The sequence below is a fragment of the Phaseolus vulgaris genome, chromosome 11, assembly GCF_000499845.2.
Source record: "Phaseolus vulgaris cultivar G19833 chromosome 11, P. vulgaris v2.0, whole genome shotgun sequence".
NCBI classification, from domain to species: domain Eukaryota; kingdom Viridiplantae; phylum Streptophyta; class Magnoliopsida; order Fabales; family Fabaceae; genus Phaseolus; species Phaseolus vulgaris.
In genome coordinates this window covers 12,918,096-12,990,184 of record NC_023749.2, presented here as the reverse complement: position 1 = coordinate 12,990,184, position 72,089 = coordinate 12,918,096, and the positions used below count along the sequence as shown (strand labels likewise).

The window sequence follows — 72,089 nt, the reverse complement described above, 5'->3', positions numbered from 1 at the left end:
TGCCTCAACCGACACCTTTGATGCCTGCAGATCTTGATTCTCGGCCTCCAACAAAGAGACTCGGCTAACATACCTTTCCAAAGTTTCCTTCGGCTTATTGTTCTCAGTTGTTGTCTCCTGGTTCTTTTTCTCCAGCTCGGCCACCCGGGCCTCAGCAAACTTGCGGTCAGCCTCTGACTAAACAAGTCTGTCCCCATAAAATGAGTTGGCCTCATTGGCTTGCTTCAGGTGAGCCTCAACCATCTCGTGTTTAAGCCGTGCAACCTCCTCCTTGTGCCAAACATGGCCACCAACACCCAGGCGGGTCAGGACAAGGCCACGACAGAACAGTTCCAGGCCACTATCCAACAGGTCCTCCTCTGGAATGCCTTTCACCATGGCACGAGAAGAAGAACCAATGCCTACCTTCACCCCTTTGGAGAAATGTACATCAGCCCCAACAAGGTTCTGGGTGACTTAGGCACTTCAACAACAGCTCCGCTAGCGGCCCGAAAATAGTGGTCTCAATAGGACAACCGAAATCATCAGTCGGTGGCGAGTCCACCAGGATAGGAGACAATCGTGGCGGAGGAGGTGTCGGCAAGGATCCTGGGGATTGAAGGGTGGTTGCAATATCCCCCCCCCCCTCCCATTTCCTTTTTTTTCCTTTACCAAGAGGGGTCACTGGACCCACTTCAGCAGATGCATGAATGCCCCTGGTCGCTATATCTATGCTCGGGCGACCCTTACCCCGCTCGAGAGCCTTCGTGCGGAAAGCATTCACTAAATTCTTCGCCTGAGGCACCTCTTGGCTAATGATTTCTGCAAAAATCAAACAAGACAAGTTAAAATCACCAAGAGCAAAGAGAAAAGACTTAAACCGACCGAGAACAAGCAAGTTAGTGTACCCTCGAAGACCCCCAGTGTTGTGGCGACGTGTAAAAAGCCATCAGCTTCCGCGTAGGAAGTTTAGAGGGAGCCCATCAAAAAGAGAATAAATTTCTTCTTCCTCAACGCTCGAGGGCGGACAAGGCCATTCCTTAAACTTGATCGGCTTACTGGTCCAAGACAAGGGGAACTTGGACTGACCAGCTTCATTAAAAAAGTACTTCACCCCCTCGGGGCGAATGAAAACCTTAAGAAATTTCTCTTTAAAATTATTATAAGAAGTGACAAAGGAGCCAAAGAGCACGTTGCCCAAACGACCAACCAACGATTGCCACAAGGCCAACTTGGCCGGATGAGAAGTGTAATAACTAAGAAAAATTGAAGGAGTGGGAGAAAGACGAAATACATCACAGATAAGGCGGAAGGCCTGGATAGATGCCCAGATGTTGGGATGAAGTTGCGTATGGGCCACGTTGAGTGCCCGAAGGACACCCACCATCAAGTTATCAAAAGGAAGAGAAGCATGCAAGTCCAAAAACAAGCAAGCATACATGTAAAAGAAAGGACTCTCGGTAGATGACCGAGCTAAGCATACCACATCGGTCGGCTCACTAGGTTCGATGCTTATCACATCCAGACTCACGTCCGGCTTCAAAACACCGACTTGGTCCAAAAAACCAACAACCACATCCCTCTTCACAAACGAGCAGGTGATCTGGGTCACCTTCGGATCCACCCAGTCAAACCCATGAGGAGATAACTGTTGAATCAAGAGTGATCAAAGGCTTTGAAGAATCCAAATCCAAGTGTTTGATGCAAGGCTGAAGTTGTTGTTGTGTTTAGTTTAGGATCTGGGTAGTTTATTTGTGTAATCCACTCTTTGTTGAATCTAAAGCTAAAGTGTTTTTAAATCTTTTAAGATTAAAGTGTTTTTCAAACTAAGTGAAAAATAACCTGTTGTTTTGTCAAAACAACCGATTGTTTTACTCTAAGGTGTTTTTGAAAAGGTTGAAAACTGTTTTGGTTGGTTGACTTGTTGTCAAACCAAAACAATCGATTGTTTCGTGCTTTCAATCGATTGTTTGTTTGAAAATTCTAACAGAAATCTGTTTTGTTAGTTGAGTGTGTTTTAAATGATTTTCAACTGAATACGCTCTTGTATTAAATGCTTTGACCAATCTTTGAAAGTTATAAATAGTTTGTTTATGTTTTATAACAAACAAGAAAAACATATTTGATTTTTTCAGTTGTGAGAGATTGCTTTCAAGTTTTGAACATTCACTTTTCAGATTTGGTTTTCTCAAGAGAGAGTGAAATAGGATTACGTCTGTATTGATTTCAGTTTATTCTGTAAACAAGTGTAATTCGTTCTGAATACTTTTTAATTTATGGTGTTGTAAGCCAAGGAGTGTTGTGTGCTCTTGAGGTTGTCAAGATCAACATTCTTGGTGTGTGTTGTGCCAAAGGAAGTGTGTTTCTTGAAGGGTTCAAGGTCACTTCTTTGGTTGTTTTGTGTGTAATCTGTATTTGATTGCTTAGTGGATTGCCCAGTGGATTCTGGGGACTAGATGTAGCTCTTGGTTTAAGAGTGAACCAGTATAAACTGTTTGTGTATCTCTGTATTCCCTTAAACTCATTTAAACTCAGTTGTTATTGATTTGCTGGTATAAACAACCGATTGTTTTTTTGGTGCTTTGCTGTTTTGTGCTTTATATCTTGGCTAACTGAATTTCTGATTGAGTTTCATACAAAGGATTTTGTTCTAGCTTAAAAAGTTTTCGAAAACCCCCTTTAAACAATTCACCCCCCTCTCGTTTAAGGTCTTATATTCTAACAATTGGCATCAAGAGCTTGGTACTTGAAAAATACTCAAGTTTGATCCTAAAATCTTTTTCAATGGCTGGAAAACTCCCATTTGAGGAGAGTGCTTCAATTAACAAACCACCTTTGTTCTGTGGTTTGAATTATAATTATTGGGATGCTATAATGAAAATATTTGTTGAATCCATTGATCAAGGGATTTGGGATGCAATTGAAAATGGCCTTTTCATTCCAAAGATTAAAAAGAATGGATATTTTATTAAAAAAACCTTGATCCCAATGGACTAATGAAGAAAGTGAAAAGGCCAAGTTTGATTGCAGTGCCAAAAATATAATAACATCTGCTTTGGATTCTAAAGAATTTTTCAGGATCTCAAAATGTGAATCTGCTAAGGACATGTGGGATACACTCAAAGCAACTCATGAGAGTACCACTGAAATAAAGAAATCAAAGACAAGAAGAAAAAGGAGACATAATAAAAAAGGTCTCAATCTATGCTTCATGGCCAAAAAGGAAGATGATTCAAGCAGTGTAAGTTCCTATAATTCTTCAAATGCTGAAAATTACAGTCAATTACTTCAAGCATTTCAAGAAACACATGAAGAAGCTAACTGATTGGCTCTCTTGAACAACCGGTTGAAGGGAATGAACAACTGGCTTGAAAACAGAGTCAAATCACTGGAAGAAGAATTAGAAAATTCAAAAACAGATTTTGAAAATCTTGAAATTCTTTACAAAAACTCTTTTTGCAAGTGTGATTCTTTTATTTGTGAAAATTGTGAAAATCTTGAAAAGAAAGTTCATTATCTTGTAAAGACTGTGGATAAGCTTTCAAAGGGTAAATCAAACTTTGAGAATGTCTTGGCATCTCAAAATTGTGTTTTTGAAAAAGTTGGATTAGGTTTTAATCCACAGAACAAGCAAGACAAGTTTTCAAAGTCATTTTTGAAACTACCAGAAAAATAATCGATTGTTCTGTCGAAATAACCGGTTGTTACATGTTTCTACTGCATGAAAAGAGGTCATTCTATTAGATTCTGCAAAATTAGGAAATATTTTGTTCCTAAAGGCATTATGAGATGGATTCCTAAAGATTCTGGAGTTCCCAGTAATGAATATAAATCAAAAGGACCTACATTTAAAAGGGGATCAAATCTTTGTACTTGAAATTATAGGGAAATTTGATGGAGAGCATGCAGCAGTGGTATCTGGACAGTGGCTGCTCAAAACACATGACAGGAGATAAATCAAAGTTTGTGAGCATCACCTTCAAACAAGAAGGCCATGTAACATATGGAGATAACAACAAAGGAAGAATTCTTGAAAGAGGCTCTATAGGAGATAAGAGTATCTTGATCATTCATGATGTCTTGTATGTAGAGGGACTAAAGCACAACTTGCTCAGCATTAGCCAACTATGTGACAAAGGCTATCTATCAAGTAATCTTCAAGACAAACTCTTGTGAAATTTTCCTTCCTAACTCGAAAGAGGTAATGTTGATTGGTAAGAGAATCAACAATGTCTATCTCTTGGATATTCCTTATCCTTGTTCTATAGGTTGCCTTCTTTCTAAGCATGATGAATCTTGGTTATGGCATAGAAGAATTGCTCACATTCACATGAATCACTTAAACAAATTAATCTCTAAAGATCTTGTGATTGGGTTACCCAACCATAAGTTTGAGAAGAACCACATATGTGAAGCATGTCAAAAAGGGAAACAAGTTAAAAATTCTTTCAAAATTAAAAATGTTGTTTCATCTTTAAAACCCCTTGAGTTGCTCCATATGGATTTGTTTGGACCTTCAAGAACCATGAGTCTTGGTGACAACTATTATGCTCTTGTTATTGTGGATGATTTCTCTTGGTACACATGGACTCTCTTCTTGGAATCAAAGAGTGATGCCTTCTCTGCCTTCAAAAAGCTTGCTAGAAGGTTACAAAACACAAAAAACAGAAACATTGGTTCTATAAAGAGTGATCATGGAGGGGAATTTCAAAATGAGAAATCCAGCAAATTCTGTGAGAAGATGGGGATCTTACACAACTTCTCTACACCAAGAACTCCTCAACAAAATGGTGTAGTGGAAAGAAAGAACATATCTCTTGAAGAGTTAGCAAGAACCATGCTAAGTGAATCCTCCTAAGAGATATGTTCTTTCTTTCCACTTAGCATGGTTTCTGGTGCTTTGCTGTTTTGTGCTTTATATCTTGGCTAACTGAATTTCTAATTGAGTTTCATATAAAAGATTTTGTTCTAGCTTAAATTTTTTTTGAAAACCCCTTTAAAAAATTCACCCCCCCTCTCGTTTAAGGTCTTATATTCTAACAATAACTACTCGGAATCACCCGACCGATCAAAAGCACCAGCCGGGTCATCCTCCCTCACCACTCCCACAGGGGCAACGTTTGAATTTCCCCAACCGACAGAGTTTCGATCGTGGAAGAACCGGACGATGATGAAGAAGAAGAAGACTGAGACGAAGAAGGAGGAGATGGAAGAGGAGAAGCGAGATCCGAAGAAGAAGAAGTGGGACGAGACAAAGAAGACATAACTAACCTCTTTAAAAAGCTGGAAGGACGAGTGGAGAAATAAGGATCGTTTGGCGAGACACGAAATCACTCGGCTATCAGAGCAAATACTCACAAAGAAACAATGCCTCAACACTATGGAGACCCCCTATTTATACCCTTAAGGGTCTCGGAATATGAAATGCCACAATCACCTCAATCGTTAAATCTCCTTAAATCCAACGATCCTAAAGATACTGAAAATTGGCGCCAAAAAAACCCCTCATTAATGAGGGTCATATCAGGCACGGAGGTGCCGCCAACACATCACATCAAAGAGCCCATTCATCACATCAGATCCCGATATATCCCAACTGCCATCACAAGCACCCAAACCACCGAACGACCAATAAGACTCTTTGGGTTAAATACCCTCGAGCCTGGGGGGCAAGTGTACTGGTATGGACCGAATGTTCAAGTACCTTGACTTGGTCCCCTTGTCCAAGTTGACCGAGCCAACCAAGCCTAACACGTCCCTCCAGGCCAACTGACTCACCTAAACCATTAATGCTCAAATCAAGATCAGTAAAGCGGAACTACCATTAAGAACTAGGTAATACGCCCCTAAGTGCGATCCACTCTACTAATTCGGCCCAATAAGGTAAGCCCATTAAAATAATATAAATAGAACATATCCCAAGAACAAGGTACGTCATTATCACTGTACACCTTCGAGTGCTGAATACCCATTTTTACTGACTTGAGCGCCCGAATACCTTCTGCAGGTACCCCCCATTCGGCATTCACCTGAGGCTAAACAACCGAGACCCGAAGGAGTAGCACCTGGACGAGAAGTATCATAGTGAAGCTATAGTAATCTACCCGAAAGAAGGAAGGAGACAACATCATTCAATAGTTCTCTAAGCCCCATCTTCCTAGCAAGAACAATACTGTCATATTTTAATTTATGTACAATAACATAATACATATTAAAAAATGAAGAATTAGAAAATATTGAATTTAGATTAGTAAAGGATTAATTTTGAAGATATTAATAAAAAAAATATAGTAAAAGAAAGATATATGAGAATGAGAGTGTGTATGCAGAAAAGAGTAAAGGAAGGGAGAAAAGAATATGGGACTTGGAATATATTTAAAAAATGTTGTAACTGATAATTTTAATGATAAGAGAAGTTATTAAAGAGAAGTTATTAAATTAATCAGATTATTTTTTCAAGAATAAAATCGAAAAAAAAATATTAAATTGATATATTAAACTAATTGTTATTTCTTCATGGATAAATGTGAAAAAAATTGTGTAAAAAAAGGGTTATGAGGAGAATACTCAGTATATATTATTATATATGTTCTTTCAAGAATAAAATTGAAAAAAAAAATTAGCAAATAGAAATGGGAAAAAATTGTGTACACATTCTTTTGAGAAAAATTCTCATTTTATGTTGTTATAGATATTATTTAGTAATTCTTTTAGCATAATCTTTTAACACGGAAAAAAGAGGTTTTTAACGGAGGTTCATATAATCTTAGGAGTTTATTTAATCAATGGAGAGTTTTTTAGCCTTCATTAAGTTCTAAAGGTTATTCTAAAACCTCAGTAAAATATCCAAGGTTTTTTTAACCTCCGTTACATTTCAAAGGTTTATTTTAAAACCTCAGCAAAATAACGGAAGTTTTTTTAACCTTCATTAAATTCTAAAAGTTTATTTAAAACCTCAGCAAAATAACATAAGTTTTTTTAACTTTAGTTAAATTTCAAAGGTTTATTCTAAAACCTCAGCAAAATAACGGAGGGTTTTTAACCTTCATTAATTTTCAAAGGTTTATTCTAAAATCTCAACAAAATAAAAGAGGTTTTTTAACTTCTAGTAACTTTCAGTAAGTTCCAAATGTTTATTCTACAACCTCAGCAAATTAATGGAATTCTTTTTAACCTTTTTAAGTTTCAAATGTTTACTCTAAAATCTCAATAAAATAACGAAAGTTTTTTTAACCATCGTTAAATTCTAAAGATTTATTGTAGAACCTCAATAAAACATTCCAGATTTTTCAAACTTCAATAAATAAATGTAATTAAATCTATTTATAAATAAATAATTAAAAACTACATAGTTTTAATATATTTTATAACTAAACTCTCTAAAATTTTCAAAGTGTAACTTTACAATACAAATAAGTTTTCTAAACTTTAAAAAATGTATTTTAAAAACTCAGCAAAATAACCTTGGATAATAAGTATTTCAACAACTAATGTATTTCAACAGTATTTGCATGTGTTTTTATGATTGATGGTAGTTGGTTTATATAATTCCTGGTTTTTTTTTGTTACGAGCTCATACTTCAAAAAAACTGACTTATTTTGTTTTAGCTTTTGATGTATGTATATTTTATTTGCAATTTTAGTTTTAGTCTCTATATAATTCAATAAATATAATAACAATTTTTTGTTTTTAAAATTAGTTTCTATCTAATAATTTTCTTGTAGTGTATATTAAATTATGATTTTTTTATATTTTTAATTAATATGTCATAAAAATAATAAATTAAATTATTTTAGTATAATAAAAATTGTGAATACACGGAAATGCATGTGTTTTTGCTATTAAAAACAAATTTCTCATTTAAATTAATATCACATTATATTATGATGTTTTATACCTTTTGTTGCTTAAATTTATTCATATTTGTTATATTTTTAACTCTTAAAAATATATTATTATGTATAATTATAATAACAAAGATATTTATGAAACATATATTAAAATTATGAATATTAGAGTGATGAAACACATTGAAATGACAAAAAGGTATAAACTTCAAAAATGTCACATTCATTTAATTCATGTTTCTTACTCTAATTAAGTGATTGATATGTTGATCAAACTTATGTATCCTCAGTTATTTCATGACAACTTTTTTAAGATGAACATGAAAGATATACATGTTTTAGGACGCTATTAGATGATAAATTTGATTTCATACAATATGGTTTTATTTTATAATTCAAATCCTAAGGTTTGAATGGTAATGTGATTTACCCAAACTTTACTAGCTCAATGAATAGTTTAAGTTGAATTTTATTAAAGACTATATTTTAGACTTTTTAAATAATGTGATATTTGTGAATAAAATTATAGTATATATATATATATATATATATATATATATTATACTCAAACTCGTAAACATTTGTGCAAGAATTTGGTGTGAAATTTGTATTGTTAATTAAAACATGAAAATAAAAAATAATAAGTTGGAACATGGTTTGAGAAATTTTAGAATTTTATTAACGGGTTGATTTTTAAAATTTTACATGTAAATTGATGTGTCAAAACTTAAGTTGGTCTAATTATACAAAATTATGAATAGAATTTTAAATTAGAAGATTTAAACATGTTATGAGAAATGAGACAATCTCATATTTGGATGATATAGAGTAAGACATTAATTATAGGATATGAGATAACTATAGATTTAACTCCTATAGAATTTGAATCAAAGTCTTTATTTGGGTTGTTTAGGTCATGTATGTAAAGTTTTATGATATTTGAAATATATGAATTATGGAAGAAATAAACATAAGATTTAAATAACTGATAGAACTAAATTAGATTGTTAAGTACCGATTAGTTTGTTCATTTAAGTGAGGTCATGTACAAAATTGAATTGAAATAATATTTTATTTTTTTAACTTATAATATTACATTGAAATTATTTTGGTAAATATAAAAAAAATAGTTAATTGTTTTTCAAACATTTGATAGGTGTTGTCATATACATATTTCACTTCAGCAGTGTGATTTATCTCAATTGAGAGCAAGGTTCCTAATTATAGAGTTTATTACTCCAACGATAAAGTGTCATTCAAGTAATTGGTCTCATCTCTCAAGCAACAACTTGTTCAATCAAAGATAAGATCAAGAAAAATCTTTATTTTCTAAAGAATGTTATTCAATGTTATCTTATTAAATATAACATGTTCTTCCTAATAAACTAGCTTTTAGTTATTTTAAATTATTGTATTATATGAATTAAATGTTTTATTTCAATTGATGTATTTGTTTATTGAAGGCATGCCATTAAAAATATGTTTGATTACCTATGTCAAATTGTGAAAAATTAAAATTAGTTAATTTTCACATGGGTAATTCAATGGACAAGTACTTGTGTAAAATTAGTTATTGTACGAGTCAATTTGTGGTCACATATTTAGTGATTTTTCATATGAGCAATTTGATGTTTAGTATTATGTGAAAGATAAGTGTTAATCTTAATGTTCATACTTAATAAAATATTCCATAAGCCATCTAGTATTATTAGTAGTTAATTAGTTTGATTTCTTAGTGTCTTTGCATATGGAAGAAATATAGTTGTTTTAATTAGTATCTTTGGATATGTAGGAAACATTGTTGTTTTAATTATTTATGTGTGTTAGCATCATTCAGTAATATTCTAAATAATTTATATTAATATATTAGGATTAAAATATTCTTATATTACTATTGTAAAAGATTTTGCGCAAAAAACTTACGCCATGAAGTTGAGATTTGCAAACAAACAATGAGTTAGATGTTAATCTTTATTAGAAGAGACTTAGTGTGACTATTTTAGAAAATGTTGACAATTATTCTAAATCATTGAGATATTTTATAGTATTAAATGATAATTCAAATGTAATTTATTATAAAATAAAAAGGAATATGTGTTTAAAAATATTACCATGTTATATGAAGGTTTCAATTAGTACTTTATCCTTTATACTTATATGAAAATAAATTATACTACATGTAATAATATAAATTAAGATTTATGATTTTTATAATATTTTTATCTTTATTTATATATATATATATATATATATATATATATATATATATATATATTATAGCTCTATATTTTATTCAATACAAATTATTATCATACAATCAAATTTTTCGTATTATCCGATATAAGCACCAATAATAGGATAGGAGTGATGAACTCTTAACTTTTGAAGTAAGAAAAATTCGTAACTTAATAGTTTTTTTTTTTATAGTTTGTTCTTATGTTTTCAGCTGACTTTTTTAAACTATAATTCACACTTTCAAAAATATCATGTGTTCACTGTATGCAATTAAACTTTCTAATTTCTCTTATTTCTGTAGGTCTTCATGATTAAACCAATGGTAAAATTTGCACCAAAATAAATTTAAACTGTGTAAAAAAATAATGGTAAAATAAAAGAAAAAAAATTAGAGAGATATTTATTTTGCACCTAAACTTTGGGCTTTCTTTTAATGCAGATGAGTAATCATTTCTGGACCTCAAGTTATTTTAAGTCCGGGCCGGGAATTTCATTATATAACCCCTCTCTACTTGGGCTACTGCTTCTTGCACTCTACAAATTGAAACCTGCATCCAATGGCTGTTTCTTCCTGCACCTCTATATATTCTTCTTTCACCTCTATAAATTTTCATATTTCCAAAAATATTTCTCTGTAATATTTTGAATTACATAATTCAAAATTTTTTTTTTTCAAATTTGTAATTAGCTTTCAGATTACATAATCCGGAAGTCTTTTTTCAGATGCATGATTAGTTTTTGAATTATGTAATCCAGAAATATTTTTTCAAATGTGTATCTGAATTGCATAATCCGAAAGCTACTATATGGGAATGACACAAGAAGAATGAAAAAGTATTTTCACGTTGTGTATGGGATAACAGAAAAACCTATGAATGTGGAAAAAGAAACAGTCACATCCAATTATTATAAGAAAAAGACAAAATTACCTTCCATACATTAATATATCGGAAGAAGAGAAAATAATATATTTTTAAAAGTATAAAGGAAAGAGTATGTATGTATATATAAAAATATTTAAAGAATTATTTTTACACATTTCATATTCCTATTTAATTATATTTAAAAATAAAAAAATAAAAAATAAAGTATTTAAATCTTAAAAAACAGCTTAACATCACAATAGAAATAATTAACTTAAATTCTTATTTAACCACCTACTATATTCTCTAAATTATTTTTAATTAAAAAATTATTAATATTTAAAGTAATTTTTATTATTAATCAATACTTTTTAAATTAATATTTAATTACTTATTAAAGTTGTAATTATCTAATTTTTTAATCTATAAAATAATATTTAATTTAATTAATACAATAATTAATTGTTGTTGATCTTTAAAATTATTCTTTATTTAATAATTTGTATATTTATTATATACATGTTTATTTGCGTGTTCGTTAATTGCTTAGTGGAATGCACATGTAGGCATATAAAGTATGGCGAGAATGTTTTGCAGATTTGGCAAGTTACAACTTACAAGTATATTAACATATATAATAGTAAAGTTTTGTTGTTTCTCAATGTCTCACTCACTTTTTATTTATTGTCTTTCTTGAGTAAATTATTAAGAAGCATGGGTTGCTACATTTTATTCATCAAACAAGTTTTATGAGTTTTTACCGTACAAGTCATTTTAGATAACAATTATAAATTGGGTAGCTAAAATGTTCATCAAGCTCAAATTAAGAGGGTAAATGTTTCTTGATTTATTATTTAATTTATTGATATATGTTGTGATAAAATTTGACTCAGAAGATACCAGAGAATAAAGTGTAATAATTGTTAATTGAAAAATCAGTATTTTAAAATTATGATAAAATTAAATATGTATTTAATGAAACTTAAAATTAATCATAATTATATCTCTTTTATAGTATATAAGTGATATAAGTTGATTTTATAAGGTTGAGTTAGACTTAAAGTTCACTTCTTAATATGATATCAAAATAGAATTTGTTTAATTTTAAAATATAAGTACTATTTATTTTACATAAAAAAAAATTACTCTTTATCTACTAATTAGATTTATTTTTGTTTAAAAAAATTACTTTGAACTTAATACACCAGACAAAAGTTTTATATAAAATAATTAAAAAACCGTCTCATAATTCTTTTAAAAAAAAATTTAAAGATCAAGAATAAGTTATTTACACTTCCTAATATTGTGTTACAAACAACCACCACGTAATTAGGAAGTAAAAGAAATTGTCAAGACGACTGAAGAGTATAATTTAAACTTGTATGATTCAAATTTTGATTGTGTTAGTTAATATTTAAAAAATATATATTAGCCATAATATTAATAAGAGAAGAAGGTTAATTTTGGCATAGCAACTAATTTAGTATGCATTCAATGTGCATAAACTAACTCCCGAGAATGCAGCACACATGAAGAGTGTTGAAAAGGAGAAAGAGCATGATGAAGGTGGTGGTGGAGAACTTGACGGGAACACTTTTCTCCATTGAAGTGAGCAATGATGCAACAGTTGAAGATTTGAAGAGGGAAATTGAGAATCAACAAAAGCTACCTTCTGATCGTTTTGTGTTTATTCTTGATACTGATGAACGCACTGTAATTACTAAGGAGGAAGAAAAGGTGTCGCTGCTTGATTATGGAATTCAAGATGGATCTCGTATTTACCTGTTCTTCACCCCACTTGATGATGATTCTACTGAAAATTTCAGGTTAACTTATCTAGATTTTGATGACATTGGTTAAACAATGTTTTGTTTCTAACTTTTATCAATAAGATCTACTTACATTTATTTTAAATCTTAATGAATATAGATTCACATTATGCTTATAACAATAACCTCAATTTCTTATAATGAATGTTTATATTAGTATATATGTATTGTGTATTCGATGGTTTCACTCTGTTTTGTACGTGAATACAAAAATTCAAAAGCTTGAAATTTGCTTAAATTTATCCTTTTTCTTAACTTTTCATACTACTCATCAGAGGTTGTTTGAGTTAATCATGGATTCAACTTCTGATAAAAAAGAATGGCGAATTTGGTTGAGTTAATAGGATTTTTTGTGGGCTTGCAGAATTTGTTGTTGCCAATTAAGTTCACGATTATATCTAGTCATTCAAAGTTTCAAGATAATTTTATGTATTGCTTTTTATTAGTTATGGCACGTTATTTCAATAATTTGTTTTAAGGGGTACAAAATTTAGAATAATATTGATTGAATAAATAGAAAATTCCTGTTCAATAAAACCAACATGTAAGAAAAAATCTATGAAATAGTTTGATATAAGATGAATATAAATGGCCTAATTTTGTAATCTTATAGGGAATCATGATGGCAATGTAGTATGAGGTAAATTTACAATAACATTCAATGGTTAATTAACAAAAGAGATTATAGTTAAAATTAGATTTAGCTATATTGATTATTTGTAATATATATATATGTGTGTGTATACTAACTTTCTTTCCTAATCAAGGGTTTGTGAAATCACTTGGATTTTTTTTTTCTACTGTTCTTTTGTTTAACATTGGATAGAAAGTTTGAGAAGTGTGTTTGAATGTTTGCAACTTTAACTAGATAGATAGAATTAACTAAAAATAATTTTAAAATGATGTTTTTACAAATTTCTCCCTCTTATAACCTAGATATATCTAATTGCTAAATATGAGTATTATTTAAAATGCAATCAATTTCCATAAAAACTGACACCAAATTCGGTTTGAAAGAAAAAAAATTCAAACCAAACTAAACAAAACAAAGTTTGATTGGACATAAGAAAAAAAATCAAAGCAAACTAAAAAATTGTAGAGTTTTGTTTGGATTTGTTTTTGTGGTTTTTAATTTCTAATTCTAATTTTTTTTTATTAAAGATTTACTCTTTCTTTTTCATCTTTTAAATTAAAATATAATAATAATAAAAATATTACTCAAAATTTCAAAATTTGATAAATATATTGAATAATAAACTACTAAAATCATAAGATTAAATGTTTAATATTATTAAAAGATAAAAATTTAATATCAACTTAAAGAACATAAAAAGTCAATATGAAAAATTTGACCAAATCATCAAAGAGGACATCAACACAAATGAATTGTCATATAGTTGCAACTTCTAGAAAATAAAACATCATTACTTAAATTTTAGTAGCAACATTTTTCTTTATTTTTTTACAAAAAGAAATCAATGATAATGAAGAAGTGGAAGAGAATGGAGTTAATGACATCACCCTCGTCAGGAGTTAACATTATTTTTAATATATTAATAATAACAATATTTATAATTCTGACATTAAAACTTATTTCTTTAAAACGGAAAGAGAGTTTTTTTTGCATGATGTGAATGTGTGGGTCCTTTTGTGAACTTTGTATAATTAAAGAATACTAATACAAAATAAAATGGTTGAACTACAATAAGTTAGTGAGAGGTATGTTTCAAAGTGTTACATATAATATGTGTAGTACATAATGGTATGTTAACAAGTTTTGTTGTTTCTCAATGTCTTACTCTGCATTTTTTTTATTTATAAAAACATTTTTATATGCCTTTTCGCGATCTATTGTCTTGCCTAATGTGTTAAGAAATATGTTATCAGTTGAAATAGGTTATGGGCTACATTTTATTCTTCAAACAAGTTTTATGAGTTTTTACGACCAAATCTAAATTGTTATTTAAAATGTCCATCAAGCTCAAATAAACTATGGAGGAAAAATGTTCCTTGATTTATTATTTAATTTGTTGAGATAAAAGAAAACAAAAGATATGAGAAAGAATATTTCTTCTATTTTATTTTCATTACTTAGATCAAAGCAAAAAATCTGAATATATACCACCAGTACACTCATTTTAGGTCTAGTTAAAGAGACATAATGTAAAATAAAAGGAAATAAAGACTAGAATAAGAAAAGACAAATTAAAGGCTAGACATAAGTACAAAAATAAACAATTAAGAATTAGAAAAGACAAATTAATATTAGCTTCCTTATAGAAGCCTTGTATCCATATCCTTTGTTAGCCTCCGCAAGTTAGGGAAAAAATATTGATGAGACCTAGCTTGGAACAAATATTCTTGAAAGATTAAAGACTTAAGATTTTGGTATAAATGTCAGTCAGTTGCTCTGTATTAGAAATGAGAAGCAAATGTATGAAACTCTTCTTCAATTTTTCCCTAACAATGTGACAATCTATTTCTATGTGTTTTGTACGCTCATGAAACACTAGATTTGTTGCAATGTTGATTTTAGAGTTGTCCATTTTAAAAGCACTTTTATCATTTTAAAACCAAAAAATTCATTCTATATTATTGTTTTTAAGACATAAAGTTCAAATACAAATTGTTTATCAATAAATAATAAAACAACACAAACCAATTTAGTTAGTTTCAAATTATAAGTACTACTCATTTTGCATGAAAGATAATTTTTGTGCACTTGTATACTAATCAAATTTATTTTTGTTTAGTACTATGCTAAAGTGCTTTGAACTTGATATAACTCACATAGTTATATTTCGCTTTATTAGATATTATTAGATATAATTAGATATTATTTGATATTATGAGATATTATAGGTATTGTTAGATATTTTATACTTATGTAATGGACTTAGCCCATATGTTTCTTTTCCTATATAAACATAACCCTATGTGTTCAATATACACAAGAGATTTACCTTATTCTTTCTTTTCTTTTAATATGGTATCTAGAACATAAGGTTAGGGTTTAGGGTTCAATTTTTATTGGTGAACCCACTATTCACTAGAATTTTCCAGTCACCGCCCCACTGCCTCGCCGGAGCCGCCACTGTCTCGCCGGAGCAGTCGTCAGACCCTCACCGGAGCCGCCGCCAGAATCTCGCCGGAGACGTCATCGGAATCTCGTTGGAGCCTCTACTAGAGACGTTGCCGGAATCGCTGTCGGAGCCTTCATCTTTGTTGCTGCCGCCAATTAACTAGTGACTGGATTTGTCCTTATCTTCTATGGCTTCTTCCACTTCCGTTGTCGCTACCACTATGACTTCTTCCGCAGTCATTATGTCGGATCCATCTATTTATACTAATTACGTCAATGTTCATCTTTCTGTTGACAAATTGGATGGAACCAATTATGACACTTGGGCATCAGATATTAAATTATGGCTTAAGAGTCAAGGTTATGTTGATCATCTTACTCATCCTATTGTTGCTGAAAATGAGGTTTCCCGTTGGTTGAAAATTGATGCTCAATTATGCATTGTTATCAAATCTACCATTCACTCATCTTTAAAAAACAATTTCGTACCTATGAGACATGTTCAGAAGTTTGGGAACAAGCAAAATTATTATACACCAATGATACTCAACGTTTCTATGGTGTGTGTCAAAATCTTCTCACAATTGTTGCTCCCAAACGTCTTGATGGTACAATAGCGGAATATCTGGGTAAACTTTATGCTCTTCTTCATGATTTTAATGAGTTATTACCTCCTGCTCCCACTCCTTCTCAAGAACTCGAACAAAGATCCAAGTTCTTCATGTTATTGGGTTTACATGGCCTTCCTGATTAGTATTCTCACATTCGTGATCAAATTTTGGGATCTCCTAGCGTGCCCAATTTTACTTCCACTTGTTCTGCCTTTTTGCGTGTGTCAGGTAAACACACCACTGATATAACATCTCATGTTAATGACTCTTCTGTTTTAGTCTCTCAGCATAATGATCGTACTCGCCCTCACAAGTCAAGCAAAGGGCGTCACAAGTGTGACCATTGTGGCAAACTTGGCCACAAAATTGACAAATGTTATGCCTTACATGGTCGTCCTCCTAAATCTGTTGTGGTTGCTCAAACTGCCCTTGTGCAACCTTCTAATATGGATCATACTTCAGTTGATACCCTAGGTCATCCTGCTATTTTCAATGAATTTCTTAAATGGTATGAGGATCGTTAGAACCCTAGTTCCATGGCTTTTGTTGCAGATTCAGGTACATCTTTTTCACTCCACTTCCCTTGGCCCTTGGGTTCTAGATTCAGCATAATGATCGTACTCGCCCTCACAAGTCAAGCAAAGGGCGTCACAAGTGTGACCATTGTGGCAAACTTGGCCACAAAATTGACAAATGTTATGCCTTACATGGTCGTCCTCCTAAATCTGTTGTGGTTGCTCAAACTGCCCTTGTGCAACCTTCTAATATGGATCATACTTCAGTTGATACCCTAGGTCATCCTGCTATTTTCAATGAATTTCTTAAATGGTATGAGGATCGTTAGAACCCTAGTTCCATGGCTTTTGTTGCAGATTCAGGTACATCTTTTTCACTCCACTTCCCTTGGCCCTTGGGTTCTAGATTCAGGTGCCACAAATCACATTACTGGTAATAAATCTTTTTTCTCTTCCCTGTCTACTACGGGTTATTTACCTTCGGTTACCATGGCCAATGGATATAGGGTACCATCACATGGTGTTGGTACTATTAATCTTTTTTCATCTTTATCTATTGATAATGTTCTTTTATGTCCCTGGGTCTCCATTTACCTTATTATCCATTAGTCGTCTCACTCGTTCCCTTGATTGTGTTATTTCTTTTAACAAAGATTCTGTTACTTTACAGGACCGGAGTTCGGGACGGATGATTGGCACCGGATGTGAGTCTCATGGACTTTATCAACTACAGATCTCTGCACATGTTGGCGTAATTATGGATTCTCCATCTCTCATTCATGCTCGGTTGGGTCATCCTAGTCTTGCCAAGATGCAGCAGCTTGTTCCAAGTTTGTCTAATGTGTCTACTTTATCGTGTGAGTCGTGTCAGTTAGGGAAGCACATTCGTAGTTCTTTTTCACAACGTGCTTCATCTCCTTTTGCCTTAGTTCACTCTGACATTTGGGGACCAAGTCGTATTAAGTCTAATTTAGGATTTCAGTATTTTGTTACTTTTATTGATGATTATTCAAGATGTACTTGGGTATTTTTAATGAAAAACCGTTTTGAGTTGTTTTCTATATTTCAAATATTTTACAATGAAATTAAAAATCAATTTGGAATTTCCATCCGAATTTTTCGTAGTGATAATGGACGTGAGTATCTTTCTTATTCTTTTAAAAGTTTTACGGCTTCTCATGGTATTCTTCATCAAACTTCATGTGTTTATACACCTTAACAAAATGTGGTAGCTGACCGCAAGAATAAACATCTTGTTGAAACAACTCGTACTATTTTAATCCATGGTGATCTTCCTCAGCGTTTTTGGGGTGATGTTGTTCTTAGTGCATGTTATCTCATTAATCACATGCCATCTTCAGTTTTAGATAACAAAATTTCTCATTCTATTTTATTTCCTCATGACCCTCTCCATTCTTTACCTCCCTAAGTTTTTGGGTCCACATGTTTTGTTCATAATTTTAGTCCTAGTCTTGATAAATTATCTCCTAAGTCACACAAATGTGTCTTTTTAGGGTTCACTAGATCTCAAAAAGGATATAAATGTTTCTCACCTTCTTTAAACCGTTATTTTATTTCAGCAGATGTCACCTTCAGTGAATCTTCCCTTTACTTTAAGTCTTGTCCTTCTCCTTCAATTTCTTAATCTAATCAAGTTAATATTCCTCTTGTTGTGCCTAGTGCACCTAACGATTCACCACCGCCACCAACTCTTCAAGTGTATAGTCGTCGTCAAACATCTCATCGTCCCTTAGTAGACTCTATTCTGGTGCCAACACCACATCCTCCTCCAGCTCCTACATTTGAACCTGATCTTCCTATTGCTATCCGTAAAGGTATACGTTCTACTCGTAATCCCTCTCCATATTATACTGCTTTGAGTTACCATAGACTATCTCAACCCTTTTATACTTGCCTTTCGTTTATTTCTTTTGTATCCATTCCAAAATCTTTAGGTGATGCCTTAGTTCATCCTGGTTGGCGTCAGGCCATGCTTGATGAAATGAATGCACTTTAGAATAATGGAACTTGGGAACTTATTCCTTTACCATCTAGGAAATCTGTTGTTCGTTGCAGGTGGATTTTTGCTATCAAAGTTGGTCCTGGTACTATTGATCATCTCAAAGCTCGTCTTGTGGCTAAGGGTTATACCCAAATTTTTGGTTTAGACTATGGTGATACTTTTTCTCCAGTGGCATAAATGACCTTTGTTCGCTTATTCATAGCTATGGCTGCTATTCAACAATGGCCTTTTTATCACTTGGATGTCAAAAATGATTTTCTTAATGGGGATTTGCAGGAAGAAATTTATATGGAGCAACCTCTCGGTTTTGTGGCTCAAGAGGAGTCTTCTGGATTGGTATGTCGTCTTCGCCAATCCTTATATGGCCTCAAGCAGTCTCTTAGGGCTTGGTTTGGAAAATTTAGCAATGTTGTTCAACAATTTGGTATGACTCACAGTGAAGGAGATCATTCAATTTTTTATCGTCACTCGAGTGTTGGGTGTATCTATCTTGTAGTATATGTTGATGACATTGTTCTTACAGACATTGATCACCATGGCATCTCCCAAGTAAAACAACTCATTTGTCAACACTTTCAGACCAAAGATCTTGGCAAACTCAGATATTTCTTGGGGATTGAGGTAGCACAATCCAATACTAGTATTGCTTTCTCTCAGAGAAAATACGCATTGAATATTTTGAAGGAAATTGGGTTGATGAATTCGAAATTTGTTGATACTCCCATGGATCTCAATGTCAAGCTTCTACCCAATCAGGGGGAGCCTCTTTCAGATCCTGAGAAGTACAAAAGATTAGTTGGAAAATTGAACTATCTCACTGTTACTCGTCCTGATATTTCCTTTGCAGTCAGTGTGGTGAGTCAATTTCTTAATTCTCCATGTGAAGATCATTGGAATGCAGTCATTCATATAGTGAAGTACATTAAAGGCTCTCCTGGAAAAGGTTTGTTATATGGTCATAATAACCATACTAAAGTCGTTTGTTATTCAGATGCTGATTGGGCAGGATCTCCATCTGATAGAAGTTCAACTTTTGGTTATTGTGTCTCCATTGGTGATAAGTTGATCTCTTGGAAGAGCAAGAAACAAAGTGTTGTGGCAAGATCTAGTGTAGAAGCATAATATAGAGCTATGGCCTCGGCTACTGCAATTTGGAGAGGTCACTCAAATGAACCTTATATGTGATAATGAGGTTGCTCTTCATATTAGCTCAAATCCAGTTTTTCATGAAAGGACAAAACATATTGAGATTGATTGTCATTTCATTCGAGAAAAGATTATATCGGGAGATATCAAGACTGAATTTGTTAATTCAAATAATCAATTAGCAAATATTTTTACTAAACCCTTACGAGGGCCTATGATTGATTACATTTGTAACAAGTTGGGTACATATGATATATATGCACCAGCTTGAGAGGGAGTGTTAGATATTATTAGATATAATTTGATATTATGAGATATTATAGATATTGTTAGATATTTCATATTTATGTAATGGGCTTAGCCCATATGTTTCTTTTCCTATATAAACATAACCCTATGTATTCAATATAAACAAAGGATTTACTTTATTCTTTCTTTTTCTTTAATACACTTAAACAAAATATTTAAAAAGTTTCAAAATTGTATATATAAAATAAATAAAAAAACTCTACAAAAATTGTCTCATCATTCTTTTCAAACGTTTTAAAAAATGGAGAATAAGTAAATAAAATTTATACTTCCTAATATTGTGTTAAAAACAACACCATGTAATTCGGATACGGAAATTTTACATCGGTTTTGTTAACAGTAAAAGAAATTGTCAAAAACAACTAAACATTATAATTTGAACTTAAATGAACTTTGTAACTCAATTTTTAATGTGTTAATATTAAAAAAACTAATTACCTATAATATGAATAACAGTTTATTTTTGGCATGCCAACTAATTTAGTACGCATTGTGCATAAATGAACTCCGAGAATGCAGCACACATGAACATTCTTCAAAACGAGAAGGAGCATAAAATGGCTGGCGAAAACTTGACACACAAATATATATTTTTTTTTTCAATTTGGGAAGAGATGGGTGAGGATTTGAGATAAAGTATGAAAAAAAGAAAAATTGTTTAGATTGAGATATGTTAGAGTTAATTTGCGAGAAAAATTTACTGAAGTTTGTAAGTGATGTGATGGTTGTGAGAAATTTTTTAATTTTTTTAAAATATAAAATATTAGTTTCAAAATTTATCATTGTATTTAAAAGTATTTGAATAATGAAATATGACTTATTTTGTGTAGAATTAAATTAATTAAAATTTTATAAATTATTTTATATACCGTTAAATAATTATTTTTGGTATTGTTAAATAATTATTTTCAGTACCGTTAAATAATTATTTTTAAAAAAAAATACAAGTTACTTAACATTGTTGGAATATGGAAAGTTTTCATAAAAAAAATCTAAACATATACAAATTTATCATTATATTTAAAATAATTAAAAAATATATAATTTATTTATTTGTGCATTTTAGTTTTTTTAATTAAAATATTAGTTTTGAAACTGAGTACGAATTGACTTTGGAAAAAAATACAATTATGTAAATTTATCAAAAAATAAAAAATAAAAATTGTTAGAAAATAATTGTGTAGTGAATGTAAATAATATTATTAATTGTATAATAATTGTTTATAATAATAATTTTTTATATTTAAACATATTTGTAATGATTAATATGAAATATGTCAACAAGCTGAACTCGTGTAAAAATGCATATTAAATTTTAGTGAAATGAAACATGACATGAACCTAAAGTCATTCATTGAACTACATATTACATAAAGTCATTACATTAAAATCCTAAGAAAGGTTTGTTCATGTCATGCGAATTTGAATAAAATGGTCAACATAATAATGTTAATTACAACAAGAAAAGTCCCCCTAACAACACCTGAATTCATTTTGTCGATACCTTCAAACGCTTCTCTAGACTACATATCTTATTCTTTTGTCTCACAATAATTGCATCTCTTTCATCGCCAATGTCTTCAATGCACCATTTGAAGAAATATGGTTAGTGTTATGATTATAATTAGGGTTGGGGTTGGGGTTTGTGCAATGGCTAGGGTTAGACTTGTGTCTAGGCTTAGGATTGGTGTAATAGATTTTCCTAGGGTTAAGGTTATGTTTTATGCTTATGGTAAGGTTACTATTTATCTAAGGGAGTAGGGCTATGGTTAGGGTTACTGGTTATGCTAAAGATTAGGGTTATGTTTAGGGTTACATTTTTCAATTAGTGCTACATTTACACTTACAATTACAATTACATGTTTTAAATATAAATATAAATAAAAAAAATGAATTTATTAAAACCAATTATATACCACAAATCAATTAAATACACAATGACATTGTTAAACACATATATTAACTTAAAAAAAAAAACAAATTTTTCAATTCAATTAAACATGGAAAATTTTGATAGGCATACAAGTCAAATAAACAAATTTATTTTCTATATATATCATACTTTTTTTACATGCTAATCACAAATCCAATAAAGTTAAACATCGAAAGAAGAAGAAGGCTTAGATTTAGATTATGAGATCGCCACAAATTTGTTGCATACGACAACCATCTACTAACCACACCACCAACTACTAACCACACCTCCTGCAGTTACTAACCACACCACCACAGGAGCTAACCACACCACCTAACTACTAAACACACCACGACCACAAGCTAAACACACCACCAACTATGCACACCCCACAACTAACCACAAACTTCAACCCCAATGAACTACAAAACAAAAATACTAAATTGACACATATAAACCATTATAAACAACGCAACCATGTTTTTATCAATTCTACACAATAACAAAGCCAAAAAAAACAAAAAAAAACAAACAAGTTAAGTTGGTCAAATAAGAACACAGTTTCATAGAGAACCAAAAATTAGAACCATAATCGATTACAAAAGTGGGATAATCAAGTATCCCTTATTTTTATACACCTAATTGATTATGCATGTAGTTGTTTTTTATGCATAATTGATTATGCACTAAAATTTAGCCTCTAATAAGTTATGTGAAAGAAAAAAAATTGATTATGTCTTTGTTGTGGTGCCTTTCTGTGTGTTATGGTGCTCTAGAAATGGGGTCATTTGTTGCATACACCTTCATGCACCTTCTAAAGGTTCTCACAAGCATCGAGAACGACGCCTTTGTACACCACAATCTACCTCAACCTCATAATCAGGAAACAAGAATTGAAGAATGGGTCACTACATCAACCTCCCCAACAACAAAGAAGAATGCAAGAATGGAAGAAGCTCTCATGAACAAACTCTCTGAGAAATTTTCAAACATTTGGAACTGGACTTAAGCTACTCACACTACTATTTATTTCTGCATTTCAAAACCACACCAACCACATTAATGTTGCTATTCACGGTCAAGAAAAATGTGCACTTCAAGAAATCTCTACACAAAACATTGTACCCATGTTCCATACAGAACCAAAAACTAGGACAAAATGGGAAAATCATTAGTGCTTACATGGCTTTCTGCTTGGTTATCTGCATGGGGGGGGGGAATCATTTTTCACACAAATGCACTTTCCTCCTCCTCCCTCCCTTGATGCAAACACGTGATATCTGCTCATATATGTCGTTGTGAATAGAAAAAATCTTGAAGCAAACACAACCTTAGTTGAAAATATGAAGAGGGAAATCGAAGCTCAATAAAAGCTAATCATGTTTGGTAGATGAATATCCTATAATGAGAAAAAAGGAAGAAAATGCCACTAATACTGGAAAAACATTTCATGACGACTAAAGGGTATACCTTCTCTAGACCAATTGGTCTCGATGGGTTAAAGGGGACATTGGAGACCACCTTCCACTCACAAAAAAGTATGTTTTTTTTATCTGTATGTTTTAATTTTATTCTATTCGATGATTGTCCTGATTTGTTTGCTTGAATGTGGATGTGAATTAGGTATCCAAGAATATGAATATGGACAACTGGGTAACTGGGTAATACCATATGTAAAAGACCCATTAATAAGAAATTATGCTTCATACAATTTAAATTAATTATATTGTGGGAGATTAGTTTCTTATTAGTGTTTTACCAAAATCATATTAGGAGTTCAAAATTTTCACATATTAAAATATACATTAAAATCAATTTTATCATCTTTCATTCTACAATCATAATCATTGTACCAATTGCATCCTTAATTTTAATAAAAATTCTAATAATTTAAATAAAACACGTATTGTGAACATCCTTAAATACTATCAACTTATTCAATATTTGACTCTACATGCTTATAAGAAACATTAAAGATAATTTCTTGCATTGTAGAGTATTCTTTGATAGTGTTGGTTGCATGCTAGATAACTTTCGTTAATACTAAGAAGAATTTACAAATGTTATGAGTTTGAAGTTACGGTTTTTGGACTGCTATACCAATTTCAAAAACATTAAAACATTAAAGAAAGGCAATAAAAAAGGTTAATGCAACAAGAATAATATATAAATGAGAAAAAGATAGTGAACCCAAATATTTTCAACAATCATATTCTATTTTGAACAAGAAAATGAAAGTTACCTAGAAAAGCTAGATGTTGAAGCACATAACGCACGCAAGGGAAAACCTTGCAAAGAACGCATGCAGGTGACAACCTAGATGTCAATCAAGCCCATGGTTGGATGGAGACATTTCTAATTTCTTTGTTACCAGGGGAGCACTGAGTGAAAGTGTGGAAATGAGAAATTTCAAATTTCATTATTACTAGGGGAGTACTAAACACAAAGTTGTGGAAAAGAGAAACAATAGAAAAGTGAAAGAGGAGGCGTTTATGAAACAGTCGAAGAGTGAAAGAAGGGAACAATGAGCACAAAACACATATATTTTCTATGTCAGATTGATAAGTGTCATATTTCAATAACATTTCATATTAAAATATGGATAGTTATTGATAAAAATAACTATAATTTAACCCCTAATTTATGAATTTAAACCTTTTTACATATTTTGTGATTATAATACGAAAAAAACTATTTATTCCCAAATATGTGTTAATTTTAGGATTTTAAGGGGAAATGGAGATGAAAGACCTAAAGAAGAATAAACAAGATGAAAAGGGAAAGGTAGAACGCTCAAACACTCGCCCAAAATGGCCTAAACCAAAAACCTTCCAAAGGAACTCGCCTAAGCGAACCCAATCTCGCCCACGCGAGATCACTTCAAAGAACTTGGGCTTTCTCTTGTCCAACTCACCCATATGAGCTCAATCATGCCCAGGTGAGAAGTCACTTAGCCCAAACCCAACTAGGTTAAATATGAGGCATGATACATAACCCTAGACATCATTGGGAGAATAGGAGGTGATAGAAAATCCTAGAAGAGACAACGTCAAGGAGAAACATCTTGGATCTTCTTTCTTGTTTTTCATGCTTGTAATGACCAACATGAGTGACTAATTCTATCCTTTGGAATTGGGAGTAATCTGTTCAAACTCTTATGTATTAAGGTGATATTTGAATATAATATTTTGTTCTTGATTGAGGATTGATATTGTCGTTTTATTTGTAAGGCTTGTTTTTCATGATTTTGATCCTTAGATTTGACTGAAAAGTACTTCTAAGTTTCTAACCTAAATGGTAATGCTTAAGATATTTGAATGCTAAGAATAAATTTGAAATGTTAATTAATATCAACATCTAATCATAAGGATAATGAGTTTTATAAATATAGGAGGAATCGATATTTAGGAGACTATCTTAATAATTTTATATGCGAGAAATCGATATAAATTAATTTTATAAAGGCAACAATATCAATCAAAAGATAGAATAATATTATGCTTTTCAAAATACAAAGAGTGAGAAGGATGAACCCCAATTCCAATTTTCTCAATTGAATCAACAACTTTTTACTTTGCTTTATTTACATTCTTGCAATCATATACAACAAACATCCTACAAATTTTTACTTATTGTTTTCTATTTAGTGAATCTTATACTTGATAATTCAAATGTTTCTTGTGGGCTCGATATATATCCGTAAGGACAAATTATTACTTCTGACATGGTACACTTTTCGTAAAATAGTCATCAAATTTTTTGTGATGTTGTCGGGTAACAGTTTAATTTTTTAGTACAAATTCCTAAATATTGTGAATATTTAAATTGTTTTAATTTTTTTTTATTTTATTTTAATTAAAAATTTGTTTTGTTTTATTTTTAGATTTATTTGATTTGTTTTCAATTTTAATTTTTAAAAAAATTATTTTTTTACTGCTAGTGAATCTTTGTGTTAACCCTTGAGTGAGTCGTCTTATATGATATTAAGAGGTCGAATTTTGAAAGACCAATTATTATTTGAATCAGAGATTGAAAAGGAAGCTAGAAGGAATAGGGAGACAAAGAGAAAAGAAAAACAAGGAAACATTAGAGAAGAATCCTCAACCACTTCTTCCATTCTCAATAATATTTTTCAGGAAGAAAACATTGTGGCTGAAGAGCAAGCACTACCTCCTAGGAGAACACTTGGAGATTATGCCATGCAGTAGGGACCTAATCATATTCCTAGTATTGCAATACTTGCTACCACCAAGATCTTAGAGATGAAACCTGCATTCCTCAATCTTATTAGTACCCATCAATTTACAATAATGGACCATGAGGATCCATATACACATTTATCTACATTTTATGAGTTGGTGGGAATAATGGGCTTTCAATCAAGTGATATTGAAAATGATTATATGCGTTTGTTTCCTTTTTTTATTCGCAGAAAAGGCTAAATAATGTCTCAAATCACATCCAAATCAGAGTCTCACTAGTTAGAAGGATGTAGAAAAAAAATTACAAAGATTTTTTCCATTATCTCGTTACATCAAAGCAAGGTCTGATATTTCTATGTTCAAACAAGGAGTAGATGAAACCTTCTGTGAAACATGAGAGAGATTTAAAATGATGGTGAGAAAATGCCCAAATCATGGGTTTGAAGACATTGCTCAATTGAGCATCTTTCATTATGGTCTTAGACAAGATATCAAGATGCTTCTAGACGTTGTAGTTGGTGGCACAATGATGGATATTGATTTAGAACAGGCAAAAAATATTACTAATGCATGGACATCAACAAACTATCAAGCCTAACATGATAGACAAGGTATTCAGAAGAAAGAGTTCTTAAAGTTGAGTACTTGAAATGCAGTTCTGGCTCAGAATAAAATTCTAACACAACAACTTGAAGCATTAACTTCACAAATGGATAAATTACTATAAAACTACAAGTTAAGCAATCTTCTTAGAGTCAAAGTCAACCAATAAGGTGTGATTTTTGCCGAGGTGATCTTCTCAATGGTCACTGTTCTTACCAAAATAATTCATCTGCAGAGAAAGTAAGTTACATGGGCGATCACAGAAGGCATGGTGATTTCTCCAAAAATAATAATATTCTCAAGGTTAGAGAAGCAATTAGAATCAAAAAAATTGGTGGAAACAAGATAATGGTCCATCTAACAAGCAAGGTCCTTTGCAACAATAACAACAACCCCTATATCCTTTAGTTCCTGAAAGACTGAACAAAGATACCTTGAAAAAATTCATGAAAGTTATTATAGTCAGTCAAGAGAATAATATGGCGGCAATTACAAATTTAGAAACACAGTTGGGATAGATTGCCAAACAATTAGCAGAGAGACAGAATGGTCAGTTTTCAACCAACACACAAACCAACCCAAAGGAACAATGCAATACAATTACCACTAAAAGTGGTAAAATAGCAAGAGAAGGGGATGGTGATAAATTAGTTGCTGAAAAAGAAAGAAAAAATGAGATTGAGAGAGAGAGAAGAATATAATTGAGGAGGAAAAAGAAAAAAGAAAGAAAAAAAGTGAAATTTTTTAAAAGATTTACCATATCCTCATGATTCTTCAAAAAAAAAAAGATAAAGAGAGATAATTTTTTTATAATTTGGATTCTAATATTTCTTTTGCAAAGGCTTTGGAGCAAAGGCTAACTTGTGAAAAGTATATGAAGGAGTTAGCAACAAAAAAGAAGAGTTTCATTAATGAAAAGAATATAAAGCTAGAGGTTGGTTGCAGTGCTATCATTCAGAAAAACTTGCCCCTAAAATCTATGGATCTAAGAAGTTTTACTATCCCAGTAACCATAGGTTTTTTATGTGTGGACAAGGCTTTATTGGATTTAGGGGCAAGTATAAATTTAATGTCTTTAGTTATGTTGAAGAAAATAGGTGATTTGGAGATTAAAACCACCAAGATGACATTACAGTTAGTTGATAGAGTAACCAAGTATCCATATGGTGTGGTTAAAGATGTTCTTGTTAAGATGGATAAATTCATATTTCCTGTGAAATTTGTTGTGATGGACATGGAAGAAGACGAGGAGTTTCCCTTGATATTTGGCAGACCTTTCATGAAGACTGTTAGAATTATAATTGATGTTGATAAGGGAAAGCTTAAAGTAAGAGCTCAAGATGATGAGGTAACTTTTAATCTTTTTTATGGTTTAAAAAGTTCTAATGTAGGGAAGAAATGCTTACAAAGAGGTACAAAAAAGGAAACCTTTCCTTACACTAAAGAGCAATTGGACCTTTCAAATTTATTTGAGGAAGTTATACATTATCACATTTCAAAAGAGGAAGACAAAGTCCAATAGAGGGTAATTATAGAGAAGGGTGAATATAAATCAGGGCAACACATCATGCTTAGAAATGGTAAGTTAAAATCTCAACCTAGATGCTTGAAGACAAAGGGGTAAAGATTATGGGTTATGAAAGAAATCAGGATCGATGAAACTGTTGAACTTGAAAGTCCATATTCTAGAAGAACTAAAGTTGTAACTAGGAAATTGTTGCAACAAAGCAGTCGTCCACCTTAGAGAAACATGTGTCAAGCTATATGATGTTAAACAAGCACTTTCTAGGAGGCAACCCAATATATATATTTTATTTTTATTATTGTGATTTATTATTTTAAATTTTGTTTTGATTTTTTGCTAATAACACTAGTGCAAAAAGAAGAAAAGGATACGCTTTATTTAGTGCGGCTTTTGCGTTACCCGCTTTCGTAAAAAACGCGGTGGCATTTTTGAAATTATTTTGATTTACGAATGCGGTTATTTGAATAGCCGCATTCGTAAATCAAAGCACTTGATTTACGAATGCGGTTATTCAAATAACCGCATTCGTAAATCAAAGCGCTTGATTTACGAATGCGGCTATTTGTATAACCGCATTCGTAAATCAAAGCGCTTGATTTACGAATGCGGTTATTTGAATAACCGCATTCTTAAATCAAAATTCTTTTATTTACGAATGCGGTTTTACCTTTAACCGCATTCGTAAATCCTTTTTTACCCTAAATTTTGAACCGCGCCACACACAATTTCAAACTTTATTTCTCGTCTTTGCCTTCGTTTCGCGTTTGCACTCTGAGTTCGTCTCCTTCTGCTGCATCTGCATTTCATTTGTGCAATGTAAGTTTCTTGAACTCTCTTTCTTCCTCTTCATCTTCACAAATATATGCATAAATGTTTTTCGTTTTTCTTATATATATTTTTTTCCTTGCATTGGTGGTCTCGAATTACTGTTTCGTTGGCTGACATTCGTTTTTCTTACATTGTTTGGTTTATCGCATTGCTCAGTACTCTTTCATTGTCTTCGTGGTTTCTTGTGGATTTTTTGGTTTGCTCCGTTGCTCCTATTCGTTGTCACTTCTGCTGCCGCCACCGTTGTTCGCTCCCGTGACTCTTCATCAACGTTGGCTTTACACAAGATTGACGATGTTTTAAAATTTTTAATTTTTTTTTAATGATTTGGCATATACAAGTGCGGTTAAAGCAAATAACCGCACTTGTAAATGGTATTTATAAATGCGGCTATATAACCGCATTTATATTTCTTGATTTACAAGTGCGTGTTGATCAAATGCGGTTATAAAACCGCATTTATAAATTCGAAATAGCCGCATTTGTTTTATGTTTCTACGCTAGTGTAAATCCATGTTTTTGCGTAAATTCAAGATTTTTTGTGTAGGGAAACTCGCCCAGACGTGATATAGCTCGTCTAAGCAAGTTTGGCATTTTAAAAGGGGGAGCTCTCTAGAGTAATCTCACCCAAGCAAAACAAATCTTGCTTCGGCGAGATTCCACTTATACAATCTCGCCTAGGCGATATTTAGCTCGCTTGAGTGAGTTTGACGGTTCAAAAGTACGAAATTCAGGGCAACTCAACCCCTATATGCCTCCAGATCAATTTAGAGGTTATGTAGTTTGGCCTGGGGACAGGTTCTATTATTCAGGGGGCATATCCAACAAATGAAGCAGGATCATCTACAACTGTAGATGATGATTTTAATATAGAGCTGGATGAATTCCTAGGAAGAGAAGATTGAACAAAAACAATGGTTTTATCTTTCTAGTTTATTTTCCTTTCAGTTATTTAATTTTTTTTTTATCTTTCTAGTTCAATTGTTTATTTTTGTTTATTTTATTTGCTTTTTTTTACGTGTATTGTTATTCTTGAATTATTTTTATTTCTAATTTAATTGTTGAGTGGATTTCTAGTTTTATTTTTTCTTAAATAAATACAATATTAAATTTTGAATTGTGAAAAAAAAATGACTTTGTCTTTAATTATTAAACTGTGAAATGAATTAGACATAGGTTGGAAAAGAAAATGTGATTGAATCCCTATTCAAATGTAGTTGAAATTATGATACATGAAAATTTAACAAAATGATTTATTAGAATAGAGAATGATAAAACAGTTTTGAGGCTAATTAAATCAAGTGAGTGTGTGAACCTTAGACAATTTTAAGAGTTTTACTAATTGTGGTTGCTTAATTTTTATTTTATGTTACATCATAAAAGAGTATGAAGATGATTGAGGCATTTGTGTTAATTAGGAACCTAGGGCCAAATAGCCAACCTTTATGGACATAGAATTCAATTTTTTATAACCCTTTTTAAGCCAAGAATTTTTATTATTTCCTAAACCTTGAAGTTAAGGAAGGAGAACATAGATGCAATATATATATATATATATATATATATATATATATATAAATAAATAAAGGGAATAGTTAGTTTTTGTTTAGAGTTCAAATAATTCCGTTGTTAGAAATAGGAATAATCTATTCCTATTGATTAAAAAAAAAAAGAAGAAAAAGTCATGTTAAAATCATGAATAAGTTAAAATAAAATGAGGAAGAGCGTGAAGTCAAAAAAATGGTGATTAGATAACATAAATGTGTTGTAATTAGATTGTAGGTATGTTCTTCTTTAAAATGTGCATTTTGTTATCTGAAAAACCAATACTTTTTGGAAGCTCAACTCCATTATAACCCTGTAAAAGACCTTAAGATTCAGGTTCTAAATATAATTGTGATATGAAGATGAATTGAGAAACAACTGTAATTTGTAAGGATTAAGTGAAAATAGAGAGAAACAGTTACCTATGAGCATTTGAGAATAAATTTTGATGAATTGTCATTTTATTATTTTAATTTGATCCTGGAAGTTGATTGTATCTATATTTTGCTATATTTGAACTTGTAAGCGATATAAGTTTTTAATTTAACCTATTGTTTAGTGAATAAAGTTGTTTTTATATTTAAATTCAAATATGATTTATTTATATTCATTTACTTTGCCTGAGGACAACTAAGTTGGGGGAGTTGATAAGTGTCATATTTCAGTAATATTTCATATTAAAATACATGCACTTATGGATATTCATTGATAAAAAAACTATAATTTAACCCCTTACTTTACGAATTTAAACTTGGTTACATATTTTGTGATTATAATATGAATAAGAATGATTTATTTCCAAATTTGTGTTAATTTCAGGATTTTAAGGGAAAATGGAGATGAAATGGCTAAAGGAGAATAAACAAGATGAAAAGGGAAAGTTGGAACGCTCAAACACTTGCCCATACCCTTCCAGAGAAACTCACCCATGCGAGTTCAATCTCGCCCAAGCAAGATCACTCTAGAGAAGTTGGACTTTTTCTCGTCCAACTCACCCAGGCGAGCCTAATCACGCCCTGACAAGAAGTCACTTAGTCCAAGCCCAACTAGGTTAAATATGATGTGTGAGGCACAACCCTGGACATCATTGGGAGAATAGGAGTTAATAGAAAACCCTAGAGGAGGCAGCCGTCAAAGAGAAACATCCTAGATCTTTTTTTTCTTGTTTTCCATTCTTGTAATGGCCAACATGAGTAACTAATTCTATCATTTGGGATTGGGATTAATCTATTCAAACTCTTATGTATTAAGGTGATACTTAAATATAATATTTTGTTCTTGATTGATGATTAATATTGTCATTTTATTTGTAAGGCTTGTTTATCATAATTTTGATCCTTAGATTTGACTGAAAAGTACTCCTAAGTTTCTTAGCTAAATGATAATGTTTAACATATTTGAATGCTATGAATAGATTTGAATTGTTAATTGCTATCAACGTCTAACCGTAAGGATAAAGAGTTTTTATAAATATACGAGAAATTGATATTTAGGAGACTATCTTAATAATTGTATATGTGAGAAATCGATAGAAATGGATTTTATATGGGCATCAATATCAATCAAAGGATAAAATAATATTATGCTTTTTAAAATACAAAAGAGTGAGAAGGATGAATTCCAATCCCAATTTTCTCAATTGAATCAACAACTTTTTACTTCACTTTATTTACATTTTTGCAATCATACACAACAAACATCCTACAAACTTTTACTTATTGTTTTCTATTTGGTGAATTTTATACTTGATAATTTGATAATTTAATTGTTCCTTGTTTACTCGATATTCGTCCTTAAGGACAAATTATTATTTCTGACTAGGTACACTTGCCATAAAATAGTCATCACAAATCTTGATGGAAGAGGCCCAAGCACAAGCCCACATGCAAGCCCACCAAAGGGTAGATTTGGGCCAACCATAGAGTTATGGCCAAGAGGATCCAAGAAAACGTTCTTTTACATGTTCAAATGCCATAAACTCTAGTGTAGAGTAGACTTTAATTTCTAGTCAAAATTAGCATAAGAACTTTATTTGTAATTTTCTTAGAATTAATTTTGGCACCTAAAACACCAACCTAGGTAAACTTAGAGTTTCTAAAAAAACCTCTAAATTTACCAAGGCCGGTCTAGAAAGCCCATGGAGGGGGTGAGCATAAAAACTAGACACACCCCTCCCCATGTGCTCATTTGTGCACCCATGTGCCATGTGCACCCATGTGCTTCACATTTACATTTCATTTGGCTAGCATTAGGGTTGCATTATGGTCCTCCTTAGCCTATAAAAGGAGGAGCCTACACCTTGTATTTTCAAGTTTATTGTGAGTAAAGTTATGCTGCCATTTTGTGCCAAACTTTGCTTTTCCTAGAATTCTAAGCTCTAAACTTCATTTCCTTCACATCTCCTTGGGCTGGCCGAACCTCCCTATAATCATACCTTTCATGCACCTTCAAGATCAACACCACTCTTAGGAGGATCTTGCTCACTCACCTTCATAGCTTCCGCACCACTTTTTCTTACATGATTCAAGAAGAACTTCATGAAATGCCATCAAATCTTATTTTAACTGACATAATAATTCATTGTCTAATGACATGTGGATTATAACTTTCATAGAAAGTTATCATAAAATCATAGAATATACTCTCTATCTTAGTTTTTATTTTAATCAACAAAATAAGTATCATGTTATTTACAATTATGACACAACCTAATTTATTATGATAGGTGGATTACAACCATCATAATAATAAGTTATCATAAAATCATATTTTTACAATAATGAGTGATTTATTGTAGAATTCAAGATGCGATGGATCTCATATTTAACTTTTCTTCACTCCAATAGATGATTACTCTAATGAGAATTTCATGTTTACTTGTCTAGATTTTCAAATTGGTTAAACCATATTTTGTTTCTAACTTTTATAAATAAGATCTATTTACATTTATTTAAAATTTTAATGAACACGAAAAGAAATATAAATCCATAATGAATGTACATATTAGTATTAGTATGCCTTTTTATAAAACAATTGTGTACATATATGGATTCAACGTTTTCACTCTGTGTTGTAAGTGTTTGAATACAAAAATTCAAAATCTTGAAGTTTGGTTAAATTTATCATTTGTCTTCACTTTTCATGTCACTATCATTAGAGATTGTTTGAGTCATCAATTATGGATTCAACTTTCTATTTTGGTAGGAATCTATTACTTGCAAAATTCCAAGCACAATTGATGAAAAGAATGACGGATTTGATTGAGTTAATACATGCATTTTTTTTAAAAAATTTGTTATTTCCATTTAAGCTCACAATTATGTCTAGTCATTCAAAGTTTCAAGATATTTATGTATTGTTTTTATTAGTTATTAGTTATGGTACATTACTTCAATAATTCGTTTTCTTTGAATTTTATAAAATATAAGGGTCTACAAAAAATTTAGCAATAATATGGATTGAATAAATAGAAAATTCGTGTACCAGAAAACCAACATGTAAAAAAAATGAAATAGTTTGATATAAGATGAATATAGATTTCCCAATTTTTCCATTGTTAATTATCTAAAGCGATAGTGGTTCGAGTTAGATTTAACTATATTGATTTTTTTGTATAATATATATATATATGAAGTTAAAGAGTTTGTGAAATCACTTGGACTTTTTTTTTTGGGTTCTATTGTTCTTTTGTTTAACACTAGACATCAAGTTTGAGAATCGTGTTTGAATGGTCACAATATAGATGAATTAACTAAGAAGCATTTTACAAAGGGTGTTTTCACAAATTTCTTTCTCTTATATTGATTGCGGATGAATAATATGCAATATAAAAAAAATTAAGAGATAAAGATATTTACACAATATCTTAGATTATTGGTTTGTTTGATAACCCAGAATACATTTGGTTTTTATCAACACAACATTCGAATAATGCAAATTAATACAAGCTATAAAATAAGTATTATTTGGATGTAACTACTAGCTAAATATTGGAATGCAACTACTCTCAGCTAAATTATTCTTTGCAATTTTTAATTTCTAATTCTAAATTTTTTTTATTAAAGATTTACTCTTTCTTTTAGTCTTCTAAATTATAATATAACAATAGACAAATGTTACTCAAAATCTAATAAAAAATATTGAATAATAAATTAATAAAATCACAAGATTAAATGTTTAATATTATTAAAAGATAAACGGAGTAAGTTTTTTTTTCTAGAAAGATTCATGGTTCTCTACTTTTCCCATATTTTTGTCATCAATCTTGGTGAGACAAGTTGACAAAGTGATCATCTCAACTTTTTTATACCATATACTAAAATTTGCCTATATTTGGATAACTTGCTCTAGGTCCCCATGTTTGGTGTAACATTTCTGACTTAGACTTTGGAAGATTGCTTTGAAGATAATTCTTCAGGTAAGGGAAGCTATTTGTATGTTGATTGAACTGGTTTTAAAATACAACTTGAAATAAATAGATTTGAGTTGTTAGAAAAGTTAGATACAAATTGGGGTTTTAGTTTGGAAAATCTATTAAATTCGCTTAGCATAAGCCTAAGCTAATTGAGGTGCAGATTTTGGGTAATCTTGACCTCAAATTCGCTTAGCGCTTTTCCGTTGGCAAGCATATTTTACATGCAGAGTTAGGAGAGATCTCAATATTAATCTTAAATCCACTCAGTAAAATTTCTCTGCGCTAAGCGGATTTGAGCTACAGTTTTTAGTGTTTTTTGCCCCAAATCCTCTCACCCAAATTTAATGCGCTAAGCTAATTTTTCCCGAGCTAAAGACTTTCTTCCTTGGCCCAAGCCATTTTGATTTCATTTGTCATTTTGTTTAGCTATCTTTTGTTTCAATAGTCATAAAAGTTAGTTAAACCTTTGGAAAATTTATTAATTTGACAATTGTAATTGATTTCAACTTTCTAATGTTAATAATTGAATTAATTCATGTAATTTGAATATTTAAAACAAGCAAATATAACCCTTATTAAAATGAAAAGTAAATATTAGTTAGCATGATCAATTGTATTGTTCATTTACTAAATGATATGGATTGGTGTGAATGGAGGAAGGTGTATGAAATTGAGATATATATGTAATTGATTTGAGAGATCTTAAATAATGTAATCACTTAATGAGTCTTTCGGAAGACGAAATAGATCCATATGCAATCATTATGATTGAAATGAAATCAAAATATTTAGGATTGAAGGGAAATCAAGGTATTGTGAGACAAATAGATGTGGAGTCAATATGATTGAAATGAAATCAAAATATTGTATATTAAAATGAAATCCAATGATTATGATTGAAAATAAGTCCATGTGTGGTGTATTTGAATGATGTGATGGATATTAGAATTTTATATGACTACATTTGAAAAAATTCTTATGAATGACTAATCTAGTTGATTCTTTTTAATGTATTCAGTAGCTTAATTTTTCTTTTCTTGAAGTGTTATAAACTATGATGATTGTACTACGTACACGAGTATATGCTGATACGGGTGAAGGAGCATTTGAAAGGCTTTAGGGTTTTATTTTGAGTTTTGAATTGTAATTATTCATATTTTTGTAAGTCCTAATTATGTATTAAAAATATTTTTAAAAACTTTAAACTTGTTTAAAACCTTTATTATAATAATTAGATATTTTGTTTGTATTATAATAGTTAGATATTTTTTCAGAGGTGTTACAATAAATATGTGGGTCCTTTTGTGAACTTGATATATAATCAAAGAATATGAATACAAAATAAAATGGTTGAGTTGTACAATAAGCTATTAAGAGGTGTGTTTCAAAGTGTTAGGTGTCAAACTAGAAAAAGAAGAGAAGTCATATGGGAGCATTTTTTTATAGGGTTAAATATGTTATTTGTTTCTATACTATAACATGAAATTGGTTTTTGTGTCTGGTTCAAACTTTAGACCATTGAGGTCCTTGTATTCAGAAAATGATTGGGTGTGGTCCTTCACAGTAGACGACGTCAAATTTTTTTTCACGTTGCTAATGAAGTGCCAGTTTGAACTTCTTATTACGAAGTGGACTTTAAGCCTAACTCAACCCCATAAAACGGGCTCATGGAGTGAGGTTTGCACCCACTTATATACAATGAAAGGCTCTAATCTCTAGTCGATGTGGGATCTCCAACACACCCCCCTCATGCCGAGACTGCCAACTCGTGCATGGGACTATATATTATGGGTGGTCCGATAGCGGCCCGATAGCGGGTGGCACGATAGGCCCAACACAAACACTCGCTAGGATAGGCTCGAAATGGCTCTGATACCATATTACGAAGTGGGCTTTAAGCCTAACTCAACCCCATAAAACTGACTCAATAAGGTGAGGTTTGCACCCATTTATATATTATGAAAGGCTCTAATCTCTAGTCGATGTGGGATCTCCAACACTTCTTTTTGCATTACATGTGGCTCATTCGGTATGACTCAGTTTGTTTGGACGTATATAGTTGGGTTCTTCGTGTTGTTCAAATTTCTAATTACTTCAAATGTTCTTCTTCACATAAGTTTTCATACAACTTCTCTTGTTCTATTTATGCAAAGCCTACATCTTCTTGGCTTCTCACTTTTCTTCCTCTTTCTGAAATCTGAAATCAGTGGTTGCATTGCAATCCACACAAATTGAGACCCAACAAAGAAGAAAAGGTAAATACCCAAAGTGCCCATGTCCATGTCCATGGTGTTCTTTTTATCCCCCTTGTGTTTGGTTATTGAAAATGAAAAGGTATTTACGTTTGGTGTTAATTATTTTTGAAAAATTTGGTTCAAGTGGTATGGGAAATGGGATTGGGGTAGATGGATTAAAATTGAAATGAAGATTGTGTATGTGGGGTGCGGTGGAACTTTGTAAATGGAAGAAAGGAGAGAGAAGGGTGAGACCCTGGGTTAATTTGAAGAGAAAGATGAAGGGAAAAGGAAGAGAGAAAGAAGTCTTCAACATCATCGCTAAGGTAGTGTTTGGATTGGGGGGTGGCACTATAGCGAAGACGGATGGGAGTGTGCCACCCCTGTTTGCTTCAGTGGGTGTACGAGAATAAGGGTGCGGGTGAAGAGAAAATGGTAGGTTTTTGGGTTCCTTCATGCATTGAAGAGAAAGGAGAGAAAGTAACGTAGAAATCCACGTAGGACGGTGCCAATTACAATACTACCCATTGCTTTTTCACTCTGAAGCACTCTGGCTACCCATTGATTAAAGTTGAAACATTGTACCACGAAAAAAATGGCACCAGCAAGCATGAGATTCCTGACTTCGGGTTTAGGGAATCTTATTGACCAATTTTTGAATTCGTAATGAATGCTCCAAGCTGAGTAGGTGAGGTGGGTAGGGTGCCTCATGTTATATAACATAATTCTGCTAATTGAACTAAGCACTCCAAAGAAATCAAACTCTCCTTTCATACTTTGCATTGCGCTGAAATAGGGGCTTGCAGAGTGTTGTGAGTAAGCACAGAGGTGGTTCACTGAGTTTCGTCGTTCATCTGTGAGCTGAGGTAAGGGTTCCAATTCATTTCGTTCCAGTCATAATCGATTATGGGTGAAAAATAACAATGCACATAATCGATTATGCTATTTAAAATAGTTCATAATCGATTATGCTTAATAAATAATCGATTATCTGTAAATTTTTTGGCAACTTAATCGATTATGTGGGCTATGCTTTTGTGCTGATAATCGATTATCCTACAACATAATCGATTTATATTGATTTTTAAATTGCGGGCATAATCGATTATGCATGTTAAAGCTTTGGATAATCGATTATGTTGCTTTTTGAACTATGACCATAATCTTTTATGCATCTTAAATGTGTGGGTAATCGATTATGCGGTGTTTTAAACGAACCTCATAATCGGTTATGTTCATGTTTTTATTAGATTTTTCATTTTGTGATTTTTGTTTTAATTTTTTAATACATTTTTTTCAGGCACAGATTGATCTTATTGAGAGTTAATTTTTGTTGTGATTTTGTTATGCTCTCTTGAGGTATGTATGAAATTTTTAAATCGTGTTGGATGTTTATTGTTTTTGGAATTTAATTTTTTTAAATTATTGTAAAGTAGTTATTGATGTTAATTAGTTTTTAATTTTAAATGTGAATGTTTAGGAGAAATAAAATAGTTATCATACTAAATTAATTATTTTCTTAAGTTGATTATTTATTTTTGTATTGTTATGTAAAAAAAATTATAATGTTTTGAATATTTGTTTTGTGTCATATGAATTGAAATTATAGGTGTGAATCTGTTTTTTTTTAAATGTAATGACTTTATATATTTTTGCATATTTTTGCAACTAATGTTCATGACATTTTTTCTTCAATTATATTAATTTTATTATTAATAGTAATCAAAATCATAACTAATAACAATTATATATTTTTATATATATAACATAACATTTATTAAATAATCATTAATAATATTAAAATTATCTACGAACAAAAATTTAACTAATACAAATATTTTCAATTAATAAAACTAAAAATAAGAAATCATATTTCATTTCTATATTCTATTTTTTTAATTTATTTCAATTTTAAATTATTTTTTAAGTTATAATTGAAACTTACAATTATTTTAATTATCAAAATTATGTACAAAATTAATAATCATTTTTTTATTAATTTTTTACACTGGAAAAAAGTATACTTTATTATTATATATAACATAATGTAATAGAAATTAAATAATATAATACTAATTATTTTAATTAACTTAAATATCCTTTAAATTAATTAATATTTCATTTTCCTATTTATTTATATACAAGGGTAAATTTGTAATCTTACAATTTACACTATTCAAAATATATTAAAATACTATCACAACTATCACATCATTCCCGTTTTTCAATAAACTTTTTTCACATATCCACTTTAACATCCTCCAATCCAACCACCCTCAACTTTCTCCACACTTTCTTCACACTTCTACTCCTCGAAACCCTCAACTTTTCACTCTCTCACAACCTCTAATTCAAACAAAGCATAGACTAACATCATCGGTAACACTAATATGGCTGAAGGGTGATGATATTTTAACATCCTGCTCCACTTTACATCCACTACAAAATATTAATATTTGTAATTAAAAAAATTAAATGAAAATAATGAAAATATAATCAAAATGCAAAAATTTTAAATAATTTTCAAAATTTAAAAAATTATAAATGATTAAAATATTAATATTTATTGGGGTGTAGGGTGAAATATGGATGTCAAAAAATCATTTTTGTATGGCTAAATCATGAATGAGTCACATCAAACGAAAATTGATTAATTAATTAATATTTCATTTTCCTATTTATTTATATACAAGGGGTAAATTTGTAATCTTACAATTTACACTATTTAAAATATATTAAAATACTATCACAACTATCACATGATTCACGCTTTTCAATAAACTTTCTTCATATATTCACTCTAACATCTCCCAATCCAAACACCCTTAAATTTCTCCACACTTTCTTCACACTTCCACTCCCCCAAACCCTCAACTTTCCACTCTCCCACAACCTCTAATCCAAACAAAGCATAAGATTAACATCATCGGTAACACTAATATGACTGAAGGGTGATGATATTTTAACATCTTGCTAAATTTTACATCCACTACAAAATATTAATATTTGTAATTAAAAAAAAACACTCTAAATGATTAAAATATTAATATTTATTGGGGTGTAGGGTGGAATATGGATGTCAAAAAATCATTTTTGTATGGCTGAATCATGAATGAGTCACATCGAACGAAAATTAATTAATTAATTAATATTTCATTTTCCTATTTATTTATATACAAGGGTAAATTTGTAATCTTACAATTTACACTATTCAAAATATATTAAAATACTATCACATGATTCACGCTTTTCAATAAACTTTCTTCACATATTCACTCTAACATCTCCCAATCCAAACACCCTTAACTTTCTCTACACTTTCTTCACACTTCCACTCCCCCAAACCCTCAACTTTCCACTCTCCCACAACCTCTAATCCAAACAAAGCATAAGATTAACATCATCGGTAACACTAATATGACTGAAGGGTGATGATATTTTAACATCTTGCTAAATTTTACATCCACTACAAAATATTAATATTTGTAATTAAAAAAAAAACACTCTAAATGATTAAAATATTAATATTTATTGGGGTGTAGGGTGGAATATGGATGTCAAAAAATCATTTTTGTATGACTGAATCATGAATGAGTCACATCGAACGGAAAAAAAGGTCCAGACTCACACTCTGTTCACTAAAAGAAAATCATGAAATATAAACCAATTTTTAGAGACCAAAATAATTAGTTGCAATAGTAACTAGATTAGAAACCATTTTAGAAACTAAAAAAAATTGGCTTATAAATTAGTTTATATTATTGTTAAATAGTTTCTAAATTGGTATCTAATTAGCAACCAAGGTTTTAACTACCAATTATTTAGTTTCTAAATTTGGTAGAAAAATCTTGGTTGCTAATTAGATACCAATTTAGAAACTATTTAACAATAATAGAAACTAATTTAGAAACCAATTTTTTTTTAGTTTCTAAAATGATTTCTAATTTAGTTACTATTGCAACTAATTATTTTAATATTTAAAAATTGGTTTCTAATTCATGGTTTTCTGTAGTGGTTAAAAAAAAATTAGCGTCCGATGTCAAGGACCTCATCCCATCACTAATTACAACGACCTCAATAATCTAAAGTTTGAATAAGAATATCAAATTCATGTTATAATATAAATGTTATAGTATAAAGATGAAAAAGATATTTAATTTTTTTTATATCATATTATACTTGAGTTACTTAGAGATTCAATAAATATTTTAATATTAATATAAAAAATTAATTAATTGAGTTTAGATATATTTATAAACTATTTAAGTTATGCTAAATTTTATTATCACTTGAAGATAAACAATGCAACTAAACAAAAAGAAAAGTTAATAATTTGCATGTCATGGTCAAAACATGAATGTGACATGACCCACATCGTTTGATGAATCTTCAGAACAGATACTACATCTTATGAATAAAATTTCTTTATTTATATGGTGGTGGTAATTGATAAAACAACCCATATGTCGATGACAATTATATGAAATTGTCTTTTCTTTCGACTTAAATTCAAAGGAACCGTTTCGGATATAATATTCAACAATAAATGGGAAGCTAGCAAACAAAATGGCTATGCTGGAGTGATTGTTTTTCCCTACCAAATACCATTTTACATAAAGCTAATGAATGAGTTTGTTTATAAATTTTTTTATGAATAATCTATCTATTTTAAATAAATATTTTTTAATAAATAAATTCTAGTTATTTATTAAATAAATGATTAATTTAAAAATGAATTATTTCAAAAATAATTATTTAAAGTTTAGCCAAATTTATCCAATATCTAAACACCTACTTATTTTGAAAATGAAAACCTACTTTGGTGATTTAAATCTTCCTTTTTTCTATTTTTTTAAAATTTTCCATTTTTGATGCACGCCTTTAAGTCAAGGCTATTCTTTATTGATGAAAAGTAGTGATTGGTTAATATGAGTTATGAATTAATGCAGGAATCATGGTAGATGCAATGCAATAGCAGAGATGGGGTTTTAATTATAGATTTTCTTTACCTATTTGATTTAAAATATACATTTCTTTCTTTTGACATGCAATAGTAAGAGAGATTATTTATTAGGGTTTAATTGATCACTATACCAACCTTTTTGTGAGGCAAATTTATAACACGTACAGTTAAACATTGGGACAAATTTAAAATTGGTTCTCCAATTTGGGGTCTCTTTACATTCCTACTCTCTGAAAGTCCACGTTGTCACTAGTAAAGTTACATTTTTTTTATTACTTTAGTACATGTGAGAATAATTATATAATTTTAAACACTAAAAGTGTCGGTGGGATTGGAATGGACTAAGCAAAATTAGCTACTATTTGACCTTGTCTTTTTCATCAATGTTAAGAAATTTATGTATTCACAAATTGAATTTTTATTCTAAAGATGACGAACTAAATAATTATTCACAGATTTTGTTTTTGAAACCATGTTATAAAAATAGTGTATGTTGAATTGAATGAGCTAACTTTGTGGAAAAAAATTATTAGTATAAAATATTTGATGACAATTTATTATTAATATACTTATGAAGTAATCCATTATAATTTTTTCATAATATTAGGGAGGAAGAAATAAAAAAAGGGTTAAGAAAATATAAAACTTACGAATAACTTAAAATATAATTATTAGTGTAAAGAATCTTCCGAGGTAAGTTATTTTGAGTAATTTATATTATTTAGTGTATTGATGACGTATATATAGGAAGATGTAAACGTTGATCTTTAAATGACATAATATACTCTCTTTTTTTATGTTGAAATACTATGATAATCAGCATGGGAAATATATAACTTTATGTCGATTATAAATGTAATTAAATAATACATCTATAATGAAATAATATTATTTTTAATAATGGTAGGTATGATTCTAAAGAATTTTTTACTATGATATAATTGAAAATTTTATCTTGAATTACCATAAATGAAAATGTGACTCTTTTTTTTTTATATTCTCATGATTATACACTATGTACAATCCTTTCCCGGATTGAAATAGAAGCAGTTGGTTTTATGTAGGAACATATTATAAGAGAAATCTTTGCCTAATTGTGAAGGATTTTAGTAAACATTTTTTGTGATATGTTTAATGTAATATTTTAGAATTTCCTTTTGGTGGGAGGATGTACTTTTGTAATGTTTTTTTGGTAGCTTATTTGGTCACGTTAAATTTAAAATTGTTGTTGTATATACAAGTTGGATCATTCCAATTTATTTATTTTTTATCGATAAAAAAATATATTTATATTAACTATTATCATAATCAATATAAAATATGTTTTTTTCTATGTAAATTATGGTAAAATGTTTTTTTTATAATACATCGATATTTTCTAACTAACTAAAAACCTATTAGAAAAAAAGAACTAAAATAGTAAAATAAGCATAATATAATTTACTATTTCAAACAATTTTTAAGTATTAAAATATCTATTTTAATAGCAAGTATTGCAAAAAAAAAAAAAACACTAAAACATAATTATTAAGTATTTGTAGAAAATGTGTTGGCCATTGTTTTTGTATTTACAACATATCATATCTTTTGGATATTGGAATCAAATTTTATCTAAAACAACTGAATTATTTGAAATATGTTAATATTTAATTATCATAAAAAATATATATTAATTTATTATAGAATATTAGTGTATATATTTATCTTGTATATTACCTTTGTCTAAGAATTAATAATACTCATGACTAACGATGATTCAAACTAATGATATCTCTCATCTATTCCATAATACAATAATCACTTTCAGAATAAATTATTTTACTTATTACACTAGAATGAAAATCAAATTAACTCAAATTATTACAAATTAGTTTATAAATAAACTAATTAATATATGCATTAAAACTCACTAAGTATAAATAATTTACCTTATGAAATACTGCGCATGAGCCTTGTTTTGACCCTTTTACTTAAAACATTGGTTTTAGTTACAGCTATAATTAAATGAAATATCATTATAAGTTAAGAATATATATTTTGAAATCAAATGTGCCTAAAATTCAAAATATATTATCATATCTAAGGCCATTCAAAATTTCTCTAAATGACTTCTAATGTGCCTTAGATAACAAGTAAATGAGATCTAAAATTATTTTATATTAACCGAAAATAAAATGTACAAAGAGAGGGGAAAAAATTTAAATTAAAAAAATAGATTTAGCTTAATGACTAAGATGAGTTACATACTTCTCAGTCACATTTGTCATGTCCAATCTTCACTTTAACTTCTTTAAAAAAAAAAATTGGTAGAGAATTAAGAGTTATTATTAGACTTGGATAACTTCAAACTACTTCCTGGTTCCTTATCTTTTTAATATTTATGCCTCCTCTTCTTCTTAAGTTTAATAGATCTAAATACATTGATGAGCATATCAAACAAGTTTCAGTTCTTATCTTATTAATTAGGTTAATCTAACTACTAGAAAATCATTGAATAAAAACTAATTTTAGAGATCACAAATAATTAATTGTTATAATGACTAAATTAGATACTAGTTTAGATAATAAAAAAAATATTGATTTTTAAATTAGTTTCTATTATTGATAAATAGTTTTTAAATTAGTATCTAATTAGCTGCACTAATTAGTTACAAAGGTTTTAACCACTAAATATTTATATTCTAAATTTGATAACAAAAGCCTTGGTAGCTAATTAGATACCAATTTAAAAACTATTTATCAATAATTAATAGAAACTAATTTAGAAATCAATAATTTTTTTAGTATCTAATTTGTTACTATTAACAACTAATTATTTTTTATTTCTAAAATTGATTTTTATTCAATTATTTTCTTGTAGTGCTAATTAATTATTTTATATTTTCATGTTGTATCACCTTATTTATTTTAATTTATTTAATCACGACACATTGTCAAACCAGTTGATCTAAAGAAACATAAATAATTGATTTCATTGATTGCTTCCTCCTAAATGATACCGATGGAGTTTGAAAAATTCAAGTTACTATTCTCTAAAGCATATACATTGTACTCACTTTTCGAGCATTGGATCCCAAAATATGTAGTTTATCTAATTTTTATTTGAGTGTGGGTTCACGCTAATGATTTAATTGTTATTTAATTTTTTATTGTATGAAAAAAAAAATACAAAAAAAAAATACATTCATTCTAAGAAATTTAATGTTAAAAAAACTCATAAAACTCGTGAGTTCTTTTAAAGACTATTTTAAAGAACCTTTTAATAAATAGATGCAGATTCCATATAGGTAACTCTCCTATAGTTATCCATATCCATTAGGGTTCTTGCGTAAATTGGTCAGTGCTTAAAACATATTAACAAAAGCTAATGTTGATTTTGGTCATGTCCACGCTGCGATATTCTCTGCACAACATTAGCCATAACAATCTCCGTTTACGTACTTCTGACTTTAAATTTTAAACCTTATCATTCTAATGCTTAGTTGCTTATGAACATAGTCAACTTAGTCTCCACGTGTCTTAAGATGAGATCCCAGCAAAGCAATCTCAACTTTTCAACGTTTCATAACATGCACCCCATTTTTTTCCATGCATTTGATAAATTAGGTTTATACTATTTCGTTCAATTTTTTTCTGAAAAACCATTCGTTATTTTTACCAATATGAAAAAAAAGTGATTATTTTCAACATAATGTCTTTATGAACCTTTTTTGTCTCGATGTATCTACGTCTGTTAAGAAGAGTTTGAAAGAACTTATGACATGACTATAAATCGGTTTTGGTTTATTCATTAAGCTCTCTGTAATAACTTATAAAAATATATTAAAACAGTTTAACTTTGTAGTTTTCTCTCTTGTAGTAAAAACCATTCATACGTATAGTGCTTATAGAAAAACAATTAAAAAAATATATTATTTTATGTTTTATTTTTTAACAGTTATTCATAAAAAAGTTGGTGGAAATTACACATATTCAATAAACCCTTAATTAAGGATCACCCAAACAAACCCTTACTCTATCTTTGTTTGCCAAAAGAAAGGACGACTGTTTGTCTCTATCTTTGTCGTTTTCGAGTGTTTTATTTATTATATTATAATGATAATGCTTTAGAACCATGCAACTATTCTTCACCCACTCTATAATTCATGTGCCACGTTCTCACTTCTTATATATCCAAATAATTTGTCCATAGTTGGCTGCTACAAGCTACCCCTTATTTACTTTGAATCATGGACAGCTCAAGTGTGCTACAGGATAATACATGTAGCCTCATATATGCCAACAAAGTCAACTTTTTTATTCTTAAATTCCTCCATAAAACCTGCATTCTACACAGTAATATTTGCTGTTAGCAAGTTCACATCAGTTCCTTGTACATATGCGTTAACCACCCCCAATAATCTCCTTAAAATGTTACTACTATGATATATATGACAAGTTTATAAAAGAGACATGCCCAACAAACTAATTATTTAGCCTTCTGTTTTTATATAATTTTCTTTTTATCCCATTATTAGACTACTAACATTTTTAAATGGAAGGAAGTAGTAAAGTAACATGAACGTAACATGCTGCATGGACCATTTGCCTTGATACTGTAACACATATGCTGAGGACTATAAATAACTAGACACTCTCTGAATTCAACCAAGGACATGAAGTTGCTTCTTGCAAGAAGTATCTGAGTTTTAATATCCTCTATATAGTTTCTCTGGTAATTGAGGTCTGAGCCAACTAAGTGGAAATGGGAAGCCAGAGTTACTTCAAGGCTTTGATTATTTGTCTCATAGCACTGATTGGGTCAACTCAAGCTCAATTGCAGCCAGGTTTCTATGCCAAAAGTTGTCCAAATGCTGAGAAGATCATTTTGAAGTATGTTGCTGAGCATATCCCCAATGTTCCATCTCTAGCAGCTGCTCTCTTAAGACTTCACTTCCATGATTGTTTTGTCAATGTAGGTACACATTTTTGTTTCATTTTCTGTTGAAACCTAGGAGGTGAGTTTAACTGACATGTAGTATCTGTTAATTTCAGGGTTGTGATGGATCAGTGCTTCTGAGCTCAACACCAAACAATCAAGCTGAAAAGGACTCTATTCCAAATCTTACTCTACGAGGCTTTGACTTCATTGACACAATAAAGAGCCTTCTTGAAGCTGCATGCCCCGGAGTAGTCTCTTGTGCTGATGTCTTGGCTTTGACTGCTAGAGACTCTGTTCATGCCATTGTAAGTATAAAAATAAACTGTTTCATCCTCATCTCCAAGGAAACATTGGCTCTTAGAATAACAGACAATTTGTCTCCTATTTTTGTATGAAAAAATCATATTGCATCTTACTTGAATTGAACATGTGCCTGTATATATTCTTCACAAATAATTTCAACAGTGTTGTTGTTTCTTCTATAAAATTATTTACCTTAATTCACAATATTAAAATACATAAACAGCTTAAATATATCTTTATTTCTATAAAATTAAAGTGAGTTGTTAATGTAATTTTTTAAAAAGAGTGTCAAACAAACATTTTTCTTCTTCTTCTAAATAGTGATATGTTGACATCCTATTTTTTAAAATACAATCATTTAACAATTCTCTCTATTAATTAATAACATAATAAACAAAAAATATTAAAATTTAAATTTTTACTATTATTATATCAGTAGTAAAAGTAGTTGTGAAATAATTGTAATTTCAGAAGAGATTGGCAAAATATATTTTCCCTAAAACTTCATTGATCCTTATAATTGTCTAGGTTGTATTAAGATCATGCTTGTGTTCTTTATTCTCTAGGCTTTTGTTATAGAATGGAAATGACCAATTTGTTTGTTGTGCCATGCTTGACATGGGTTTGCAGGGGGGGCCCTTTTGGAATGTTCCAACAGGTCGAAGGGATGGACTCATTTCTAGGGCAGCAGATCCTTTAGCGAGCCTTCCTGCTCCATTTCACAACCTCACTGTCCAACTAACACTCTTTGGCAATGTTGGACTTGATGCAAACGACCTTGTAGTGCTTTCTGGTATGTCCAACGTTGCATCATAGAACTCAATAAACATATATATAATTTTTTTTTCTTTTGTTTTGTTTCATATTTAAGATTTTGTGTTTCTAACCACCAAATATTTAATTTCATCAGGTGCTCACACGATTGGTGTTTCCCACTGCTCAACAATTTCAACTCGTTTATACAATTTCACTGGCAGAGGTGACACTGACCCAACTCTAGATAGTAATTATGCAACAAATCTGAAGACCTTAAAGTGCAAGAACATCAATGATAACACCACACTTATTGAGATGGACCCTGGAAGTCGCGATACATTCGATCTTGGCTATTATAAACAAGTGGTTAAGAGAAGAGGCTTGTTCCAATCAGATGCTGCATTGCTCACAAGCTCTACCACAAGGTCTATTATCACTACGCAACTTCAATCAAATGAAGGATTCTTTGCAGAATTTGCCAAGTCCATGGAGAAAATGGGACGAATTAATCTTAAGCTTGGAACCGAAGGAGAGATAAGGAAACATTGTGCACGAGTAAACAACTAAGAATGGGTTGGTAATGACCAATCTAATTGCAATTTGTATGTCTTCTTTTCAATTTGTTTTGGTCTCTTATGTTACGCCAATCGTGTGCTAATATATAAGATCTCATGTGGTCTAGTTGTTTTTCCAAGTGATGTGGGAGGAATTGGAGAGTGATTCCTAGGTTTAGTTATTCTAGGTTTGAAGGGAAGTAATGTTCACCACCACGAACAAATAAGCAGAGTTAAGAGATAGAATTTATTGTAATAAATTGCACAATAAAATCTCCCGTTCCTATGTTGAAAATGTACTATTCAATAGTTTTTTTAGATTCTCAATATAATTTAAATAAGTGGATGTACTCCTTCGAATGAGTAAAATTAACTCAATAATGATATGTCACTATGTGATACATGTTTGTGGCATCGATGATATTTGAAACTTTTAAGTGTCAATTTTAAAAATAAAATAAAAAAATCTTATGACATTTAAGTTAGCACTCTACACAACCCATTTGAACTCCCACTTCTATATAAAAGGATACACATTAATTATTTATATTTTTGGCTTCATAACTTAATTTTCTTATTTTAATACTCTCCTTTTAAGAGATTTGATTATGTTTTTATATTTATAAATAGGTCCAATATGACCATTCCATCAAGTGAGTAACAATAATGTTACTTTAAGTTTTACGTGACAATTGTGTACATGGTGGCGTGACAAATATTACGACATTAGACAAGTTGTATAATCAAAGATTCCTCAAATGTCAAAGCTCTCTCGTGTGGATAATAGTCTATCTTACACTTGTGGAAGATTTGCTCCTTTGTGTTAGTGTAGGGAGGTTGCTACTCTTCAAACAACTTTTAACTCATGTGAAAATAAATTTTGGGGTTGCAAAAACAAGGTTGTTTCTAGCTTCCTACACTTTGTAATTTTTGGTTTAAAGATGAAGATGTCGGATGCAATTTACTTTAGTGACTCAAAGATGATTGAGTTGATGATAGAGATGTTCTTACCTCTAAATGTTAAGTGTCTATTATACTTGTTAATTAACTTTTTTTTTTGCCATGTAATTTTAACTCAATTCTTTAAACTTCGGAGTTTTGTGGATCTCGTTGTGTATATTATAAGTAAAATAAAATATTAGAGGTTACCATCTTAGCGCATTAATTCTAGTAGTTGTTTTGAAATTTTGCACACACAAAAAGTTTAACTAAGAGCATAAAGAGATAGAGTCAAAATTCATTCCGTGAAAATTGGACAAATACACGGAAAAAATCTAATTTGTCCAACAAATTTGAATTTACTTAGCGATCTTGTTAAATTTGGAATATCCTTAAGAGAAATTTGCTTACTGAATCTCAATCACTAAATGAATGTGGTATGCAAAGAGTACTTTAAGAATTCATCCAACAAAGTTTAATCAACTTAGTAAACATATACACTACAATAAAACAAGCAATTAGCTTCCAAATACTTGTGTGGGCCAACTACGGATGCTAATATCGTCGGCTAAAATGGTGCAAAACCCACGCAAAATGACATTCGACGCAAAACGGACGCACTTATGGATTTATTTTTTTTAAAAAAAAATTCAGTTTGCGACGGTCGCGGCCCACACATATGCGTCGGCTTGTGTCGGCCATGGCCCATGCATGTTTATATTTTAGGATTTTAAAATTATTTATTTAAATTTATTTAATGTATAACACTATAAGAAATATTTTAATATTTAATTCTTTATTGTATTTATTTTAAAATTATTTCTTTAATATTATAATAAATTATTTAATTTATCAGTTCTTAATATAAATGAGTTAAATTAAATTTATTAAATTAATGAAGTGTTTAATTTTGAAATTATTTAAAAGAAGTTATCTTAAAAAGTTTAAGTTGAGTAAAAGAAAAGATGTATTTAAATTATTTAAATGTTATATAAAATATTTTATTATTTTAAAGATTATTTATTTTAAATTTATTTTATTTATATATTGTCATAAATATTTTATTTTTGAAATTATGATATAAATTAGTTAAATTAAATTTATTAAATTGATGAAGTGTTTAATTTTGAAATTATTTAAAAGAAGTTATCTTAAAAAGTTTATAAAGATTTGAAAACATGTAGAAAAATAATAATTAAGTAAAAAATAGTAAAAAAGTAAAAAAAAAATGCATATTTAAATTTTGTAAATATTATATAAAATATACATAAATTTAAGAATATAAATTCAAGATGAAGTAATTAATTAATGCAAAATGTAATGGATGTATTTAAAAATAGAGAGTAAATTTTATCTAAAAATGTTTTATTTGGCTTAAGAAAAAAAAAAAGTTAGATAAAACTTGTATTTTTGCCTCTTTCACTTCTTCTTACAAGAACTTTAAAGAAGGCTTTCTTAAAGTTGTGGTTGGGAAAGAAGGTCGTCAATTTTTCTATGACGGACATACTCCCCAATTCCTCTTTTACTGGACTTGTGATATGGCATGGTTCCGTGTGTGGCCGAGGTTGTCGTGACCCATGAAGACTTTGAGACTTTGTCAATTTTGGACAAGCTTTCCCATCCCAACTCGACGGTTGTTGCAGACGTATATGTCTTTTACCAAACTTCTCGACCTTGAGGGTATATCTCTCCTCAATTTTTCTTTTTTTTTTGCACTTTGACGTTCATTTCACTATTCTTTCTTTCAGCTATTGTGTCTTCAATGGATCACTTTGACAGCAAGAACTTCTTCAAAGACTTTTTCAAGGAGCGCAAGCTGAGAGCCCTTCATCTGAAGCTGACAAACCCCGCACCCGAAGAGCTTCCCCCCATCAACCTTGCTAAGAAACCTCGTAAAAGGAAGGGCAAGGATGTGATGCCACGCCATCATCCTAACAAGTCATCTTCGGGGAAGTCCGCCAAGTAACCTCACTTAGAGGTAGAGGTGGAAACAAAGCCTCTCCGAGAGGCAGAGGTGGGGTTGAGTGCTCCCAATAATGACTTCCTCTAGAGGGACATGCACTTGTGCAAAAAAGTCACCATCTCACTCAATAACCTGGATCAAGAGTATTACATGTTGGCTACTCACTTCGAGCTTCAACATGCCTTCATGGAGTTGAGTGCTCGTGCTATGTTTATCGACAAACACATGAGTTTCGACTAACGGAAGATGGTGAGCACCGATAATGACACTTTGAAGGCTCAGTTGGCAGAGTTGGCGTCCTCTTTACAAGTCGTCCTTGAAGCCAACAATACCTTGGTTGATCAGAATAAAGATCTAGCGGTCGAGGTTGCTTGGCTAAAGCTTAACAGGGATTCACTTGGTCCCGACTCGAAGCTGCTCATGTCAAAGAAAAAGAGTTGCAAATCTCGAATAATGGTTTAAAGCAAATCTTGCCCAACAAGACGATGACTTACTAAACCGAGAACGACAAAAGTCTGCAACTTCATGTCGACATCCGAAAACTCGAAGCCGACTTGAAGAAGGTTTGGGATTATGATAGAGTAAGCTACAATGACTACCAAATTAACCAATATTCAGGAAAAAGATACTAGGGTAAAAGTTTATGTCTCTTTATTTACGCAATTAGCATCCCTTATATAGTGATGCTTTAGGTTACCAAAATTTGGGCTATAGTCTGGAGCCCATTACTTTTTACTACAAGCATCACCCTATTTTGTTATGTAGTCTCTCATCCATATGGGTTGTTTGTTTTGTCTAGTGAGCCTTACTCCTCTAACATTGCCATCCGCTGGACACTCAACTTTGTCCTCAAAGTTTGAAGGTGCATTGACGAGGTCTGGGCTTATGACATTTGGGCCGTGAGAGGTTTGCAGAAGTGGGGGGATCTAAAAGTGTTGTGGGGTTATTTGTTGAGTTAGAAACACTTCCAGGAGGTAGCCCTTTAAACTGTTAGAGCAGCGAAACATGAAATACTGGATGTATACGTGACGACGGCGGAAGTTGGAGTTCGTAGGCCACCGTGCCTATGCGCCGTACGATCCTATACGGGCCAGAAAAACGGGGAGAGAGCTTGGGTGTTGTTGGTGCGTTTGAAGACGAAGCCACACCAGTCGTCAATGGCAAAGGACCTATCTGAGCGGTGGTTGTCCGCCTGTGCCCGCATGCTTTGGCGAGTGCGGAGGAGGTTTAACTTCAAGTGGTGAAGGACGAGTGTGTGCTCTTGTAGGAGTTCCGAAACCGTGGTTCCCGTGCGCGATGAATGGAGCATGTCGACGGTGGTGGGCGGTGGCCATCCATATAAGGCGTGGAAGGGAGAAGTGCCAATGGAGCAATGGTAGGACGTGTTGTACCATAGCTCTGCGAGGTGGAGGAATTTTTACCAAGAATGGGGGTGGTGATTGGCGAAACAGCGGAGGTAAGCTTCTAATCCCCTATTCACAACCTCTGTTTGACCATCGGTTTGAGGGTGGTATGATGAACTGAATTGCAGTTTTGTTCCTTGGGCTTTGAACAGGTTGCGCCAGAAGGTGCTAGTGAAGATGGGGTCTCGATCCGACACTATGCTAGTGGGGAGACCGTGTAAACGACAAATTTCGGCGGAGAAGCGTTGTGCGAGGCTCTCGACCGTGTAATGAGTGGGTAAAGCCAAGAAATGAGCGTATTTGGAAAGGCGACAACAGATCACCCAAATCACGGTATGGCCAGCAAATGCCGGTAAGTGAGTTATAAAATCCACAGAGATGTCTTCCCATACTTGATGGGGTATAGGTAGTGGCTGGATCAATCCTTGTGGTTTTTTTGGCAGGTACTTATTCTGCTGGCACACCAAGCAGTGTTGTATGAATTCCTTGGTATCTCTTGTGAGACCTGGCGAGTAGAAGGAGGCAGCTATCTTTGTCAATGTGGGTTTTAAACCTGAATGTCCCCCTGTTGGGGAATCATGAAATTCACTGATGATACGCCTGCGGAAATCATGAACTTGAGGAAGGAATATCCGATTGCGGAAGAAGAGTATGCCTTGACTGGTGGAAAATTGATTGGGCAATGGTTGATTGTTGGTGAACGATCATAACAAATTGGTGCCCTCTGTGGTGGTGAAGAACTGTTGTAGTTCTTTAAATATGGTGCGGATCGGGGATGATACGACCAACAACACTAAGAGAGTTGGCGGTTCCTGGCGGGAGAGTGCATCAGCCACAACGTTGTTTTTTCCAGGTTTGTATATTATCTGAAAATCATATCCTTGGAGTTTGTTGTCCATTTCTTTTGTTCTGGTGTTTGTATTGTTTGTGAGAGTAGTGTGTTGAGGCTCTTTTGGTCTGTGTATATTTTGAAATGATTCCCTAACAAGTACTGACGCCATTTCTTTATCGCTTTTGTGATGGCATACATCTCTCTCACATACATTGATGCTGCTTGGACACGGGGGCACATCTTTTTGCTAAAAAAGGCAATTGGGTGACTGGCTTGGCTGAGGAACGCTCCTACAGCGACTGCGGATGCATTAGTATCTACAACAAAAGGTTGGGCGAAGTCAGGAAGATGTAGGTTAGGGACCTTTGCTATTTCCACTTTCAATGTTGTAAATGCCATTTGGGCCGTCTGTGGCCATGTGAATCTTTGACAATGTAATAAATCGGTGAAAGGAGCGACAAGAGTGGCGTAATTACGAATAAATTTTCTGTAGAATCCGATGAGGCCGAGGAATGCGCGTAAAGCCGTGAGTGACTGTGGTTGTGGCCAATCTATGATTGCCTTTATTTTTTCTGGGTCAGGGGTCACTCCAGCTGGGGAAATGATGTGGCCCAAGTAACTGACTGTCGAGGTAGCAAAACTACATTTCGAAAGCTTAGCAAAGAATAATTGTGTTTGTAACAATTTCAGAATAATATCTAAATGTGTCAAATGATCCTGCAATGTGGGGCTATAAATGAGAATGTCATAAAAAACAACTAAAATAAACCGCCTAAGGAAGGGTCGTAGGAGATCATTCATGGCTGCCTAAAATGTGGAGGGAGCATTAGTTAAACCAAAAGGCATAACTAGGAATTCATTATGACCATCCATGGTTTTGAAAGCTGTCTTGTGAGTGTCAGTGGGGTTGAGCCTAACTTGGTGGTACCCTGAGTATAAGTCAATCTTGGTAAAAATTGTAGCAGACCCCATTTCATCTAGCAATTCATCAATAGTAGGTATAGGGAAACGGTCACGTATAGTGACTGGATTGAGTGCTTTGTAATCAACACAAAAGCGCCATGTGCCATCTTTCTTCTTGATGAGCAGTATTGGGGAAGAAAATGGGTTGTTACTGGGTTTGATGAACCTGTCCTGCAACATCTCTGCAATTAATTGGGTGATGGTATTTTTGTGAGAGTGGGGGTAACGGTATGGGCGCACATTAACCGAGCCAGTGTTGGGTAAGAGGGGGATATGGTGGTCATGGGGGCGTGGTGGGGGAAGACCATGTGGTGGTTTGAATATTGACTGGTGTTTACGTAAAATCATTTGAATGGATTGGGGTAATTGGTACAATAAGGATGAGGGTGTTTGCATGCTAGATTCTAGGGATATGGGAATTGGGGAAGGGGAATGGGTATCAACCGACAAAAAATGAATAGAAGCAATGGTGTTAGTGGCAATGCTATGGCAAACTTGATGGTAAGTGTCTTGGATTGGGGTTGGTGAGGTTGTGGCTGTGAGGGTGATATGTGTATTGAGGTAAGTGAAGGCAATACTGGGTATAGAAAAATCTGCTTGAATGGGGCCCAATGTGCGTAGCCATTCAATTCCAAGAACTACGTCAACACCCTCTATAGGGAGGAGAGAGAAGGGGATAGTGAAAACCGCAGTTTGGATAGATATCTGTATAGCAGGACAAATGCCTTGGCATGTTATGAAGGCACCATTTCCTACCATGACTCTAAAAGGTGGATTGGGTTGAATGGATAAGTGTAAGTGTTTAGCAATGCGAGGTTGAAGGATGTTGTGGGAACTGCCAGAGTCTATGAGAACGGTGACTGGTAAATTGTGGATGAGGGCTTGGAATTTTAGTGTTTGAGGGAAAAATTTCTTGTAAGAGCGTGGGGGGATAGGTGAAAGTGGACCATGTCTGTTGTGTGGGTGGGATCAGGAGGGTCATCTAGGATTTCAATGATAGGATATGTATCCTCTAAAAGTAAAAGAAAACGTGAGGTGGAGCATTTGTGGCCTGGAAGGAATTTCTCGTCACAGTTATAACACAAGCCAAGAGCACGACGCTCTTGCATCTAGGTGGGGGTAAGGCGTTTAATTGGGAGGGTATTAGGTGTGGTCTGAGCACGACTGGTGGGGGTGTTGATGGGGTTAAAAACAGTGGTGTATGGAGGGGGTCGGGTTTGTCGAGGTTTGGAATCTTTGACTTTGTCTTCAATGAGCTTAGCTAGGAATAGCTTGTGATATGGAATAGGGGTTCAGAATTGAAAGTTCTTTCCTGGTCTCAGGGTTGAGACCTGATATGAAACAGTTAAGGATGGTTTTAGGACTCAAGCCATGGACACAATTGTATAATTTCTCAAATCTGGTTTGGTAGTCCGTAACTATGGTTTGTTGGTGTAGTTTGAAAAGTTCAGCTTGATGGTTTGTATAAGAGGCAGGGCCGAAACGTAATTCCAAGGAACAAGTGAAGGAAGGCCAATCAGTAATGAGATGATTTTGGTGCATCCATTTAAACCAGCTAAGAGCTTCCCCTTTCATGTGAAAAGGAACCATGGATAATTTGTTTTCTGGGGAAATATGATAAAAATTAAAGTACTGTGCTGCTTGGAATAACCAGTCTAGGGGTTCTGGTCCTTCAAAAAACGTGAGCTACAGTTTGGGTAGTCTAAGTGTTGGTGGAGGTGGGGATACGGTGGTTGTGTGGTCATGTGAATTAGTTAAAGGTGATGATTGAATATGAGGAAAAGTAGCAACCTGATCCTGTAACAGAGTGAGGGAAGAGTGGAGGGAATCATTCCGTGCCTCAAGATTGGTCTAGCGAGCTTCATTAGTCTCCAGTTGAGACTGAATGGATGTGAGGCGGTCCTGGATGGCCTGAAAGAGGTCTTCCAATTCCTTGGAGATCAGCTTGGGAGGCATGGAGGAAGACAATGAAAGCACCAATGATAGAGTAAGCTACAATAACTACCAAATTAACCAATACTCAGGAAAAAGATACTAGGGTAAAAGTTTGTGTCCCTTTATTTATGCAATTAGCATCCCTTATATAGTGATGCTTTAGGTTACCAAAATTTGGGCTATAGTCTGGAGCCCATTACTTTTTACTACAAATATCACCCTATTTTGTTATGTTGTCCTTCATCCATAGGGGCTGTTTGTTTTGTCTAGTGGGCCTTACTCCTCTAACAGATTATGATTTGGCAAATGCTCCCTGCACCCAACACTTTTGAACCTGCACCCAACATAATTTCAAAAACTCTGAAAATACCCTTTAATCCGAAAATAAAAATCCGAAATTGAAAATAATGCATTATGGAAAAATAAATCCGGAAAATATTTTTGTGTTTCGGATATAAAAATCTGAAAAAAAAAATCAAAATCCCATTCAGGATAAAAAAATCTGGAACTGAAAATAATACATTCCAAAAAAAATTATTCGGAAGAGATTATTGTGTTCTGGAAAAGGGAGTCCGAAATGTAATTTTATATGTACCCTATTTTCTAAGGGTATTTTCGGTTTTTTCCGTGATTGGATATGGTGTAGGAAGCAATTGCCGTTTTCCTTCAATACCAACTTGGCTTTCAAAACACTTTGGAGCAAACCTCGTACTTCTACAATATTTCTCTTGAAGAAAACAAGTTTGACATCAACAAAGACTTTCACAAAAGAAAATTAATGACGGTTGAAGATATTCCTAATAAAGAGGAGGAAGCTGCAAGAAATGAATTGAATATTTATCCGTAAAACAATTATTAAAAATGAATTGAAATTTTATTAATAAAATATATTTTTATATGTATTAATATTTTTTTATTGATTCATTATAATTTGAAATAAAATTTATCCAATTTGTTATCCTAATTAAAAAAGCCTTTCAATCACGGGTACAAACTGCTTATCATTATCTAAAATGTAATTTCTGTTTTAAAATATATATTAATTATTATTTTTAATTAAAATATAATATATATTTTAAATTTTATTTATTAAAAAAATGCTAGTTATTTAGAATAAATATGTGTATTGTGGATATTGCATAACGTAAAATATAGTAAAAATATGTATGGAAATTATAATAATTATTTAATGGTTAATAAAATTTTAAAATGAGCAGAGTTTTTGAGTAAAAATCTATGAGATTATTTATTAAGCTCGTTTGCTTAAACTTAAAATTATAGTTACTTATTATAAAATTCTACAATTTTTTTTATCACAAATTAACGATTTGTTCATTATGTATTTGGGTTTTAAGTTTCAGCCCAGTCAAGATTTCTTGCATCGGTGTTCGGCCCAATATCCATAAACCCTAATTTAGTGTTTGACACTTTCATTCTTCACTGCCTATTTAATCAAACCTATTGCCCCATCTATTGCAACTTCTTCGTCGCTCTCATTTGGGTAATCGAATAGCCGCTTAGGGTTCATCTTGGCATTGATTTCGAGTCAGAATTTTCCTGAAAGTTCTGCCTTTATGAACTATTGTTTAGAGTTTATGTATCGTGATGTTCTGTGATTCCTCTTCTCTCCTTTTTTCGAATTCATAATTTTAGGTTTTGTGTATATGCTGTGACGAGACAATTTCGTGGACTAGAGTTTCTGATCTGGGTAATTATCCAGAACTTGATTATCAACCCTTGGCTGTCCGAGCACACCAAAATTTCCAAAATTAGTTTTTTTCTTCTGACCATTTTCATTATCCAAAAGAATTTTGTTGGCTCTCTCCCTGTTACAGGTACCATTGGTTTTTGTATTGTAATTATGCTAAATTGGCTTAAGAAAACAGTTTGGCTTATGATGATAATTTAATTATCTTAGCGGATTTCAGTGAGATCTTAATCAATGATCTGAATGTTACACACACTGAAGCCTTTGTCTTGTAGTTTTTAACACTTGTTTCAAATGTCCTTCAATTGGTTGTTGCTTGTACTTCTAATTCGGTTCATTTGTTCTTGACAATGCTACTGTTGCCATCTGGTTTTTGTTACCTGTGAATGTATTATATGGAGTACTAATTTATATATTAATGGTGTTATGATGAGATGAAGCACTTGAGCGTGTTTGGGCAGTGGACGGAACCACAAGGTTTCGCCGTGAGCCTCCAATTTTAACGACTTCTCCTTCCACTGAGCACCATAATTAGAGATGATTTTCATTTGCATAAAGTCATTAGGAACATTGCTTGAATGAACGTTGTATAAGAGTTAAACTATTAGGTGCATTGTTTTCCATTGCGTCCATTACCAATTCCGGGGGATAAATTGTTCCTTCTGGTATAATGGCTCGGACGCCATATTTATGATGTGGTCATCCTGATTGGTGGTTTCATCTTCATACCATTTGGTCTTGGAAACGCCACCAACATTTTTAGTATTCAATTCACTGGAAGAATGCAAATTTTGTTCTGATTGCAGCTCTTTATAGGTGTGGATACAGTGTGTATCAACTTTTGCTTACGTAGTTCATTCAAATTATAGATATAGATAATTTTGTGTATGTAATGTTTTTGAAAATTATCATTGGACTTTGTAGTTTGATCAGTGTGCTGTGACGAAACACTTGTGGACTAGAGTTTCTGATCTGAGAATTTACTCAGAAGTTGATTATGAAACCCTTGGCTGTCCGAGCACACCAATTATTTCGTTCCACCTTAAATTGGTTTTTCACAAAATTCGTTGTAAGCTTTTAATTTCTTAATTATTTGAATGTTTTGTTAAATCAAATTTCTTTCTTTTCGGAAGATTTTAAATTGTTTGGCTTATGATGATAATTCATTTATCTTAGCGGATTTCAGTGAGATTTCTATCAATGATCTGAATGTTACACACACTGAAGCCCTTGTCTTGTGTTAAAAGGAAACTTATTTCTACTACTTTGTTTATTGTTATTTCTGATTTTATTATTTATTTTAATCTGTATTTCATTGTAGACTTTTTTCTTGGGATAAAGTAGACATTTCTACAGTTGCAAGTGATATTAATCTGAAACCTGTCGTCGTTAATTAACAATGATTCAGATCTTACGGCCTACTATCATCCATATAGCCCACCAAAGTGTTCTTATATAATGGTTCTTGGTATCAATGTGTGCGATGAACGTAAAGTCTCCAGAACATTATTGACTAAAAGGAACTGAGAACCATAATTCAGTAGAACTGAGAATGTACGTTACTTAGAATGTCTGTCTTAATAAATAGATAAGGGAATTTGTTAAGGTTAATTTGTAGATGAATAATAGACACATATTTGTAGATGGATAATAGTTGTCTTACATTGTCATTGACTATTTGTTGAAGTGTCTTGCCAGGGAAGGCAGTTAGAAGATTTCTTCTGATCTTAAGGCGGTGTATCTCTCCACATGAATTTGTATATAGAATTGTAACAGTATAGATATTTTGCAAAATACATACATCCCACTACAAAGTAGATGGATAATAGTTGTCTTACAATAATTTTTTTGTTTGGTTAGTTTTCATGTATTCACACCGTTCCAATGTGAAAACAAGTAATCGCTATTGAATTATTTCATTTTGAATCATAGATCTAATAGCATTTATTTACTTTTTAACAAAATGGAAATCCATAATAAAAATTTGCCACTTTAATGCATGTGCATCCCTATGTTTAGCTACTGAATCTACTTGTACGAAAGATCATCATACAAAATATACTTCCAATTATCTAGATATACTAAGATTAAGAAATATATTATTCTATATTTTTTTAATATTTAGATAACAATATTTAATTTATGGTCATAGTAGTCAATCATGCTGCTCTCTCTTTATATTCTTTTAGATAATAATAGATTCGGTGTTTACCTGGTTTCTTTTACTTCGGAATAATAGTAATTTCTAAGTTATCGGTGTTATGATGAGATGAAGCACCGAAGTGTGTTTGGGCAGTAGACATAATCACATGGTTTCGCCCGTGAGCCTTCAATTTTAACGACTTCTCCTTCCACTGAGCACCATAGTTAGAGATATTTTTCATTTGCATTAAATCATTAGAACATTATTTCGAGTGAATGCCTATTTTTTCGTATGATGGTTAAACGTTTAGGAGCATTGTTTCCTTTGCGTCCATTACCAATTCCGGGGGATAAATGGTTCCTGCTGGTATAATGGCTCGGACGCCATATTCATGACGTGGTCATCCTGATTGGTGGGTTCATCTTCATACCATTTGGTCTTGGAAACGCCACCAACATTGTTTCTTTGTAATTTGTTCTTTGTGCTGTGACGAGAGAATCGTGGACTAGAGTTTCTGATTTGAGGATTTACTCAGAAGTTGATTATGAAACCCTTGGCTGTCCGAGCACACCAAATCTTTCCATTCACCTAAACTTAGTTGTTTACTTAATTCGTTGTGAACTTTTTATTTCTTAATAATTTTAGTTTTTGCTTTAATTGTCTGTTAAATTAAATATTATTGTGATAAATGGTTTGGCTTATGATGATAATTTATTTATCTTAGCGGATTTCAGTGAGATTTTTATCAATGATCTGACTGTTACACACACTGAAGCCATTGTCTTATTTTACAGACTTATTTTCTGTTTGTTTATTAATTATTTGTTTATGAATTTATTATTTATTTTAATTAATTATTTGTACCTTTTGAAATTGTTATTTTTATATGTAAACTCTTCAATTTTAATTAAGATTTGCCTTAAATTTATTAATATGTTGTTAATTAATAAGTTCAATTAATTGAGAATATTTTAAATATTTATTGTAATACTTTTCGAAAAAAGTTTTTTTATTATTTTTCGAAATTTAAGATATTTTAGATCTTAAAATATGTTTTCATTTTTATAAGTTACCCTAGGCTGATTATAACACGCGGAAGTTGTTAATTCCTGATCCATATCCTGGGCATCCTCCAATAAGTTCTATGTTATGTAACATAGAAGATAGATCTTGAATTTTGTGATGTAGCTCTTGACTGTCAGAAGGTCTGAAGATCATGTGTGTTGAACCTGGACTTATGACGGTTCAGTAGTCAATAAATGTGGAATCACAACATTATAAACAGAGATTTTGTATAGCTTGCTATATCTACACCTCTGTACAACTTTTCCTATATTATGGCTTTTTACTCATCCATGACCATATCTTACTTTTTAAACTCAAATCTAAGAAATAATAATTTTGTAAATATTTAGTTATGTATCAAAAGTTATCATATTAGTATATAAATATATAACGACTTATTCACCATTTTAAAAAAATTAGTGTACACATTTATCAACCTCTTAATTATTAGTATTAGAAAGCAGTAATATAATATAAGACATCATCAAGTTTTTATGTCATTATTTTAGAGCATGTTTCAATCTATAGAAATATTTTAAGAGTTTCATATGTTGTTTTCTTGACTAGGAATTACACACTAGTCTTAATAAAGGAAATCTTAATAATTAAAGTAAAAGTATCACAATAGTTTATGTATTATTATTTTTTACTTAATTAATTTTAATTCTTATAACTTTTTCCTAATGTTTTGCATTATAAGCATTAATAACTTTAGGGTTTAGGGTTTAGGGTTTAGGGTTTAGGGTTTAGGAACATTGTTGTGATCAATTTCAACTAGTTTAATTTTAAAATGATCTCTAAATTCGGTTTGTTTTTTAATTTTCTACAACTTTTCTATTGTTGTTTGAATTTATGACGTGCTTTTAAAAGAAAAACTTTTAAAAAACACTATATTTTTTTGTATTTACTATATATATAGTACATGTTCAATTACATCATATTTGACAAAGAAGACCACTTATATATTTTATGGTTATCATTGAAAATGAACCAATATTTTTAAAGTCAAAATATAGATATGATGAGATAAAGGACAATTTTTTTATTAATAAATACATTAGAGGTACAATTATGGAGGTAGTGCGTATCTCATAGAATCAGAATTTCCTTCAATCTATTAGACTTCTTGTGTAATGCACAACAATGTTCTTGGATCTCACAAATTATGGATGATGTTACTTTTATTAAAAACTTTATTGTAGGACACTATATGAGATTATCAATGTTAAGTAAATTCAAGTCATTGAAGTTGTTTTATGTTCCTCCAATAAGATTTGCTTCAACCATAGTTATGTTAACCATGTTTAGAAGTTTAAAAAAATGAATTCAAGAGATGATTAGTGATGAATGATCTTAAATAAAACATAACATGGATAATGCATAATTTGTGAAAGAAACTTTGTTGATTGATAATTGGGGAATGAAGTTTGATTACATATTTACGAATATAACTATTCTTCACTTAGTATTCGAAATGTGGGAATCAATGGTTAAAAATGTGAGAAAAGTCAAATACCAATATTATAGAAAGACAAAAGTTGAACATCAATCACTTTTGAGGTAATAAAATTAAAAATATTATTTGATAGTTGGACTAAAAGTAACACATCTCTTCATTTCATTGTTCTGTACATATTTTAAATCCAAGGTAATAATAATACATTATATAGTTAAATTATTTTATAATTATATTTTGATGTGTATATATTATTTATAATATCATAAATTTATAATATTATGTTAATTTATATTTATATATTTTAATGTTGTAGATATTATAATCATAAATAATTAAATAAAAATTAACAAACTATAAAGCTCTAATACCATGTAAAGGCATTGCATCCACCCCTTAGATGCATCTCAGACATGGACATACAACATATGCTTACAAGTTGGGGTGTTGAACCGATGCTTATAAGTTGGGGTGTTAGATACACCGATTTGGATTATACACAATCATAATATTTTAAATTTTAATATTTTTATTTAATTTTTATTTTTAAAATTAAACTTAAATATGATTTATTATATAATTATATAATATTATGTATTTTTTATAATTTAAATATCATATTTCTACTTTTATTTATATTTAAATTATAAACACAATTATATTTTTTTATAATTTAAATCTATTTTTAAATAGAAAATTAATTTTTTATTAAAGATAAACTAAACTTTTACTTAAGAAAAAAATTAAAAATTAAATATAATATTTTGTATAATAATTGTTCTTGTCGGTTGACTTCGGTCATACTTGGTGGTGAGCTCTGTTGAAGATGGATGTTGCCTCTCAAAGACAAAGTGTTTGATGAAGCCAAATGTGTATTTTTCCTTAGTGTTGGCTTTTGCTTTAAGGATGTCTTAGGTTTAGATTAGAGGTTGTTTAATGTAGGTTTTTTTGCTGAGTAACTCACCTCGTAACCCCTGACCATGTGATAAGAGCAAGCACAAGACTTATGAAAATGTTTTTCACATGTTTTGTAAAAATATCCTTTACAACATAGAAAATGAATCTGTTCTTCTCTAAATGAATAGATTCTCTGAAACTGATGCATTGTTTTGTGTTCACTCTCTCTTCCTCCCTGCACTTTTTTACTACTTTATCTGTTAAACTGTCAGAAATTGAATCTGTTCAATTAAAAATAAATCTGTTCTTTTTGGGCTTGTTCATACTGTTCTTGATTTCTGGAAAAACCTGTTTGATTCTTTTAAAAAGTGTATGAACTGTTGAGTACAACTGGAATCATTTGATTTATGATAGTTTACCCAATTTATTGTCAATCTTGTAATTGAAGGTTTATCACTGGATTTAAAAGCTGAAGATCATTGATTATGTTTTTATTGTTCCTCTCTAAAAACAGTGTGAGTGTAGCTTGTGAATCAATCTGCTTAAAATCAAAAATCACTTAACTGATATAAACTTCTTAATACATAAATAGTATAAAATATAAATTTTTTCATTGGTAAATAAATCGATTTATTTTTCTTTGTACTGTGCTAAAAATTGAATCTGCCTAAAATTTTTAAAAGCTCAATTCACCCCCCCTCTTGAACTTTGACATTATTAAACCTAACAATTGGTATCAAGAGCTAGGACTTGTATTTTGCTCAAGTTTGTTTGTAATAATTTCTGAGTTTAAAGTGCTTTTTGCTAAGGGATCGTCTATCAATAGACCTCCTAAGATGAATTATGCTTTTTGGAAAATTAAAATGAAAATTTTCATTGAATCTATTGACTCGTGTATTTGGGAGGTTGTGGTCCATGGACTTTATGTGCCAATGCAGGTTGTCAAGGATGAAGAAGTGGCAAAGCCAAGATTTGAATGGAGTGAGAGTGAAAAGAAGAAGGCTCAATATGATCTTGTAGCTAAGAACATCATAACTTCGTCATTAACAATGGATGAGTTCTTCAGAATATCTCAATGCAGTTCAGCTAAGGAGATGTGGGAGGTCTTGGAAGTTACTCATTAAGGCACTGAGGATGTGAAGAGATCAAGAAAACATTCTCTCATCCAAGAGTATGAACTTTTTAGAATGCAACCCGAAGAGAGCATTGCTCATGTGCAGAAAAGGTTCACCCACATTGTGAATCATCTTACTGGATTGGGAAAGGTATTTGACAAAGAGGAACTTAACATAAAAGTGCTGAAGTGCCTCGACAGAAGCTGGCAACCCAAAGTGACTGCCATATCAAAAAGTCGTGATTTGTCAAAGCTGTCCACTGCTGCACTATTTGGGAAATTAATGGAGCATGAGCTGGAGCTCAAGAGACTCAAAAAGCAAGAAACAGTGGAAAGGAAACCCAAGGGACTTGAACTGAAAGCAAGTACACAGAGTGACATCAATGAGGAGAAAGAAGATGCTGAACATGATGAAACAATCAACCTACTCACAAAAAGGTTCAACAGATTCCTAAAGAAGAAAAGCAGAGATAAGAACCAACAGAAAAAAAAGGTATCCCAAACTGAATGAATCAAATTCCTCTAACTACACTTGCTTTGGTTGTGGTAAAATAGGGCATATCAAGATGGACTATCTAAACAATCAATCAAAGGACAAATCAGCCAGCAAGAAAGTTGAAAGGAGCAAGGGGAGAAGAGCTTACATCTCTTGGGAAGAAAATGAAGTATCTTCAACCAATAGTTCTTCAACTGAGAGTGGGGAAACCAATTTGTGCTTCATGGTAAAAGATGAAAGATCAATCTCTGATTCGGTAAGTGAATTTTCTATGAAATCTGATAACTATGATCAATTGCTTGCTGCTTTCAAAGAAACACATGATGAGGCAAATAGATTGGCTGTAATATGCAGTAAGTTGCAAAAGGTAAATAATGTGCTTGCACCTAATGTAAAAACACTTGAGGAAGAACTGCATAAGGCTAAAACTGATCTTGTAAGTCTTGAACTAACATGCTTGCATGCCTCTATTAAAACCTGTGAAAACTGTAAAAAATTGGAAAAACAAGTGGAGTATTTGCTAAAAACCCTATCTAATTTCACTAAGGGAAGAGAGAATCTTGAGTCTCTTCTAGGTTCACAGAATGTTGTTTTTAACAAAAATGGAATTGGTTATAATCCTGGAAATGTAACCAATGTTAAAAAGCTTTCAAGTTTTTTTGTTCCAGCAAAAACAAGTTTTTCATCTTTTAACAGTGGCAGAAAGGCATCTCATGTTACTTGCTTTTATTGTATGAAATATGGACATACCTCTAGATCATGTATTGCTAGAAAATATATTGTCCCCAAAAACTTAGCCAAATGGCTACCAAAGGAAAGGTTTTAATCATTGCTGGACCCTATACTGAGAAGGGTACCATTTGTATTATTTTTACTATGTTTTGCAGAAAGGAATCAAGAGAAATCAATGGTATTTGGACAGTGGATTTTCAAAGCATATGACTGGTGATCTGACAAAAATTACTAGCTTAAAGCTCAAGGCAGAGGGACATGTAACCTATGGGGACAATAATCGTGGAAGAATTCTGGGCAGAGGAACTGTTGGAACTGGAAATTCAACCACTATTGAGAATGTGCTTTATGTGGAAGGACTCAAGCATAGCCTTCTTAGTATTAGCCAACTATGTGACAAAGGATACAAGGTAAACTTCAAGTCAAATGATTGCACAATCTCAAATGACTCCTCTGGTAAGGTGTTGTTTACTGGTAAGAGAGTGAATAACATATATCTCTTGGATATTCTGGAAACTGATTCTTCAAATGAGTGTCTACTGTCTAGAAGTGATGAGTCTTGGTTGTGGCACAGGAGGTTAGCTCACATTCACACTAATCACTTAAATAAATTGAAATCCAAAGATCTTGTTTCTGGTTTGCCTAACATTAAATTTTAGGATAACAGACTCTATGATGCTTGTGTGAAAGAACCTACTGTTTCTGCAGGTTTGCCAAAAGAATGGAAAACTCCAAGAGATCTAACCCTTGATAATGTCATTGGGAATATTGAGAAAGGAGTTTCAACTAGGAAGTCTTTGAGTAATTTCTGTGAGACAATGGCCTTTGTTTCTCAAGTGGAGCCTAAAAGTTTGAATGAAGCACTCAAGGACAGTAACTGGATTCTGGCTATGCAAGAGGAACTGAATCAATTTGCTCTAAATGAGGTATGGACTCTTGTTCCTAGAATACCTTAAATGAACATCATTGGAACAAAGTGGGTATTCAGAAACAAGATGGATGAGCATGGGATGATTACCAGAAATAAGGCTAGACTAGTGGCTAAAGGGTATAATCAAGAAGAGGGAATAGACTATGATGAAACATATGCACCAGTGGCTCGGCTTGAAGCTGTTAGACTGCTCCTTGCCTTCTCCTGCATCAAAGGATTCAAGCTATTCCAAATGGATGTGAAGAGTGCCTTCTTAAATGGTTATATAAATGAAGAGGTATTTATTTCACAGCCACCAGGATTTGAAGACCATCAACATCCAGGACATGTGTTCAAACTTAAGAAAGCTCTCTATGGGCTTAAGCAAGCTCCTAAGCAATGGTATGAAAGGCTAAGTGATTTCCTTACCTCACAAGGCTATGACAAAGGCACATCAGATAAGACCTTGTTCATTAAGAAGAAAGAAAATGACACAAGTCTATGTGGATGATATTATATTTGGATCAAACAATGGAGAGCTGTGTGAAACTTTTGTAGAAATCATGAAGAGTGAGTTTGAAATGTCTATGATGGGTGAGTTGAACTATTTTCTAGGCTTGCAGGTCAAACAACTCAAGGATGGCATATTCTTAAATCAAGCCAAGTATTGCAAGGATCTGCTGAGAAAGTTTGAAATGGACAAGGGCAAACCAATTTGCTCTTAACTGCTTCATCAACCCATTTCAATTTTCCAATATAAATATGTGTAAATGTGTTGCTCATACTCATTGCTCACCATTTGAATCAAAAGGTAATATTCTCTCTTTGGTGATTTCTTAATGTATGCTTATCACTATACACTAATTCGGTTTTAAGTTGTGTTTCCAGACCCAACTTTGGTTCAACCATGGCTTCTTCATCACGTCAGAGAAAGAAGAAATAGAACAAGCAGAACAACTTTCAAGGAGTGCTGGAAAACTAGTTTGTTGGAGATGACGAAGGGATAACCGCCTACATCCATGAGATGAGTAAAAAGCAAATCAACATTCCTAAATTTCTAGAGTCCTCTTGGTTGAAAACTGAGAATCTGAATGAAACCAGATCTGCTTTAAAGCATCAAAGACTGAAGCAGCTTCTTGAAATGACTAGTAATGTATACCCTGATCTTGTGAAGGTGTTTTACACCAATCTGACCTTGGATGGAAAAAATCTGGTGTCTTACGTGAAAGGGATCAAGATGAAATTCACCAATGAAGTATGGAATTTGGTGGCTGGAATCAAGTATGTTGGTTTGAAGGTTGGAAAAGGAAATACAAATGGGATTCAGGAGTTTAACAAAATTCAGTATTATCGAAGCTGTGTAAGGGATCCATCCCTAAGTGTGAACAAGTTCCATGCAGGTAACCTGAATTTAACCCCAAGATTACTTTCCTACATCATTGCATGGCAACTCATTCCTAAAGGTACAAATCATGTTGTTCTACATGAAGAGGATTTAATACTTCTCTAATGCATCATGAATCTGATCAAGGTTAACTGGGTATATATCATCATGGAGCATATGTTGAAATCTAAAAGATTAACTGATTACCGTTTTCCTTATGCTATTCTTGTTTCAAAATTAATTGACTATTTTGGTATTGAAACTTCTAATGAGAGGAATGAAACCATCAAAGATGTAGTGAAATTGATAACTCAACTCTCACAAAGATGGGGTTTCATAAAGTGGAGGACTGCTGGGTGTTTCTCAAAAGCAAAACTCACAAGGAAAAACATGGAGGTTCAAACCTCAACAATGATGAGGAAGATGAGGTTGTACCAATGGAAGATGATACTATGCAAGCTGCTGAACAATCTTGCTATGAAGTTCATCACACTTCATCACATAGAATGGGATCCTTTGCTGACCATGCTAGGAGTCACAGAATGCGATCTTCTTCTACTGAATACAGAGGAGGATCACCTGCACCATAGACAATGAATGAAGATGCTGATGAAACTCCCCAAAATGCTCTTGTTGCCTATCAAGCTTCAGAATACAAGGGTGAACCCTTATCCATGTTTGAGAGGCAGGTTCTGTATCGCCTTTATGCCATGACAACAGAACAAAGGGCCTACTTCGAGACAACTCAAACAAGGTTCCAGCATCTTGATAATCAAATTGATGGGGTTCAGTTGCAGCTGGCAGACTTATACTACAAAGATTAGAACTGTCTTGCTTTCCATGCTTTTCTTTCACAAGTTTATATTCCTGTAATGCTGAACAATTTGTATTCTTTTCTGGACTGTTATGGTTGTGTTATCTTTCTGTTTTTATCTTTCTCTATGCTTAAATGTTGTTTGATGAATCCAAAGAGAGAAAAAAAATAGCTCACCATGCTAGGTAAAGCTAGGTAATACAGGGAGTACACTCTGCATCTTAAAACTGATTGACTCATATTATGAATTGTTTCAACTTTTATAGTTTGATGTTTGATGCAGTACAGGTGTTGTTCTCTTCTTAAAGCAATTGAGCTATGGGGATTTGTCTCCATCAAACAGGGGGAGATTGTTGAAGATGGATGTTGCCTCTTCAAAGACAAAGTGTTTGATGAAGCCAAATGTGTATTTTTCCTTAGTGTTGGCTTTTGCTTTAAGGATGTCTTAGGTTTAGATTAGAGGTTGTTTAAATTAGGTTTTTTGTTGAGTAACTCACCTCTTAACCCCTGACCTTGCGATAAGAGCAAGCACAAGACTTATGAAAATGTTTTTCACATGTTTTGTAAAAATATCCTTTACAACATAGAAAATGAATATGTTCTTCTCTAAATGAATAGATTCTTTTCTCAAACTGATGCATTGTTTTGTGTTCACTCTCTCTTCATCCCTGCACTCTTTTACTGCTTTATCTGTTAAAGAGTCAGAAATTGAATTTGTTCAATTAAAAATAAATTTTTTCTTTCTGGGCTTCTTCATACTGTTCTTGATTTCTGGAAAACCTGTTTGATTCTTTTAAAAAGTGTATGAACTGTTGAGTACAACTAGAATCGTTTGATTTGTGATAGTTTACCCAATTTATTGTCAAGCTTGTAATTGAAGGTTTATCACTGGATTTAAAAGCTGAAGATCATTGATTATGTTTTTATTGTTCCTATTAAAAACAGTGTGAGTGTAGCTTGTGAATCAATCTGCTTAAAATAAAAAATCACTTAACTGATATAAACTTCTTAATACATAAATAGTATAAAAAATAAATTTGTTCATTGGTAAATAAATCGATTTATTTTTCTTGGTACTGTGCTAAAAACTGAATCTGTCTGGAATTTTTAAAAGCTCAATTCACCCCCCATTTCCCCCTCTTGAACTTTGACACTATTAAAACCCAACAAGCTCCGCTTTGTCTTGTCTTCACGTGATGCTCTGAGATGCCGATGCTTTGTGACAAAGGAGACTCTACCTATTGATCACACTCTTACTATCAAGTCAATGAGAGCATTCAAACTATAAATTTGTTTCAGTCTAGAGTTCTCAAAGGAAAAAACTTACCTTTACTCAGAGTCTTAAACCCTTTTATAGACATTCCTTCAACAATTTTCATCAACCAGAATATTATTTCAATAAGAATATAATTTCAATAGCAAGAATATAATCTTAACAACAATAATGTTTCGGTAATGTGTACCTTTATTTTCGGCTACAATGCAATATTATTCTTAACAACTTTCGGGTACAAACCAATTTTTTTTAGTTTCTAAAATGGTATCTAATTTAGTTAATATTGCAACTAATTATTTTGATCTCTAAATATTGGTTTCGATTTAATGATTGATATAAATTAAATAATAATATAAAAAATTGCACGTAGGTCAATTGTACAGTGATCAGTTCAAAAAAAAAAAGTTTCTATAAATTAAATAATAATATGAAAATTTGCATGTACGTCAATTGTGTATTTTCAATTGCAATAAGTAATGACAGAGCACCTGAGCAATTAAAAATAAAGTTGTACAATTTTCTAGACATTCCTTCAACAAGTTTCATCAACCAGAATATTATTTCAATAAGAATATAATATCAATAACAAGAATATAATCTTAACAACAATAATATTTCGGTAATGTGTACCTTTATTTTCGGCTACAATGCAATATTATTCTTAACAACTTTTACATCGAAAGTATATATATGCTTAACTAACTCAGTTATTCACCATGTGTTTTTTGTTTTTAATTATCCTCTGAACATGGACTGTCAATCATCTGGGTCGACCTCTTGACATATCATTGAACTCATGATCGCCTCAGGTTGATCTAGGTATTTTTCATATGGGTTTGTCTAATTCAAGCTACTA

The 72,089-nt window shown here is 31.7% G+C and overlaps 1 protein-coding gene, 10 non-coding genes and 1 pseudogene across 11 annotated transcripts; 11 read left to right on the top strand and 1 right to left on the bottom strand.

The window, feature by feature from the left end:
* Positions 1-26,892: 26,892 nt before the first annotated feature.
* Positions 26,893-26,998, bottom strand: LOC137812047 (small nucleolar RNA R71; annotated as a pseudogene).
* A 20,230-nt stretch (positions 26,999-47,228) lies between these two features.
* Positions 47,229-49,498, top strand: LOC137826497 (peroxidase 3-like). Its single transcript, XM_068632479.1, has 4 exons — positions 47,229-47,623; positions 47,704-47,895; positions 48,524-48,686; positions 48,804-49,498. Exons 1-4 carry the CDS (start codon positions 47,414-47,416, stop codon positions 49,214-49,216), a joined length of 978 nt encoding a protein of 325 aa, XP_068488580.1. The 5' UTR covers positions 47,229-47,413; the 3' UTR covers positions 49,217-49,498.
* A 9,400-nt stretch (positions 49,499-58,898) lies between these two features.
* On the top strand, positions 58,899-58,993 carry LOC137811743 (small nucleolar RNA Z157/R69/R10). Its single transcript, XR_011081140.1, has one exon. It is a non-coding gene; the product is annotated as a small nucleolar RNA Z157/R69/R10 (small nucleolar RNA).
* Positions 58,994-59,126: 133 nt separating this feature from the next.
* Positions 59,127-59,210, top strand: LOC137811755 (small nucleolar RNA R11/Z151). The gene has a single exon (XR_011081142.1). It is a non-coding gene; the product is annotated as a small nucleolar RNA R11/Z151 (small nucleolar RNA).
* A 156-nt stretch (positions 59,211-59,366) lies between these two features.
* Positions 59,367-59,473, top strand: LOC137811785 (small nucleolar RNA Z152/R70/R12). Its single transcript, XR_011081147.1, has one exon. It is a non-coding gene; the product is annotated as a small nucleolar RNA Z152/R70/R12 (small nucleolar RNA).
* Positions 59,474-59,580: 107 nt separating this feature from the next.
* Positions 59,581-59,705, top strand: LOC137811808 (small nucleolar RNA snoR80). Its single transcript, XR_011081159.1, has one exon. It is a non-coding gene; the product is annotated as a small nucleolar RNA snoR80 (small nucleolar RNA).
* Positions 59,706-59,876: 171 nt separating this feature from the next.
* Positions 59,877-59,972, top strand: LOC137811734 (small nucleolar RNA Z157/R69/R10). The gene has a single exon (XR_011081135.1). It is a non-coding gene; the product is annotated as a small nucleolar RNA Z157/R69/R10 (small nucleolar RNA).
* A 120-nt stretch (positions 59,973-60,092) lies between these two features.
* Positions 60,093-60,176, top strand: LOC137811777 (small nucleolar RNA R11/Z151). Its single transcript, XR_011081146.1, has one exon. It is a non-coding gene; the product is annotated as a small nucleolar RNA R11/Z151 (small nucleolar RNA).
* A 1,025-nt stretch (positions 60,177-61,201) lies between these two features.
* On the top strand, positions 61,202-61,309 carry LOC137811792 (small nucleolar RNA Z152/R70/R12). Its single transcript, XR_011081148.1, has one exon. It is a non-coding gene; the product is annotated as a small nucleolar RNA Z152/R70/R12 (small nucleolar RNA).
* A 115-nt stretch (positions 61,310-61,424) lies between these two features.
* Positions 61,425-61,549, top strand: LOC137811814 (small nucleolar RNA snoR80). The gene has a single exon (XR_011081161.1). It is a non-coding gene; the product is annotated as a small nucleolar RNA snoR80 (small nucleolar RNA).
* A 17-nt stretch (positions 61,550-61,566) lies between these two features.
* On the top strand, positions 61,567-61,662 carry LOC137811750 (small nucleolar RNA Z157/R69/R10). The gene has a single exon (XR_011081141.1). It is a non-coding gene; the product is annotated as a small nucleolar RNA Z157/R69/R10 (small nucleolar RNA).
* A 121-nt stretch (positions 61,663-61,783) lies between these two features.
* Positions 61,784-61,867, top strand: LOC137811762 (small nucleolar RNA R11/Z151). Its single transcript, XR_011081143.1, has one exon. It is a non-coding gene; the product is annotated as a small nucleolar RNA R11/Z151 (small nucleolar RNA).
* Positions 61,868-72,089: the final 10,222 nt, after the last annotated feature.

Bases quoted from the DNA above. Each gene is read 5' to 3' on its own strand.
- LOC137826497 (XM_068632479.1), top strand. From the start codon at position 47,414: ATGGGAAGCCAGAGTTACTTCAAGGCTTTGATTATTTGTCTCATAGCA. The intron at 47,896-48,523 runs GTAAGTATAAAA...ATGGGTTTGCAG, and splicing joins GAGACTCTGTTCATGCCATT to GGGGGGCCCTTTTGGAATGT. The intron at 48,687-48,803 runs GTATGTCCAACG...TAATTTCATCAG, and splicing joins CGACCTTGTAGTGCTTTCTG to GTGCTCACACGATTGGTGTT.